This window comes from Leopardus geoffroyi, chromosome C3 (genome assembly GCF_018350155.1).
Source record: "Leopardus geoffroyi isolate Oge1 chromosome C3, O.geoffroyi_Oge1_pat1.0, whole genome shotgun sequence".
Taxonomy (NCBI): Eukaryota; Metazoa; Chordata; class Mammalia; order Carnivora; family Felidae; genus Leopardus; species Leopardus geoffroyi.
In genome coordinates, this window is record NC_059338.1 from 120755604 (window position 1) to 120827692 (window position 72089).

The 72089-nt window shown below is 36.7% G+C and overlaps 1 protein-coding gene across 2 annotated transcripts; it reads right to left on the bottom strand.

The window, feature by feature from the left end:
* Nucleotides 1–777: 777 nt before the first annotated feature.
* Nucleotides 778–15115, bottom strand: LOC123585943 (solute carrier family 7 member 13-like). Of its 2 annotated transcripts, none has more exons than XM_045454689.1 (4): nucleotides 14388–15115; nucleotides 9399–9530; nucleotides 4604–4632; nucleotides 778–1202 (listed from the first exon to the last, which is right to left on the bottom strand). In XM_045454689.1, the coding sequence occupies exons 1-4, from the start codon at nucleotides 15052–15054 to the stop codon at nucleotides 927–929; spliced, it is 1104 nt and encodes a 367-aa protein (XP_045310645.1). In that variant the 5' UTR covers nucleotides 15055–15115; the 3' UTR covers nucleotides 778–926. The 2 variants fall into 2 exon arrangements, with proteins under 2 accessions (XP_045310645.1, XP_045310644.1); XM_045454688.1 differs by having other exon boundaries at nucleotides 4271–4632; nucleotides 14388–15112.
* Between the last annotated feature and the right edge of the window lie 56974 nt (nucleotides 15116–72089).

Genomic DNA, 72089 nt, shown 5'->3' on the forward strand with positions numbered 1-72089 from the left:
ATTGATATCACTGTGAACTGTTTAGACCAGTGAGTAGGAAGCAATATGTAGTTTTTATTAATATAAATCTCAGATTTATAATATTCTTTTTTTTTGTTTTTGTGGATGCATCTTACATTCATTCAATGAATGTTGATTAAATATCTGTTATCTACTCTTTACCCATGTACTCGTCTTCCTGACAATGACTCTTTTATTTTGTTTGTTTCTTTGATGGTTGTTGGAGGAAAGTGGTGAAAAACATGTTGGGCACTAGGGAACTAAGGCTTAAATTACAAGCAAAAGAATTAGAATTGTAAACAATTTGAGGGCTTTTGGGTGGCTCATTCAGTTGAGCATCCGACTTCGGTTCAGGTCATGATCTCAGGGCTTGTGGGTTCAAGTCCCACATTGGTCTCTGTGCTGACAGCTTAGAGCCTGGAGCCTGCTTCAGAGTCTGTGTCTCCCTCTCTCTCTGCCCCTCCCCCGCTTCCACTGTCTCTTTCTCAAGAATAAATAAACATTAAAAAAAATTTTTTTTTAAGAATTTGAATACGTAGCTGGGCAGGGATTTGATACATGTAGTTGGGGATTGGGTATGAAGGGGGAGGTTTTGTATCTATGAGGGTATATATATATATTATTTTTGTTTTTTTAATGTTTATTTATTTATTTTGAGAGAGAGAAAGAGAGCTCATGTGCATGCACGTGCATGAGCAGGGGAGGGGCAGAGAGAAAGGGAGAGGGAGAAAAGCAGGCTCCATGCTGTCAGCACAGAGTATGACATGGGGCTCAGTCTCACAAACCATGGGATCACGACCTGAGACAAAATCAAGAGTCAGATGCTTAACCAACTGAGCGACCCAGGTGCCCCTGGGTGTATACATTTTAAAGCAAAGATTGAATGTGCTTAGTCATTAACCACTTACAGATCTAGGGTTGCCTATTTACAAAAAGATTTCTTCAAGATGTTTTTTTCCTGTTGAAATACCTTCATCTTGGTCTTCAGGTGGTGAAACATTAAATAATAATTGTAAATAACAAGTGATTTTATCAAAACAAACAGAACGTTGATTAAGGTGAACATGAAGCCTGTAACCCAGAAGTCCACTGAAAATAAAGATAAACCCATAGATATACTCTACTTTAGGAGAATGAATCATTGGTGTCAAAATTAGAAACAAAGATATAGCTATGGATCCAAATATAAATGGCAAACGCACCTGAAAGTAAAAAAAAAAAAAAAAAAAAGGATTAAGATTAACATTAGTGATGACTTTTTCCTCAAAAGTTCAAAATTTCTATAAACAATATAAGAACATTCTCTTTCTGTTTGGAACAAATGTTTCAAAAACACCAGGGAGAAAACTGCAAATATATTTTCAAATGTATTTAAAGAGACAGTCTCAGTAGTATATTATAGAAAGTACATCAATGGCAGACTAAATGAGTGTAAAAAGTGGAACAGTATTTATTTATTTATATTTATTCTATAGTTTTTATGAATGCCTACTCTATTCATCAGATATTGTCAACTTATTACTAAAATAAGTGCTTTATTTTCAAGCATGGGAAAAAAGATACATTATAAGAAATCATTGTCAAAAATAAAAAATTAACTATTCCGTTCTAGTATTAGTCATTGAAGCATTCTTAGTTTTGGGAATTTGGCATAACCGTAATATTTGGTTATAATGCTTCTTTAATTAGGCATGTACCAATTTTTTCTAGAGCAGCACTATTACATAATAAAAACAGCAGAAATGTTGGAATCAGAAAAGTCTGATTGGAAATGCAAGCTCTACAACCTTAATTGTTCATTCCTTCAAGAAATATCTACTGAATCCCTATGTGCCACTTGCCATGCTAGGGACACAGAGGTATTTAAGACAGATACAGAAGATTCCTCTCCAGGGAGCTTAGTGCCACTGTTCAGCTGTTTAACTTTGGGCTACTTAATTAATCTGGTCCTCAGACCTATTTGCAGAAGGGAGCCAGAAGGAGGCTCCCTGCGAGTCCTGTGGGGCCCATTGCACCAGCGTCCAGGGTTGCTGTCACTGCACAGTGAGACCCTTGGGGCCCTGCACCCTGTTTCAACTGAAGGAAGCTACCTGGTGGGCAGGCAGCCATGATAGATAAATGTGTTCAGAGCTTTTTAATCAAATATTCCTGAAATATGTGTGTCATTGCCATTTAAGTTGGGGGAAAAAAGGGTCTTTTCCAACCCATTTGCAAAATGAGGTTTTATATAATGCTGGTCTTTTGAAGTCTTTGTGAGCATTGTACACAGGGCACTTCAGTAAAACGTACTCAACAAAATGACATTTCTTTTTTAAAAAAATATTTTTTTAACATTTTATTTTTAAGTAATCTTTACATCCAATAGTGCTCAAACCTACAACCCTGAGATCAAGAGTCATATGCTCAACCAACTGAGCCAGCCAGGTTGCCCCAACAAAATGACATTTCTTAATTAACTTTAGAACAGTGATATGTATACATTTCTTACACTTCTCTGAGGCTAATGGGTTTTTTGAACTGCCTAGTAGAGTACCTGAAACATAGCAGATAGTTACTGCTTATTTGTTGAATAAATAGATAACTCAAATCCAAGATATTGTCATTCACTTTTTTCAAGAGGAGAAATGGCCAAAGAGGGAGCCATTTTGAGGGGAAGAAAGTGAAGATTGTCTAGACTAGTGTGTCTTAAAATACGTCAGTCAGTGGACTTCTCTGCATAAGAAGCCCCAAGATAATTGATAAACATAAACTCTTAGGGCCCAACTGACATCGACTAAATTAGAATTCCCAAGAGTGAGTCTGGGAATTCATATTTTAAAAAGCACACTCAAGTGGTTATTATGGTCATTGGCATGAAACATGGGACTCTCATTTTACTTTGTACACAATCTCTACATGCAGAAAATATCTTAAACGGCCATTTTGATTATATTTATGACACAACTAAAGAATTAAACAAACACTGTTTGAAACCTCTTAGGATTTACATTATAGCAAGGTATGTCTTACATTACACCAAGGCAAAATAAATGAAAATAAGAGAGAGGGAAATAAACATAAAGAATGAATTTGTTTCACAAAACACGTGCCACAAAACTCCATATAGATTCTGAAAGCTGTCCATCATAAGGTATAAGCAAATCAGTTATTTAGGAGAGGCCTAAGTATTCTTGATGCTAAGATCAGAAAAAATTTCCTTAGTAGGTCCTTTACAGAATAAAATATTCACCAGTCTTTTTAAAATAAATATAACAAAAATATGGGCTCTGGAATCAGACTGTTTAGTTTAAATTCCAGCCTGGTATCTTTTAGCCAGAGTAATTTACTTAATCTCTAAGTTTTAGAATTCTCTTTAGTTAAACTGGGTGACTAAATGAACCTCTGCAGACTGTTTGACCTGAATATGCTCATGCCTCCTTTTTAACTAATTAATTTTTTAACCTGAGGCTTGAACTCACAACCCCAAGATCAAGACTTGGACACTTAACCAACTGAGCCACTCAGGTGCCTCTACTCATGCCTTCTTCTAATTCACTTTCTATGCTATTGTCAGAATGGTCTTTTCAAATGAGTCTAATTTAATTTCTTATACGTATGATTGCTTAAGTAGTCACTATATGCACAAGTGCTCCCATCTGATGGAGCAGCGTGGAGCTAATATCTAGCTTGTGCTTTCTTCACTAGGCTGTGCCTGGGCACAGAGCTATGTCTGCCTAGAGGAAGGGTGCTTTTGTATATTTTGCATAAAGATACTCTAGGAGCCTACAGGGCCGTACTGACATTATCTAGGAGGTAATGATTTTATCTTGCAAGTTAAGTTCAGGTTCACAATGTTTATAATAATCCAAACTGAGGCTTAGATTAACATCTTATTGATCTTATTGTAGAAAATGAAGACTCCATCAAGGATATAATTAAGAATGGAATGCCATATCACCTCTGTTGGATTGTGCACTGAAGAGATGATTTTGAGTTGGGTCAATATTCCCCCCCTTCCCCCAAAAGCATTGTTGTCTAGCTCCTGGAAAATAACAAAAGTGATAACTATATTCCTTGTGGAGAATCAATTTTGACCTTTTACTCAATAAGAAACAAGCCAAAAATAGCTCATACAGCCAATTATACATCAGTAAACTGGAACATAGAGATCCAGATCAGATGTTTCATAAATTGGACTCTAATTGATTAGAAGCAACCCCTATAGGTTAAAAAAGTTATATTCCTAGAAATAGAGTAGAAAGTTAATATTAACATTTTTATCTTGATTTACCTTATAAGGTCTGGGTAGATTGGGGTCCTGGTACCTTAGTTTAAGTAAACCTATCATATATAGCCCTCTTAAAACCCAGGTTGCTAATCCTGAATATTTTATTAAATTGATTAAATCTGAGGCTATAATAAGACAAGAAGCTAAGATGATTATCTGGGTGATAGCAACAGTTGGACTGAAGTAGTTATTAAGCATGGAGAAAATCAAAGGCAGTTGTCCTTCTTGGCTTGCTGTGTAGAACAGCCTTGATGCTGAAAGCACTGTACAACATATGTTGCTAACTATTGAAGTTGAAATCCCAAAAGAAATGACCCATTGCATGGAAGGGATTACTTTATCCATCCAGGTGACAGCAACAGCATCTAAAAAAAATTTCAAAAGAGTCAGTCACTTTTGCTTCATTGCAAATATGGCAAAAATTATTCACTTCTTCTTGCATCTGTACTCTTTGTAATCTGACTTGGCCCCTTCTTCTGAGAGGGAGTTTCTTTATCAGTTCTTGAATATGGCCTCGTGGTCTATTTCGGTCAGTAGAATGCATTGGAAGTAGTAGTTTGCCAGCTCTGAGCCTATACCTTGAGAAGTATCACATGTTGCTTGCTCTCTTGAACCCTGCTTAGCTACCATGTGAACAAGCTCAACCTAGTCTGTGAAAGACAAACCATAGTAATTCTGGAGCCTGAAAATGCATTTTATAGACTTCCAAATATAGGGAGCATAATTGACCTAGGGCCCTGGCTACTGCACAAAGAAATACATTGTGGCATTTCTACCAAAGCCATGCTCCCACAGGTTGTTCCCTGCTAATATCTGTGAGGTAGAGGCACTAAGAGGTACTTATTTATCTGATGGCCAACTTTGGCTAAAGGGCTTCCTGGCAGATGTGCCAAACCTTTCCTATACAGCATATCAGTCCAGGGTGTTTTTACTTATTTTTTCCTCTTTCTCTTCTTCACTTTGGGTCACACTCGCATTGTGATCCCATGGCTCTCCCAGCCTTACTTGGCTTCCTTCTTGGTTTCTCTAACACAAGCATTTCTCTTACTAAATTCATTGCACATTTAATTCTTTCTTGGCATTTGCTTCTCCAAGGACTCAAGCTAACCTACAAGCTGAGTCCCCAAAGAAACAGGAAATCATGGCCAACATCAATAAAGCTGCTTACCCAAACTGCAAGGGACTGCAGACACACATATGACTCCAACAGAGAACCAGAACTGCCTAGCTGAACTCAGCATAAATTGCCAACTTGTAGAATTGTGAACCAAATAAGTGGTGGTTGTAAATCAGTACATTTTGGGGAGGCTTGTTTGGCAACAACAGATGAGTGATAGTCACAAATACTATGATTAAAAATAAGAATAGAAGATTTTCAATGGGGGTAAATATAGATGCTTAACTAAGGCAAATAACTGATACTAGAAACATAAGGAATTATGTTGTGAGGGCATCAACTATACTGCCAAAATTTCTCCAAAATTATTGGCCATTGATTATAATTAAAGTAGAGCTCAAAATTATATGATACGATTGCATTATCTTTACTACCTATGATGTACTGGTCTTTTTCATTGATAATGTGATGAATTGATGGTGGTTTAGTTCTTTTCTTTTTTTCAATTGCAAGTGCTTTGACACCTACAGTTTTGCCTCTAATAATTTATTTGCAAAGTTGAAAACATTGAGCTTTGTTTTGTAGGTATTTCGGTTCTAAAATTCTGACAATTTCTTATTAATAATGTTAACAACCCTAAAATTCAGAGAGATGATTGCAATTATATTGTAAGTTTATTCACTATACTCCATTTCATGATTTTAAATTGCATTTCAAACATTCTAAGACTGGAATGAGACTTAGGAGGAACTTGTCAGGGCTCAAAGGATGTTGAACTTAGAATCAATCTTACTAGTGTAACATCCATCACAAGGTAGGCATCTAAGGCTGGTAAGGTGGCATTGTGGGGGAGGCAGAGATAATAGAGTCTCACCTGGAAATGGTAAGTTGTTTAGAAAGGATATGTGGTGAGGGTATTCGTGCACACCTAACAGAAAGTTAGGCTTGCTTAGATCTTGGAGAACCTGCAATGGTCAGTTTAGAAGTTGGTATTTGTGTATTTGGTGGTGACGGGGTGGTTGCAGCAGGACACAAAACAGAGAGTGTTTAAGCAGGAGAGTGACATGATTAGATTTACGTTTTATAACATCATCTCTAGAGACTGAGTGGAGGCTGGATTGGAGGGAGATTAGAAGTGAGTGTACAAATGAGGAGGTTGTTGCTGTAGCCCGATGAGAAAAGTGAGGGTCTAGACACTGAGTGGGCGTGCAGAAGGGGGAAATACCTGACGAGCTGTTAATGGGGTAGAGTTTTACAGGACTTGCTGACTAGTTTGGAAGTGGGTATAAGGCAAATTACAGTTCTGTCTCTCATTTTAATAGTTAAAACAAAATCTCCTTTAGTGTTACGACTGTATTCCTGTGAGACCAAATTGTGGGAAGGTGTAATAGTAACATGTTATTATTAACTTATCAAAATTTAGGGGCACCTGGGTGTCTCAGCTGGTTGATCATCATCTCAGGAAATGAGCTCATGGTTTGTGGGTTGGAGCCCTGCATCAGGGTCTGTGTGGACAGTGTGGAGCCTGCTTGGGATTCTCTCTCTCTCCCTCACTTTCTGCGTGTGTGCTCTCTTTTAAAAAATAAATAACTTAAAAAAATTTATATTTTCTTGGGGCATCTGGGTGGCTCATTTGGTTAAGCATCTAACTCTTGATTTTGGCTCAGGTCATCATCTCACAGTTAATGAGTTCAAGCCCTGCATCAGGCTTTATGCTGACAGTGTGGTCTGCTTGGGATTCTCTCACTATCCCTCTCTCTCTCTGCCTCTCACCCCCTCCCCTACTCTCTTTCTGTCTCAAAATAAGTTAGACATTTAAAAACTTATATTTTCTTTTCATTTATTTTTTTAACGTAACATTTAAAAATTGTATTTTCCTTTTATTTTTTTTAATGTTTATTTATTTATTTATTTATTTATTTATTTTTTTTTTATTTTGAGAGAGAGAGACAGGAGGGGAAGAGAGAGGGAGAGTGAGAGAATCCCAGGCAGGCTCCAACCACTTTCAGCACAGAATCTGATGGGAGGCTTGAACCCATGAACCATGAAATCATGACCTGAGCCAAAATCAGGAGTCAGATGCTTAACTGACTGAGCCACCTAGGTGCACCTATATTTTCCTTTTAGAAGCAACATAACATTTTTGTACTAGTGTCAGAGAAGATGCATAAAACCACCTTTTGACTTTTTGAAACTTGTATAGTTTTTTTTTCAAAATACATTTCAAAACTTATTTTTGTAAAGGCTTTGCACACCAGACTAATCCTCTTTGTGACCTTTGCTTTGAAAACCCCTCCACTGCAGGGAAATTCTAGTTACCTGAGTATCCCAGTATGTTGGCTCTAGTCACAGCTTCTCCCAAACCACATGCACTATATTTGTACAGGGTTAGATACTTCTGTTCCTGTCTTTCTTTCTTTCTTTCTTTCTTTCTTTCTTTCTTTCTTTCTTTTTTTTTTAATTTTTTTAACGTTTTCTATTTATTTTTGAGATAGAGAGAGACAGAGCATGAACAGGGGAGGGGCAGAGAGAGAGGGAGACACAGAATCGGAAGCAGGCTCCAAGCTCTGGGCCATCAGCCCAGAGCCCGACGCGGGGCTCGAACCCACGGACCGCGAGATTGTGACCTGAGCCGAAGTCGGACGCTTAACCGACTAAGCCACCCAGGCGCCCCTGTTCCTGTCTTTCTATACAATATTTTTGTAGTTTATGTTTTTATTGGTGTATTACTTGGATTTTATCTAGAATATTTAAAGAGTGAGTTGTATCAGTAAATGAACTTTCTAGATAACTTCTCTTCTTTCAGGAGTAACTGCCTTTTTTTAAATTAAAATTTGATGGAATTTTTAAAATATATTTCAAATACTACTCTGCCTTTTTAAAGTAAACAACGTGATTTAGCATTTTCTTAAAGGCTTGGTGTTTCCAAAAAAAAAAAAAAAAAAAGGCTTGGTGTTTTCATAAAAGTTTACCAGTTGGTTCTGTGGAAATGTTATTTGGCATTAGAAAAATGATATTTTTCTGATCATAAGTGCAACATGCTAATCATGGAAAATATGAACAATATGAAACAATATAAAAAAGGAAATAAAAACTGTAATTTTATCATTCACATGACACCATTTACTACTAACCTCTTGATATAGCTCTGTTTAGTCACATCTATGGTGTCTACTATATCATTGTTTGTTTTAATATACCTTATTATCTGATATATGTTAATGTATATACATACTATTACTTGCATTGATAATAATCCCTCCTAGTGGTGGCGATACAGGACTTTGATTTGGTTTGTTTGTAAATTGAGGCATTTTAGTGCGGTGGTTGAGAACATGGGTTTTGAAGTTGGACCACCTGGTTTTGAGTCTGTCAGTTACCAGGAATGTAACTTTGAGCACCATACCTAGAGGTATTGGGAAGAGTATTTTTTTTAAGATCAGATCTTGCCAACTTGCTGTCCACGTTTACAACCCACTACCTTCAGTAACCTGGACAAGACACATGCTTCTATCATAAGAAGAGCATGATGGAGACCCAGTTTTGGACCTTAACTCTGTCCATTACTTAACTTCCCTGAGCTAGTTTCCCTACCTACAAAATGAAGAATGCATTGCCTATTCCAAACAGTTATTTTGGGGATATGTATCTGGGTGTACCCTAAAGGGTAGAAATTCTAACAAAATATCTCTTCTTTGCTTCTTGCTGTGCTTGCTCCTGGTTCTCTTCATCTCTTTCCCTTTCTCCTCTGCAGCCCTCTCCTCCTTCTCTTTCTCTTCCTAATTCTTGCTTTTCACATTCTACTATCCTTAGATCTTTCCCTTAGCACATGCCCCTTCTTTATAGATCATTTAGGTGATTATTTTTCCTTTCCTTATAAAAACCAAAGCATGAATACGTCATGTTTATATTCTTAGGGGTGTATCAAACATACCTACAGTGTACCGGAGTCAATATTTATTGAGAGTAGGTAGTAGTAGTGACTGGTTTCTCTCTGTCTAGACACATTCATACCTGCAGAGATGATTTCCTGAGGGGTCAAAACTGCCAGGTAGGATATATTCACCAATACGTAAACAACAGCCACCATGGGAAGAACGGTAATCAGAGCTTTGGGAATATTCTCACCGGGATTTTTTATCTCTCCTAAAAAACACAAAGAAAGTTATCAGAAGAGGAAGTATTATTGTGGGACTTTTGAGGAGTTCTTTGTAATCGAAAGAGGAGAAAGTATTGTTCATGGATCCATGCTTCCTTATCTACATGGACTGATTCTACATTGGTCCTGCACAAATTTTGCCTGAAAGCTTAGATTTCTCATTATTTTGTACTATTTTGTTAAAAATTATTATTCCGAGGGGCGCCTGGGTGGCGCAGTCGGTTGAGCGTCCGACTTCAGCCAGGTCACGATCTCGCGGCCCGTGAGTTCGAGCCCCGCGTCGGGCTCTGGGCTGATGGCTCGGAGCCTGGAGCCTGTTTCCGATTCTGTGTCTCCCTCTCTCTCTGCCCCTCCCCCGTTCATGCTCTGTCTCTCTCTGTCCCAAAAATAAATAAACGTTGAAAAAAAAAAATTAAAAAAAAAAATTATTATTCCGAAATTATCCCATAAATAGACTAATATATTTTTAAAAAACTTTTAATGGGTTTATTGATTTTCGAGAGACAGAGAGCATGAGCAGGGAAGGGGCAGAGAGAGAGGGAGACACAGGATCCGAAGCAGGCTCTAGGCTCACAGTGGTCAACACAGAGCCCAACCCAGGGCTTGAACCCGTGAACCTTGAGATCATGACCTGAGCCCATGTCAGACGCTTAATCGACTGAACCACCCAGATGCCCCATAAAAAGTGACTAATAATTTTAACTGTCACTTTGGGAAACTATAAGATGTTACATTAACACTAACATTTTATTTTCTTTGAGAAAGAGAGAGTAAAAGATAAAAAAGTTTTAACTTGTACCAAATTAATGCTTTCTTTCTCATCTTACTCTTTTCCCACCACTGTTCAAATGAACAGTAAAAAATTCCTTTAGGAATACTGTCTCTTACAACTTGCTTGGTTTTAATGTGGAAAATTTCTTTTGTCCCTAACATGCCCAACTTTGGTCACATCCTTAAGACCAGGGAGTATTGCCAAGTTTTAAATGTGTCCAGGGAAGCAGTGAATTCTTAGTTTGTGTTTTCTACCATATTCCTGTCTTCGGTGCATACTAAGACCATGGCCTCTGATCTCCAATGACAGAAGAGCAGCCTGTGGTAGGTGCCCTGCCTGCTTAGAATCTCCTGTTTAGGTTTTCCATAAAGTAAGGGGAAAGTTTTGTCTAATGGGCCTTTTCCCATCTCTTATTTACATTTCTAGCTCAGGCCAAAAGTTACCATTTGTTCTCAGAAACCTTCCTCACGGATGTGGGGAACTGGCCTTTTTAAAAGTTACCCTAGATCTTGCTCTTCAGATCTTTGGACGAGGAGTGGATGCAAATCCGAGCCGGTGGTGCCATTATTAATGCAACTTCCTCTGAGGGTCAGCCAATGCTGCAGTTATCTCCTGGATTTCCTTAGTGCAATGGGAATTTGGAGCAGATTACGAAATCTGAGGGTTTCTTTAAATTGCTGTGAAGATGAATGTGTGTCAAGTGATCCTGATTTTCTACACAGCATGCCATGTCATCTTCCCTGATGCTCCCTTGCAAGTCACACAAGTCATGTTATGGAAGCAGAGGACTTTTGTTCTTTTGCTGTTACGTGGATAGAACTCAATTCCTGACAGTTGTCTATGTCACTAGAGACTCATTTTAATTTCGTCAGACCTGTTACTGAGATGGATGCACTAATAGTTTTGAGAGCCAATATAATTTCTTATTTCAGAGGTAAATATAAAAGATGTATGGTGGTGCTTGGGGTTCAGTGGTGTCCCTTTAGGAGGCCCTAGCATACGAATCTGGACATAAGCTGTCTATTCTGTTTATACTTGGCCAGGAATATGACAGATCAGAAAATCTGAGGACCAAACTCGAGAGAAATAGTTCTTTTTAGCTGGGGTTATGCCTCTCTCTTTTTTTTTTATTTTAAATATCCTTATTTATGTATTTATTTTAAAAATTAATTTAATTATTTTTATTTTTAAATTTTAATTCCAGTATAGTTAAAATACAGTGTTATATTAGTTTTGGGTGTACAGATTCAACAATTCTATACATTACTTAATGCTCATCAAGATAAATGTATTCTTAATCCCCTTCACCTATTTCACCCCTCTTGCCCCCCACTTCCACTTTGGTAACCATCAGTTTGTTCTCTATAGTTAAGAGTCTGTTTTTTTGATTTGTCTCTTTTTTTATTTGTTCATGTGTTTTGTTTCTTAAATTCCACATTTGAGTGAAATCATGTGGTATTTGTTTCTCTGTCTGGTTTAGTTTAGCATTCTACTCCCTAGATCCACTCATGTTGTTGCAAACAGCAAGATTTCATTCTTTTTAAGGCTGAGTAATATTCCATCGTGTATATATACCACATATTCTTTATCTATTCATCTATTGATGGACACTTGAACTGCTTCCATAATTTGGCTATTGTAAATAATGCTGCAAGAAACATAGGGATGCATGTATCTTTTTGAATTAGTGTTTTTGTATTCTTTGGATAAATACCCAGTAGTGAAATTACTGGATCATAGGGTAGTTCTATTTTTAATTTTTTGAGGAACTTCCATACTGTTTTCCACAGTGGCTGCACCAGTTGGCATTCCCACCAACAATGCACACGGGTTCCTTTCTCACCACAAGGATTAACCTGTTTTGGTATACAAGAAGCCAGATGTATAAATTTGGTGTTGTAGACTTACAAATAAAGTTAACAAAGTGGGTAATGGTAGCCAGTCCCATGCAACTGGCCACAAGATCTGATGGAATTACTACACTCGTTTTATTGGGCCTTTTGCTTTAATAGTCTGCAGAGCCAGAAAATTTCTGTAGACCTTTCAAACACCATATTGATCTGAAGTCATTCACATTTCATTACCAGTGCTAGGTATGGGATGCTCATCCTTAATTCAAGGCTTAGTTTGTTTTGATAACAAATCAAGCCAGGGAGTAGGAGGTTGAGATGAGCAGTCCAAAAAGATCCCAAATTGGGTTTATAGCTGCATTATGCTGTATCTTCAGGTGATGATTACTATCAAGAACCTTCCTGCTTGCTCTAGTGAGATGTTCTACCTTAGAGAGATACTAATATCTGGGTATTTACTTTTGCAGAACACATAACTGCCCACTGTAGGAAAGGGCTTTTTAGAAACTGCTGGAGGAAGTTGGATTCAGTTGTCCAAGGACCGTGGCTCATAACCCAACACGACTGGGGAAGTGAGGTGACTCAGTGGCCCCTGAAGGATGCAGATCCAGTCGGTGACCCATGAAACTCGGCCTTCACACATGTCCAGTATTTCATGTGCTTTTTTAATGTCCAAGCTAGCTGCAAGATGATTGCTATAACAATTCTTTTGTGCTAGATAAATTAAAGCCTTATCATTATTTGGAAAACCTTGATATTGGTTTAAAAATTCACTAATTTCACTGCCAGAAATGAAAACATTACCTTTGTCAATTATTAAAAAAGAAAAATGATAAAATCCTTAAAAATTATCTTAATTTTTAATAATCTACATGAGAGAACAAATATCTTAATAATCAAGGAATATCACAGACTTCAATGATTTGAGAATCAGGGCTTCTAAGAAATCATAATGAAAAGTTTTGATAAAATATTACAGATATTTTAAGCATAAAATCTATACTAGTACTGTGACATGTAGGGGAACAAGCTCAAGGTTTTTAAATTTAAAAAAAATTTTTAATGTTTATTGATTTTTGACAGAGAGAGAGAGAGAAAGAGAGAGAGAGACAGACAGACCGAGCACAAGCGGGGGAGGGGCAGAAAGAGAGGGAGACACAGAATCTGAAACAGGCTCCACACTCTGAGCTGTCAGCACAGAGCCTGTTGCAGGGCTCAAACTCAGGAACGGCGAGATCATGACTGGACACTTAATAGACTGAGCCACCCAGGCACCCCAAGTTCAAGTTTCTTATAGAAATTGTTGCAAAGATTTTGCTTGGAAGTTTTATACAACTTCACTATTTACTATATTTCTTAATATTTTATATTCTTATAATTTTATAAGGCAAATGAAATATCATGAATTGTTTTCTATTTAATTATTTTGTTTACTCTAGGGTGCTATGCATCTATTACCACATTCTCTTGGTACCATAACATTGCAGGGGGCAACATGGCCGTACAGTACATGTGCATAGGGAAACATGGGCATTACAACACTCCTTGTAATTGTGAAAAATTGTAAGAACTTTAAACACATACTAATGTGTAGGTGTGGTAAAGCCATCCTAAAGAATGTTATGCAGCAGTTTAAAAAATGTGTTAGGTCACTAAGAACTGATATAGAAAGATCCCTGAGACATATCATGGAATCAAAATTAGGATGTGGCATTTTATCATTGCTGGTAGGGTGTATATATATATATACACATATATATATATATATATATATATATATATATATATATATACATATATATATATATACATGTATATATATGTATATATATATATAAATCTGTGATAGTCTTATTTTTTACAAATAGATTATATTAATGTATTTCTTACATCACTGATATTTAACTCAAAATGTCTTGAAAAAATGCTAGAATAAAATGTAGTAATGTATGAGAGTGATCTTAATTTCCTTTTGAAAACTTTATATTATAAATTCCCACATTTTGAATAAGGGACATGACCTGAAGAATACTAAATTCCATATTTTCCATATAAATGGTAATATACTGAGGTTTAGTGATGACTAAACTGTGATATATCCAACTAGTCCAAAGAAGATCAAATTGAATTCCAAAAACCAAACAAATCGGCTATATCTTTCTCTATAGAACTGTAGACAAAACTTTCAGCCTGCTACAAAAGTATTTCAGAGATGGATTTACCTGCTATGTTGATCAGGATTGATGTACCAGAATATGCAAACAATCCTTGGAGTAAGGCTTCTGCAATCTGTGAGGCACCAGGAAGTTCAGCGTCGAAAGAATTCTCAAACTTGGCCACATTCTCCTTTTTCCCAGTCCCTAACAGTACAATCCCAGTAAGGGAAATGAAGCAGAGGATAGCGATTTTCATCAAAACACTGATAGTTTGAAACCAAGCCACTGTTAGCACCCCTCGAGTATTTAGAAGCCCCAGTGACCACAAAATAGCCAAAGCTAGACATTTCTTTGGTAGCTCTGGAGCTGGACACCTGGTATAGAAAGGCTGAATTATATAGGTAGATATTATCAAGCTTTGCGTAGCTATTCCTAAGGGATAAATAAAAAATTTGATCCAAAGACTGAGGAAAGCAACAGAGGATCCAAGAGATCTTTTGAGGAAATAGTAAGGCGCTCCACTTCTAGGGAAGGTTGTCCCCAGCTCTGCAAGACTGAGAGCGCTGATGATAGTCAGAACAGCACAAGCAGCCCAAATACTCAGGGAGACAGCTATGTTCAGTGAAGAGTATTTTAATACCCCTTTAGGAGACACAAAGATTCCTGCACCTGTTGTGACACAAAATAATAAAATATTTCCATGGAAAAATCCTATTGACCTCAGGAGTTGCATATTTTTCTTTTTTTTTTTTTATCCTGCAAAGTAATATAAAAATGTCATGTGGATTGCTAACTTTTATACATTTCTGCATGATTCTTCTGCAGCATGCTTTGTTGATTTACATAAGCATTTTATTGCACTTAACTTTGTTTTAAAAATAATTAACTTGTGAATCGTTCTAAGATTCTGTAAACTCTTTTAAAGAGTGCCAGAGTTAAAATGTTTCACATGTTAATTATTTAAAAATTCAAACATACCTGGTGATAGTTGCACAACACTGTGACTATAATTAATGCCATTGAATTGTACACTTAAGAATGGTCCAAATGGCAAATTTTATGTTATACATATTTTATCACAAGTTTTAAAAAGTTATTAATGTAATATGCCAAATAGCCCCACTCAAGTGTACAGTTTAAAGGGATGAGTTGTATGGTACATGAATTATATCTCAATAAATCGGTCTTTAAGAAAACACATATGTCGCTGAACAAGTTAGTCACAGCTAATTACGAAAGAAAGATTTAAGTTTGGCCAGAGAATTTTCCTTTGGAAGTATAAAAGTCGATATTATATAACTCTGAGCTAATACTTTTGAAAGTGTATTCCAAAGAGAGGAATTGTAGCTTCATGTAAAAATGTAAACTTTAAGTAGGCTCAGGATTGAATCCCACATCTGACACTTAGTAGCTGCATGATTTTTAGTAAGCTGTTTTATTTCTTTGAATCCCTATCTCCTCATCTGTAAAATGAGGATAATAATTTCATTTTGGGGCACCTGGCGGTTCTTGATTTCAGCTCAGAAATGTCATGATTTGTGATCTCATGATTTGTGAGATCGAGCCCTGCATTGGGCTCTGTGCTGACAGCATGGAACCTGTTTGGGATTCTTCCTCTCCCTCTCACTTTCTGCCCCTGCCCTGCTTTCTCTCTTTCTCTCTCAAAATAAATAAATAACCCTAAAAAATATTTTCATTTTATCATAGAGTCATTTCCATGGAGCTGAATAAATAACCTCTGTGAAACATCTATTAGAGTACTGACCTATCATGGCTTAATAATTTCACTTGTGTGTACTGATGCCTAACAAATTGCCCCAAAAGTTAGTGACCTGAAAAACATTCTCACACAGTTCCTGTGGGTCAGGAATTTGGATGCTGGTAGCTGGGTCCTTTGGCTCTAAGTGTCTCATAAGGCTTCAATCATCTGTTGACTGGAACTGTAGTCATCTCAAGGCTCCTCTGGGGAACGATCCACTTCCAAGTTCACTCATACAGCTGTGCTTCAGTTTATTGCAGGTTGCTGGACTAAGGACCTCAATCTCTCTTGAACTATTGGCTGAAGACCTGCCATCATTCTTCCTATGAGGGCCTCCTCATAGGGCAGATCGTAGTGTGGCATCTTGCTTGTTCCATCAGGGAGAGAGAGTGGTAACAAGACAAAAGTCTTGGAAGTGACATCTCCTCATGTTTGCTGTATTCCATTCATTGGAACTGAGAATTCATAAGTCCTGCCCATACTCAAGGGGAGGGGATGACTTTAAGGCATTAATACCAGGAGGCAGAGATCATTTTGGTCATCTTAGCAGTAATTAAGTTGTATGAAATAAGATTATTTTGTGGAAACACTCATTCTTTTATTATAATTAGATATCAATATTGTCCCTGTGGATAGACACAAACCAGCCTATTAATAAATATATTTAGGAGCTTCCAGTCCTGGATAAGATCTCAAATTTAATAATGCAATATCCAAAATGTCCAGGATACAATAGAAAATCATTTGTTATATCAAGAACCTGGGCAATCTCAACCTGAGTGAGGAGAGACAATCAACAGACACCAATATTGAGATGACACAGGTTTTTGAATTATCTGTCAAGGATTTTAAAGTAGCCATCATAAAAATTCTGCAATCAGCTTGTGCAAACATGCATGTAAGAAATGAAAAAGCAGAAGGAGCCAGGAGAGAAATTGAATATATAAAGAGAAACCAAGTGGGAATTTTAGAACCGAAAAATAAAACAAATTAAAAACTCAGTGGGTGTGTTCAACTGCAGAATGAAGAGTACAGGGAAAGAATCAGTGAACATGAAAATAGAACAGTAGAAACCCCCGATTTGACAATAGAAAATGAACTAAAACAAAACAAAACAAAAGAATATTATCTCCGTGATTTTTGTGGGAATATAACACAAGAGCTAATATTTGTGCCATTGGAGTTCCAGAGAAGAGGAGAAAGAGGGTAAGCCTGAAAAGTATCCAAAGAAATAACTGGTGAAACTTTCCCAACTTTGTCAAAATATGTAAATATGTAAATTTTCGCAAGAAAATCATAATCAAACTTCTAAACACCAAAGGTAACAACAACAACATCAACAGCAAAAATTGAAAGCTACACGAGAAATGACTTCTCACTTTTAAGGGAAATACAGTATTTCCTGATAAATGTATTTATTTAGGCCACTACTGTCTCTGAGTCACATGTGTAGCTTGTGCCACTATATATGTGTTAATACATCTGACATATGTTTTTTCATTAACTCACATTCATTCATCCATTATTTGTAGCAAGATAAAGTACAGAGACATTAATTTACGATTTGTTTTTGTTTTGGTATATTGTTTATTTTAGTCTACAAAAATTTATTGAGCACTTACTGTGTGCAAAGCTCATAGCAGGCCAAGACCTATTGTATTCTAGAAAGGACAGACAGAAATACTTTTGTACCTTAGGGGAAAAAGGAGTAAACACACAAGAAGCACGTATGCATAATACGTCAGACGGTGATTCCTGATGACTGATGATAGTGGTGGTGGCAATGGTGGTGTTTGTGTGGAATGAAAGGGTAAACAATTAATAGATGATAGTTTCCTAAGTACAGGGACACTTGAGAAAAGTGTTAACTTTAATTGAACTTAGTGCAGTTGGAGGTAAATGAGTGTCTTGCTGATGTTTCTGTTTACTGATTCCTGATTGAAGGATGTTCTTAAGCATGCTGTAGCTGACTGGATTATTTCGTGTATAACTTGCAATTTTCTAATTACAGTTTCAATCATAAGAGAGCTGGATATGAACCAGTCCAAGTATATAAGACTAGCAAGTATTTAAGCTTAGGGACAAGAATATTGGCATTGGAGGTTTGAAGTGATTGAATATGTCATATATGTTGAAAGTAGACCCCACACAACTGCTGATGGGTTAGATGTGGTTTGTGAGAGATGGACAGAAATACAACCTATCAAGGTGTGTGGGCCTGGCAACTGGAAGAATGGAGTTGCCTTTATGCTTTTTTATTGTACAAATACATCTATTTGCCTTTTGGTGAGCATTTTTTCACTATTAAGTCCAGTGCAGCAATGAACACCTTTTACAATTTCTTTTTAGATACACGTTTGAGTTTCCCTAGGATATTCATAAGGAGGGGAATTGCTGGTGACACGGAACTGCTGTTTCATTGGATGGTTTCAAATTTTACTTCTTTGCCAACACAGTATTGCCAGACTTAAAGTTTTTGCTGATTTGATGGATGTAAAATTATATTTTAAAAGTATATTAGTCTTTGCCCATATTATACACGTTTATTCTATTTTCTGTATTTTCCATCTTTTATGTCTCTTTCCCTGTTCCTATCTAGGTATTTTATTTTGATGTATCTTCTGGTTCACCAATTATATGTTGTCAGGTGCTTCTCGGGGAAAAGTGGTGCTAAATGGCAAGGTCTCCTCTCTAGGTTTCCTTTGTGTCCAGGACTCTGACTCCTTAAACCTTTGATGCTTTGATTTATTTCTAATTCTTTCAAATAGACATTTTTATATTGTATACAGCTTTTTGTTGTTTTTGGTGGCAGGGTTGTTTTGATCCAAGCTAGTCCACTCAGTTGGAATCAGAAGTCTCTTCATCTCAAACCTCAGTAAATTTCATTCTCATGCTCAATTGGTTAAAACTATGTCCCAATATCTTTGATACTTTACTCTCTATATCCAATCCCTCACAAAGTCTTCTTGATTCTATTTTCAAATCATATCTGTTTCTGATCATATGTCTGATTCTACTACAAGTATCTTGGTCTGAGCCACTGTCATTTTTCTTTTAGGTAACAGCAGAAAAACTCATATCTTCATACTTTAGCCCCTGTCTTTTCCTGATCCATTCTCTATAGGAAAAGAGAATAGTCTACAAGTAAATCTTCTAATGTCTTTTCTTTTGCTGGTTAAATTGAAGCTTAAGTACATCATATTTATTTTCACTTGTGAATTCTAAACATTCACTTGTGAATTCTAAACATTCCCTTGTGAATTCTAAACATTCACTTGTAAATTTGAACATTTTCTTACTATTCTTTGTTGGTGTATAATTAATAACTGATCTTAAACTCAGCTTTATTGCTTAATAATTATTTGCTTAATGATACTAATATATTGATAATGATTTAGTTAATAAATAGTGACAGTTTGGGTGGGTTTTTTTTCTTTTCCTTATTTTTTAAGTTTACTTATTTTGAGAGAGAGAAAGCATGTGCAAAGGAGAGGCAGAGAGAGAGTGAGAGAGAGTATGAAGCCAAACAGGCTTCATGCTCAGTGGAGAACACGACACGGGGTTCGAATACATGATCTGTGGGATCATGAGCCAAAATCAAGAGTTGGATGCTTAACCAACCGAGCCACCGAGGTGCCCCTCTTTTCCTTTCTATTGTTTTTAAATCCTTTTATATCTAGGACCTACCTTGTAGAGATAAACGTAAAAGAATGGTTATAGCAGTGTTGTTTGTCACTGTAAAAATTTTAAAGCCATGTAAATGTCCATCAATAGGAGAATGAAAATATAAATTTTGCTATATTCACCCAATGCAGTATATCAAAGTGGTCAATATGAATGAACTAGAGATTAGTGTTAATGTGTGTATTTTGAAAAACATAAAATTGAACCAAAACACCACAACTCTCACAGTATATATAATATATAGCTTGTAACTATATAATGTTAAAATTTTTTAAATTAAAGCCATATATTATGTATGCATATATACATATGTAATAAAAAATATAATGATATTCAACATGAGGGTTACCTCTGGAGCTATTGGGGAAATGGGAAGGGAGAGATGCATAGGGCTTTTCAATAATGTTTGTAATGTTTAATTTCTTAAGTTGAGTGTTTATGATATTTATTATATTATTTACTAAATTAAAAAAATGTTTACTTATTACTTTAATCATCAGTTATAGTCCCAGCTTACACCTCTCCAGGGGTTTCTTATTGCCTTTGGAATAATATATCAGGGGTGTCTGGGTGGGTCAGTTGGTAAAACATCCGACTTCTGCTCAGGTCATGATCTCGTGGTTCATGGGTTCAAGCCCATGTCAGGCTCTGTGCTGACAGCTCAGAGCCTGGAGCCTGCTTCAGATTCTGTGTCTACTTCTCTCTCTGCCCCTCTCCCACTCACGCTCTCTCTCTCTCCTTCAAAAATAAACATTAAAAAAAAGTAAAAAAAGAATAAAATAGCAACATAAGATGGTCTGTGAGAATCTATAAGATCAGTTTCCTGTCTGTCCAATCTCTTCTTATTCCCCTCTCCTCTTGTTCAGACACTTCAAATACTTTATTCCTGACATCCTCCACCAGTTCCTAGTTTTCTTGCTGTAAGCAGGTTACTTTTTTATGTCTGTTTGTTCATTTGTAAAATGTGGATAATAAAAGTACCTATGTTGTTGGGTTGTTGTGAGGATTAAATGTATTGGAATATAAAAAGTTCTGGAAACAGTACCTGGCATATAGAATATGCTTAAAGGTCACTGATGACATAATTGGAAGGACCTTTCAGAGGAAGTGATATTTAAGTGGCAGAGATTGAGAGAGAGGAGAATTCTATTTTTTTTTAATTTTTTAATGTTTTATTTATTTTTGAGACAGAGAGACACAGAGCATGAGCAAGGGAGGGTCAGAGAGAGAGAGGGACACAGAATCCGAAGCAGACTCCAGGCTCTGAGCTGTCAGCACATAGCCCGACGCAGGGCTCAAACTCATGGACCGTGAGTTCATGACCTGAGCTGAAGTCGGACACTTAACCGACTGAGCCACCCAGGTGCCCCGAGGAGAATTCTAGACAGAAGGAAGAACATATGCAAACCCTCTTAGATGAAAAACAACTTGGTGTTCCCATGCACTGAAAGATGGGTGTTGTGGCTGGAGTGTTAGTGAGTGAAGGGGCAAGTGACAGAGGAATGATCAAGTAGGGTCTTTTAGTTTATAGCTTACAAAGTTGTATAATAATGGGTGTTGTGTTTATACTGTAAACTCAGGAAGTCCTGATTGGGGTAACCTACCTCTGAAGTGGTCCATAATGATCCCTGCCTCCTGGTATTCACTACTTTTCTGTAGTTTCCTCCCATATTGTGCTAGCACTAGTGTTGGTCTGTGTGACAAAAGGATACAGAAGAGTTGGTATGTCAATGTTAAGATGATATGATAAATTATGTTATAAAAGACAATGAACTTCTGTTCCCCATTCCCTCCAGTCCCCTCCCGTCCCCTCCTCTCCTCTTCTTTTTCTCTTTTTCCCTGTCTTTGGGGGAGCCATTGGCCAGGTCATGAGGACATTTTATGCAGAAACACACCTGGTGAGGAACTGAAGCCTCTTGTCAAAAGTTTGTGAGTGAGCCATCTTGGAAGAGGAGCTTCCAGCCCCAGTCATGCCTTCAGATGGTTGCAGTCCTGGCCCACATGATTTAAATCTTGGTATATTCAGACCCATTCAGCTAATGCTCTCTCAAATTCCTAATAGGCAGGAAATATGAAATAATAAATGTTTGTGGTTTCAAATCACTGAGTTTTGAGGGTGGTTTGTTACACAATAATAAATAAGGAGTGTACCCAGCATTGCTACAATAGGAACCTCAATAAAGCTAGGGCAAAATGGATGGGATCTGGTGAGTGTGATGTAGTAGTGGGTATTGGAAGGAATAAATTAGAGGTCCCATAAGGTACCCAGGAAGTGTCTCTGCACTTAATTAACAGGAGGATTTATTTTACATCTTCCTAGCTGGTGAATTGAAGATTGTGAATACATTCCCGTTTTTATTGCTTTAGGAACTGGACAGTTCAGAATACTGTAATTCTCAGCATTAGTGACTCCTTGTCAAGTCTCTTCCCATTTAAGATGACTGGGCTTGGAACCTGACCAACGGAGTGATTGGCTATGCTGAGGTGAATTAGTTTTGTCCAGCTCTGGTGTCCACTTGAAGTTATGGAATCAATATAGTATTAATCTCCAAAAGTCAAATGTTTGCATTTTTTCTTGTTCTGTGGACTCTCCAAAAAGAGGTAAAGGCATATAGTAATACTTCATGCCTGTCTATGCTGAGTTTCCAGGAATTATTTCATTTATCTTTACTCCAATTGACCTTATTATTGTCTTTATTTTAGAGATAGTAAGTAGGCTCAGAGAATTTCTATAACTTGTGAAATGTCCACATATCATGTTGAAGCCAAGATTTAAACCTAGGTCTTTTGATTCTAAATTTCATTCTCTAAACCATTGCTCTTTCCTACATCCCCACAGTGGTCAAAAACTCCTTCCCAATAAGTGGTAACACTGAAAGTTAATATATGTCATTTGATCTGCTTTTCTTTCAGACTTCAGAATTATTTGTCTACACAAGAACTTTTACAAAATGATTTCAAAACATTAGATTAGTTTATTTTCTCCCTACATGTTAGAAATATGGGTCAAATTGTCATAGAGACCTCAGCTAAATCCAGATGAATAGTTTTTTAATGATCTCTATGTGGCTTTCACTTGCTCTGGCTGAGGATGACTCCATGGAAAGGATGGGTGGGATGATAGACTTCGACTAAGGAAGGAAATATCACAGACCTGGGAAGTGCCTCTTTTTTGGGGGGTGAGGAGGGAGTGCCTCTTTCAAGGCACTTTAAAGTGGAATTTAAAGAGTAAATACCTCTTTTGAACTTTTTATTCCATATCAGGTCAAAGATCTTCTTTTCTTTTTAGTAAGCTATGAGATCTGGGGCCAAGGGAGAACCATGGAGCAGTAAACTAGTTTGTATTTGCTCATGCCTACTGGATTGACAGTTTACCTGCCAAGCTCAGAGTCTTTCTACACAGTCAGATAATCCCCATCCTTTCCCAACCTCTCTATAAAAAGTGTCGGGTGGCAGGCCATCAGTCCCTTTCCTAGAGTGTCATCCTTGGTGTATTCACACCATCTGCCCCATACACAGCCAAGCATACCTCCCTGGGCTATACAGAATCCATAAGATTACCTGTAATCTGCCAGTTTTGTGCTTATAAGTTATTTTGAGTCTGTAACAAGTGTCAAATGTGATGTTTTCTTTTGACCTGTGTTCTATAAACCGGACTTCTTACTTGTCACTATAAAACATCAAAATTGTAACTCAAAGGCCTGGATTCTGGAGCATTTGAATCAATTTTCTTTTTTTTTTTTTTCAACGTTTATTTATTTTTGGGACAGAGAGAGACAGAGCATGAACGGGGGAGGGGCAGAGAGAGAGGGAGACACAGAATCGGAAACAGGCTCCAGGCTCTGAGCCATCAGCCCAGAGCCTGACGCGGGGCTCGAACTCACGGACCACGAGATCGTGACCTGGCTGAAGTCGGGCGCTTAACCGACTGCGCCACCCAGGCGCCCCTTGAATCAATTTTCAAACAGAATATATACTACCTTCAGATACCTGCTATTTATGAGTTTGTTTGTCAGACACATTTTGCCAGAAACCTCATTGAGACAACCTTTGAATGGAAAAGATGGACTCTGATTTGTTACTTACTCACTAGGTGATCACAAGACTCTCCATGTGTTATTCCCGTAGTAAGACAGCCCACATGTGTATGCTAGATCCAGTTTTCTCCTCAATTGCCTATATTTTTTTCTTAGCCTAAGTTCTCTCATACCTTTTTGCCTTCTGCAGGATTTATCTTTTATCCTGAGTTAATCCTTTCTGTGCTCTCACTAAAAGTGGATATAATTAGGTATAGAATAGCTATGCAGGTCAGCAGTGATCTGAGTGATGAATACAAATGGATTATGTTGACCAATAGGGTCATAATGACAAAAGCAGTTTCTGAACAGTCAGTTAAGGTGTGAAAGAGAACAAGTAATTGTTAAGAACTGGTGTAGACTCTTCTTTGGTATTATCTCTGTATAACATTTTGGCTTTCGTCATGCAAAAACGTTGAGCCCCAATCAATAACAGGACATTTGTGAGGTACTGTCAAGAACCCAAGCTGAGATAGAATATCAAGGGAGATGCCACCTAAAGGCCTGTGTACTTACTGTGCATTCACTTAGTTACCATTTGTACACCATTTGTGCAAACAGACATTATTTTATGTTTATTCTTATCTATACACTGTCTTGGAGGATGAATAAGGAATGAATCCTTTTTTAGAAAACCTCACTGTCTTTAGGGGGAAAAAGAAAGCTAAGTAAGTAACCAATTAAAAAAGAGTGAGGACTGTGACATAATAAGCCCAGAAAAATCGAAGGACAAAAGAGGAATATTTGCTACAGTCTTGGGGGATTGGGTTTAGCATGCTCTATTTGGGAAGCAAGGCTTTGGTTACAAATAAAGAGAGTTAAAATATGTAAGTGTTAGATATTGGGTGTCTTGTTCTGGTTGTATTTAACACACACAGCATTTGTGTACATAAACATAAGGAGTATTACTCTGGTTAAAAAAGAAATATGCCTTTAATAAGTCAATCATTTGCCAAATATGCATAACTTATTTATTTATTTATTTTTTTGCTGCAGTTTCAGGTGGATTTTTCTGTATTATTCCTTCTGCTGAAATATATTAATCAATGAGATGTATATCTGCTTGAGATATATTAATCTCTTTTTTGGCAGTTGAAACATTCAGTAGTAATTGTGAAAAGCAAGTTATCTTGTTGAAATATGTAGACATAAACTAGGTGAACAAAAGGCAAATAAAACCAAAGTCCACCGATGATAAAAAGAAGAACATATATATGGTGTGTGTTAGGAGACTTGATGACATGGCCATGATTCCAAATAAAAATGGAAACGTACCAGAGAACAAAAATAAGTTAAAAATTGACATGGAGGTTATTACAAATAATGATGTAAAAAAAAACCCTCATCTACAAACATTTGTTCAATACTGAGGAAGTAGTTTAAAGGGAAAAAAATATTTGCTAGTTCTTCCTCAGTTATATGAGAAAACAACCTGACAAAAATCTCGATAGGGATGGGAAATAGCAAAACTGAAGACTTTTACTTAATAACTTCACCATTTTGCTGAACCTCTCATTTTTCATCAGTCTGTGCCACTTGTGCATTCAAATCTCTTGGAAGAAAACATTCAGAAACATTTCGTACTATTTAAGCATAAAGTTTTTTCACTACAAAAGGTTTCTAACTTTTCTATCTTCAAGCAGACAATGTCAAAGTTAGTACTTCCTGCACTCTCACCTGATATATTATGTAATCTAATAATATATTATCTGTATTTAATTGCTTTTTGTACATTTTTGGCATAGAAGGACTACAAGGTTTGGATTCACTTTCTTTGATTCTCACCTTTTCTTAAAATGGCTCTTAACAATGTCTGTCTTTTAAAGTAGTTTGCACAATTAAAGACTATATATATTTTTAATATTTTTGTACACACGTAATTATATATGTAATTAAATAATACATGTACAATACTTGCAAGCAGTAAATGCTCAATTAAATGTTATTGATTATTGACTCTATTGCTGTATTTTATGTAACTCTCTTCTCCTGTCTACTAGACTATGGAGTTGTTGATGACATTATTAATGGCCAATTTATCTATGTACCTTCAAAGTGTTTAGTGTCTTCCGCATGTTAGTTGCTTGGTACATATTTTTTTAAAGTCTATTTCTTTTGAGAGAGAGAGGGAGCATGAACAGGGGAGGGGCAGAAAGAGAGAGGAAGAGGGAGAATCCCAAGCAGGCTCTGCATTGTCTGTGTAGAGCCTGACTCTCGGGGCTCAAAGCCACGAACTGTTGACATCATGACCTGAGCCAAAACCAAGAGTCAGATGCTTCACCAACTGAGGCACCCGGGTGCCTCTAGTACCTACTTTTTGAATCATTAAATGATTCAGATGCAAGATTATCATTTATACTTCATTTTTTTTTCAGTTGTGAAATGTGGATTTCTGGTCTTCACCCCAAGAATTAGAATCTCTAAAGGTGCAGTCCAGGAATATGAATTTAGAAAAGAAATTCCAAAGATATTGAAAACCTTAGCTGTAAACTGTGTGCTCTCTCTCTCTTTTTTTTAACCTTCTAGTCCAAACTGTACCTTTGTGTATTGCTGTGGATATTCTGTTACCCTTTTTGCCATCTACAGGATACACCATAAAAGAGGCCCTTGATTACTTTTAGAATATGGTTCATTGAGATGGTAGCTATATTTTTGGTGAGCATAGCATAACATATAGAGTTGTTGAATCACTGTGTTGAATCACCTGAAACTACTGTAACATTGTCAACTATACTTAAACATAAAATAAATAAATAAATAAATAAATAAATAAATAAATAAATAAAAATTAAAAATAGAATAGGGATCATTGATAAAATCAAGATTGTTTGTGACCTACCTCGTTTCAAAAAAACTTTAAACACCTAACAATAATAAATGCTACATAGAAAGATATGCCTGCTCTAAGCCTATTTACAACTTAGTGACTGACCACTGATTTAGCTTTAAGCTTTCTAGCAACCTAAGTAAAAAGAAATGCATGATATTACTAGAGTCTGGGGACCTGTAAAGAAAACTAAATAATCTGCCTAGAAACACAAGCATTCCTGATACAAATATTACAAATATTAGAAAAAAATTTCCTCAGTAGGTCTACATATAGGGAGACTATTGTATAATGTAAAATATATATCACTTAACAATCTACTTGCAGTAAGTATTGGAATGAGTTGCTAGAGGTTGTTTGGTTAAATACAATATTTCGGTCACATGAACGATATAGATGAAAGGACATCCGTCGTCTAGTAGACAATTAGAAGAAAAACAAATTCTTCCACAGGCTTATACGAAACATTTCAGATGTAATAAATGTATAGAGAGGTTTTAGTAGTTTGAGGAACCAGCAGAATACTTCTATTTTCATCAGTCCTCTATAGATATTTTGCCTCTGAAGTAAGTTTTTGAAAGATGAATGAGTTTGAGATTACACTCCTTCACAAATATCTAGACTGTAGCTCTTCTGTATTGGCCATTAAAGGTGGAGATTTATGTACTGATAGACATTTGAGTTGAGAAATCTGAGAAATACTTGGCAAGTCTAGTTCCTCTATGAGGTCAGCTATGGTAGTATCATTAAGAGGGCACTCAAATAATCATTGGTCCTGAACATTGGTCAGTTTCTTCACTGAGATATAGTACAACATTTTACACTCCACCTATGATCTTTTTTGACTCAAATTTCACTGGTTGTATCTGTCATAATATAAAAAGATCGTTTGGGTCCTTAGCCTTTTCCAACAAGGATCAGTCTTGTACTTCTTTTCCCCTGAGATTTTAAATTGAAAACAGCCTAAGAAACTTACAGACCAATAAATAGAGAATCTGTACTCTTGATCAAATACCCCTAAAATGGGCTCACAAAGGCTTGAGAGATTTTACATATAGATATGAGAAAAGATGTGCTAAAAGTAGAAAATGCTCTTTACAAAGATGAAGGAGGTATTTTATTTTTGGAGTTTGATTTACTTTGTAACATCTGGACAGTTTGGGCTCCTAGAATCTTAGTTTAAGTAAACCTATCATCATTAGCCCAAGTTGAATCTAGTTTATGAGTCCCACATCGTTTATTAAGAGGATTAAGTCTGAGGGAATAATAACTCCCAGATCAGTATTATTTGAACAGGGAACAAAAATCAACAGGTTGTATTGGAAGCTGTCCAGCAAGGTGTGACATACTCTTTAGCTTTGGGAATCCACAACTGTAAACACTCCTTTGACACAGCAATCTCAAGTTCACCTGGTTGGTATATCCTCTGGGTAGCAGCCTGGACAAAAGGAAGCCTAGAGAATTCAAAATTAATTCTAGTTCATTTACCTGGAGTCTCTTGTTGGATTGACATGGTCCTGAATTATAAAGATAATGGTCCTAGATTATAAAGACAGTGGTTGCTGAATCTTCTTACAGTGGCCACTGTAGGTTTCCAGGAGAGACTATTTTAGATTCTGGAAAATATGGATGGACGGACGATAATGAGCTTTTGTTTTTCAGAGCCATTCTTGGAACCTTTCTCTTGAAGGAATATACCCTGGTGCTCCTCTCTGAAACTGTTCCAAGCCAGATGGCTGACTATTATTTGATTGTTACCTCCCTTAACATTACCAAGAGGTCTATCTGAAACAGGAAGTGATGGCCTCAATTCAGCACCTCCTATGCAAAACAACTTTTAACATCTCCAGATGTTAAATTTCCATAATAATTACTCAGCCTTTTTGTTGGGATTTTTTCATCTAGTTAGGTCCAGGACCCTGATGCGGGAAGAGGGAGCAAGGTTGAGGTCAACACTGCCTCATGGGGATCTTGTTAATTGCAGCCTTAATTAAATGCTCTGTGAGACAGATGAATGTATTTGGCCCCAGCCTCTGTTAGTCAGGTTTATTAGAATAATTGATGGACTTGTATGCTCGTGGGACAATTTGCTAGAAGCCAAATGTAGAAATGAAGGGTGGGTATTATTGGGAGGCAACTTTCCAGAGGTTTCTTGCACTTATGTACATCTAGTGAGCAAAGACATGATTGCCTTTGTCCTAGACTATATTTTCAAGGATGTTTGTGTAGTGAACTGCTAGGGACATAACGATAGTGTTTCCATCTAGAAGAAAAGGAAGGTTTGTTTACTCTATAATCAAGACAGTGTCTTCCTTTAGCGTAAAGGTACAGGAGACTTATTACCTATTATAAAAGATTTGGATTCCATAAGCTTGGGGTTCCTCTACTGTCATGTGTATTACCTGGCCTTTTTCACTTTGTCTTGTGGTAATTGAAGTTTGGGGAACCAAGACAAAAATGGCATTTTTGCTACTGATATTGCTATGAATAATAAATTGTTTTTGTCTCCAGTGCTGGCATTCATGAAACTGAGGATAACATGACCTTGTAATCGGGGTTAAATTGCAGGCTTGTCAAGTTCTTTTTTTTTTTTTTTTTAATGTTTATTTATTTTTGAGACAGAGCATGAATGGGGGAGGGTCAGAGAGAGGGAGACACAGAATCTGAAACAGGCTCCAGGCTCTGAGCTGTCAGCACAGAGCCCCACACGGGGCTCAAACTCACGAACCGTGAGATCATGACCTGAGCTGAAGTCGATGCTTAACCGACTGAGCCACCCAGACGCCCCATACTTGTCACAGTTCTTGAGAGTCTTGTGATTTCTTCTTCGACCCATGAGTTATTTAGAAGTGTGTTGTTTAATTTCTAACATGTAGGATTTCTCAAATTGCATTATGTTTGTTGATTTCTATTTTGATTCCATCCATCATGGTTGAAAAAAATACTTTGCATGATATAAATCTTTTCTAATTTTTTGGGACTTGTTGTATATCTTAGTGTTTGGTCTATCCTAAGAATGTTTCATATGTGCTTGAAATAAATGTGTATTTGACTTCTGTTTGTGGAGTATTCTATAAATGTCAATTAGATCAGATCTTCTGTATCCTTGTTGATTTTCTGTCTAGTTTTTGAGTGATGTCCTGACATCTCCAACTACAATTGTTGAATTGCTTGTTTTTCCTTTCAGTTACATGAGTATGGCTTAATGTGTTTTGGGACTCTGTTTTTAGGTATGTATACATTTATAATTGTTATATCTCTTTCATACACTGACCATTTTATCATTGTGAAATGCCTTTCTTTGTCTCTAGTAACTTTTTTTTTGTCTTAAAGTTATTTTGTTTCTTTTTAATATCACCATTCTAGTTCTGTTATGGTTACTATTTACATATGTATCTTTTCCCATCCTTCTACTTTCAACCTAATTGTGGCTTTGAATCTAAGGTGTGTCTCATTTAGACAGTTTATAGTTGGGTGGATTATTTTATTCATTCAGCCAATGTCTCCCTTTTTATTGGAGTGTTTAGCATATTCTCATTTAATTTAATTATTGATACTATTGTATTTACATCTGTCATTTTGCTATTTGTTTTTAATGTCATGTCTTTTTTGTTCCTCTGTTCTTTCACTACCTCCTTAAGGGTTAAACAAATGTCTTTAATGTGCCATATAAATTCCTGTGTTGATTTTTTTAATCTACACTTTTTGAGTTATTTTTCTTAGTGGTTGGGCTGGTAATTACAACACACACCTTTAAATTCATCAAAATCGATTTCAAGTTAATTCTTACTTAATTTGAGTAAAATATAGTAACTTTGCTCTTTGTATAGCTCATTTCCTCTTTGTTTCTTTGTGTTGTTATTGTCATGTATTACATCTGTATAGTTTATAAAGTCTATGCTTTAGTGTAATCTCAGGTATTACTTTTTAATTCATAGAAGAGAGAAATGTATATACAATTATATACTCAGAGCCCTGCATATCTACCCATGTATTTACTGTTTCTGGTGCTCTTTCTTCCTTCCTCTTGATTCAAGTTAGTTTCTTTCAGCTTGAAGAATTTCCTTTAGTATTTTTTATAGGTCAAGTCAGCTAGCAATGAATTTGCTTAGCTTTTCTGATAATGTCTTTATTTTGACTTCATTTCACTGGATATCAAATTCTTGGTTAACAGGCTTTTTTTCCTTTCAGCACTTTAACTGTGTCATTCCACTGCCTCTGGTTTCCATTTTTTAAATAAGTCAATTGTTAATTGATGTTTTCCTGTACATAATGAATACTTTTTCTCTTGCTGCTTTCTCTTTTTCTCTGCTTTGGCTTTCACAGTTTGCTTTGCTACATCTAGATTTGATTCTCTTTGTGTTCGTTGTGGGTTCATTTAGTTTCTTGGCTCCACTTCCTGATGTTTTTCATAAATTTCTGGCATTTACAAGCCATTATTTCTTCACATATTTTCCCAGGTTTTCTTTTCTTCTTCTTTTTTTTTAAACTTGCCTGGACTTAAACTGAAAAATCCCATTTCCCTCATAGCATAAAGCTACTGATGTGTCTGCTCATATTTTAATTCTTTTTTTTAATGTTTATTTTCGAGAGAGAGAGAGAGAGAGAGAGAGAGAGAGAGAGCCGAGGAGGGGCAGAGAGAGAGGGAGACACAGAATCCGAAGCAGGCTCCATGCTCCGAGCTGTCAGCACAGAGCCCGACATGGGGCTCGACTCACAAACCGCGAGATCATTACCTGAGCCAAAGTGATGCTTAACTGACTGAGACACCCAGGTGCCCCAGCTCATATTTTAATTCTTAATTTAAATTTTTACATTTGGATTCCTAGATATTGCTTCTGTAGCTGCATAGCTTAGTGGTCAGTTAATAATTTGAGATGTTATACTCAAACATCTCAAGCCCATAAGGCTACTACCCTCATACAATCTATCTCTGTGTGTGTTGAGAAGCATATTAAAACTTCAGCCAATTTTTGAGTCACCTTGGATTTTATTTACTGCTTGACTTTCATGGTCTTCTCCTGCAAATGTGTGCAGTTCTTCAGTCATCCAGGGATGTGTAAAGAGTTCATCTAGGTCCTGTCTGACACTCTTATTAAAAATTGGCTGGTTTGGAGGCACCTGGGTGTCTCAGTCAGTTAAGCATCTGACTTCGGTAAGGTCATGATCTTGTGGTTCGTGAGTTCAAGCCCCACATCGGGCTCTGTGCTGACAGCTCAGAGCCTGGAGCCTGCTTCGGATTCTGTGTCTCCCTCTCTCTCTGCCCCTCCCTGCACATGCTCCGTCTCTCTCTCTCTGTCTCTCAAGAAGAATTAAACATTAAAAAAAATTTTTTTTAAAAATTGGCTGATTTATGGTAACCCCAAACTGGACTGCAAACCCAGGCTAGCAAAGATGTAGACTTTATCTGTATGTTTCCTACTTAATTTACTACATCAAAGGAGGCAACTCTGTGGGTTTTTACCTTCTGCCTCAAATCAGGTCTACTAATATTAACATGTCTAAAATTTTTGTGAAACTATTTATTATCTTTTTGCGCTATGGACCCTGACAACTCACAAGTCTGATTTCCTAACACTAGAGGGCTCTCTTCAGTGAAAAATATTACTCTCCTCTGGAGATTTAGGATCACAACAGAGTATTTTTGTTCCTTGTATTTCAACAACTATAACTACCATAACTTGATTTTGTAAATATTGTAAAGTGATTTTTCTTACTCTTAATTTGCCAATGTAGTATGAGAGCAACAATTTTCCTTCCCATTTTACTGACATTAAAAATAGAAATCCTTACCAAATTCACAAAGCTGCAGTGTCTGAAAGGCACTTTTTACAATTAGGTCATTTTACTTCATATATATGGCTGTTTTCATTAAGCCATCGCTCTTCCCATAGCAGAACATTTGTGTGCTCTAGGAGTTCCAGAGTACCTTCATATATATACTTTCAAACTTGATTATCACTACCAGTGTGTGAGCTGGCAAACAACACATTCTTATGTCATTGAAGAGTTACAATAACTGAGGTGCAGCATAGGGTGTATAGTATAATCAGCTTATTACTGATTATCCTTTATTTTTAGGACTTGATGATAACTAGAAATGTAAAGCTAAAAAATAAATACTTTATTAATGTATCTGTCTATATTCATATGTTAAGCTTAACCGAGAATTGAGGCTCTTTAGTCTGCCTATTTTTTGGACAAAAAACTTAGTTTCTTTACCTATGAGGTAGTAATTAAAATAAATCTTGAAAATCTGAATAATTTTTATGGTAAACTGAAATTATGTACTTAGAGATATATTGCAGAAGGATTCATACATTCAGCAATAGGAAAAGTTAAATAATTAAGCTCTGTATCCCCAGTAGATTTTGGGGATATACCTGGGGACAAATCATATGACATATATTTACTAGGGGCAGATGTTAACCCAGAGTGCCCATGATGTCCTTAAGGAGTATATTCTAAGGAATTTTGATAAATATTCCTATTTTTTCTATTGTATTCTAATCAACTTAATCTATTGTGTTCTGCCTTTTTTCCTTTTCTAACTCTTTATGCTTTCCATATTTCTGCTGCTAGACTTTACTTTTTAGCATATGCTCAAAATTAAAGATTGTTTGACCTTTTAAACTTTTATCTTTAAATAAGTGAGTAAGTATATAAATAAATAACCCAGACATGAACTAATTTATCATAATTCTCTTAAGGTATGCAGAAAGATCCACTGTATATTAGAAATTCGCTTTACTCAGGAGAATGAGACAGAATGTCTTTCCCCTGGTTCTGTGTAGCCGTACCTGAGGAAATGATTTCCTTTGGAGTCAGTACCACTAGGTAGGAATTGTTTACCAATATGTAGATTAGTGCCACAAGGATAAGTGCATTAATCACACATTTGGGGATATCGTTACTAGGATTTTTCAGCTCTCCCGCAGAAAAAAAAAAAAAAAAAAAGGCCAGTCACAAAAAATGACTATATAGGAGTGCCTGGGTGGCTCAGTTGGTTAAACGTCTGACTCTTGGTTCCAGCTCAGGTCATGATCTCAAGGTTTGTGGGTTTGAGCCCCATGTTGAGCTCCACACTGACAGGATTGTCTTTCTCCCTCTCTCCCTGCCCCTTCCCCGCTTTCTCTCTCTCTCTCTCTCTGTCTCAAAATAAATACATTTTTAAAAATGACTATATACTGTTTGAAAGTGGTTTCAATATAACATATAGTAAGCAAAGGAAATGATTCTGCAAAAGAGCTCATTTTTGTTGAATGTTTATTTACCATGACCTGGGTGAGTTGATTCTAGTAGCTATAGAGTTGTGTTAAATTCTAGGATTTCAGTGCTGTATCCTTGAGATACTGAACATGAGCCTTTTGGATGAGAACAGAACAATTCAGAAACCCTAAACTCTAGGCCAAGAGAACTGGAGGGAATCTTTTCCTACCTGTGGTCAATGTGGTAGAATTGTAACTACCTGTTAATGAAGGGCTGGAATAGCAAATCTGTTTGGCCACAATATTCTAGAACGTAAGGGGAAACTCTTCTGCTCTTTTTCCTTTTTTTATTTTTTATTTTTTTTTATGTTTATTTTTGAGAGTGAGAGAGACAGAGCATGATCAGGTGAGGGGCAGAGAGCTATGGAAACACAGAACCCAAAGCAGGCTCCAGGCTCTGAGCTGTGAGCAGAGCCTGATGTGGGACTCAAACCCACAGACCGCGAGATCATGAACTGAACCAAAGTCGGATGTGCAACTGACTGAGCCACCCAGGTGACCCATCTCCTGCTCTTTTCATTCCTTGGATTATGTCTGTACATTAGTTAAAACTTGGATTAAACCTGAATGTATATTGCCAACACTAAAACTGACTCTGATGCTTAACTATTTGGAAAATATAAAGTAATATTATTATATTACACAACTCCCTCAAAATAATTCATATAAAGAGTAAAATGTAAAAAGTAAGCCCATAAAGATTTAAAGAGGCATAAATACATGTTAGTCTAAATCTTGAGATGGGGAAAGACTTTTCAAGTATGAAAACAATGAAAAAGTAAGAGATTGATAGTGTCATACCATAAGTATTAAAATTATGGTTTAAAAAGTCAAATGAACAAAATAAAAACAAATTTTAATGTTTATTTATTTTTGAGAGACAGAAAGACAGTATGAGCAGGGGAAGGGAGAGAGAGAGGGAGACACAGAATCCAAAGCAGGCTCCAGGCTCTGAGCTGTCAGCACTGAGCCTGACACAGGGCTCAAACTCACGAGCCATGAGATCATGACCTGAGCCGAAGTGAGATGCTTAACCAACTTAGCCACCCAGGCGCCTCTCAAATGAACAAAATTTAAAAGTGAAGAATAAACTGGGAAAAATATTTGCCTGTCTTCTTAAAAGGAAGTAATATAAATAGTTATGAACATTTGCAAAATTCTTCCCTCCCATTAGTAGTCAAAGAAAAAGTGAGTTATAATGCTGAGATATGATTTCCATAGACTAAGGGACAAAAGAATGAAAAAAGTATGATGATGCCAAGTGTGGTCATTTTAATTCACACTAATAGATTTGTAGAGCCCTTCTGGAAGGCAACTTCTCAACACATTTCTAAATATTTACATGCTATTTATAAGCTTCACTTAGTAATTATACTTTAAGATTTTTTTCTAATAAAGCAATGAGAAATCCACAGAGATTTACATAGAAGGATGCTGATTGCAACAATAGGTGTAAAATTTAAAAGTGAAAAATTGGAAACAACTCTGGGAACCAACAATGGGAAAATGTTTAAGTAATGATCAAACTTCATATGGTAGATAAATGTGTGTTCATTAGAGCCATTTATGCTTAATAATATTTGTAAATTCTCACTGTGTACTTTAAATAAAACAAAATAAACACAGTTATAAGAGTGTATGTGCAGTGTGGTCCCTATGTGTGTACTTACAAGATAATTGGCTACAAGCAATCTTTATTTTAATTTATATTTTCTGTATTTAAAATTTTTTCCCTGATGAAAGTCTGTTATAAGTAGGAAATATAGAGCATTAAAATATTTGTTCAATAGAGGGGTGCCTGATGGCTCAGTAGGTTAAGCATCTGGGTTCATCTCAGGTCATGAGCTCTCGGTTCGTGGGTTCGAGCCCCATGTCAGGCTCTGTGCTGACAGCTCAGAGCCTGGAGCCTGCTTCGGATTCTGTTTCTCCCTGTCTCTCTGCCCCTCCCCCACTTGTGCTCCCTCTCCCTCTCTCTCTCTCTCTTATTCTCAAAAATATATAAACATTAAAAAATTAAAAAAATATAGTTGTTCAATAGAAACTATGCAATTGCTGTGGAGTCTTTAAGGGGCTGCAGTTTTGTGTTCACTTGTTTTAATTATAAACACCTGGAAAATACTCTGTTTTCCAAAGTTGGAAAGCTGCATTTGTGGAGGGTTTGAGGTGTTTTTACCCATTTGATAAAGTAAGAGAGAAACCCATCACATGAAAACAACGTAGTATTTTTTTAAAGTTTATTTATTTACTTTGAGAGAGAGTGCGTGTGGGAGGGGCAGAAAGACAGAGAGAGAGAATCCCAAGCAGGCTCTGTACTGTCAGTGCTGTGGAGCCCGATGTGGGGCTTGATGTGAAACTCGATGGGGGGACTCGATGGGGCCCAGTGCAGGGCTCAAACTTGTAAAGCGTGAGATCATGACCTGAGCCAAAATCAAGAGCTGGGTGTTTAACCGACCGAGCCACCCAGGTGCTCCTGTCGTATTTCTTTCTTAGACTAAGGTGCTTAGTGTACATTAGGGATCCATAAATGTTAGTTTTATAATCTGGTTATTTTAATTATCACTACCTGAATTGTATAGAGAATGCTTCAGCGTCCCTAGGGTGCTTTAAAAACGTTTTGTAGTTCATTGCAAACCAGACTTAATTTTGACAAATGGGTCACTTAGTACACATATTTAGGGTTTTACATTTCCCCTCTCAATACTCTTACAAAGGCATGATTCATCTTTTCAACATTACTTATTTTTTTTTATATTTCCAGCTACTTATTGATTGAGGCAAAGTCTTTTGAGCATCTGCTTCTTGCTCAACTATGCTAATCAATGAACATACAGGGATGATTAAGACACGGTCTGGATCCAGTTCACCATTTTGACCCTGGCATCTGGGCAGGCTTGGGGAACACAGTATGTCTCAGTAAGTCTGTTGAATTGATGACCCTTATTCTCCAGACATTCCTGTCTAGAGAAGACAATATATGTAAACCAAAACTTTTTTTTCATAAACAACTGGGAAATTTATTATTGCATACATTAAGAAATGCACAAGTAGACCAATATTAGGGTTGTTTGACGCAGTAACTTAACAGTGTCATCAAGAACCCAGGTCCTTTCTAGATCTCAGTTCTGCCTCAGATCCACTCACAGTTACAGTATGGTTGCTGCAGTTCCAGACGTCACAGGCAGGCATAGTAGTGTTCAAAGGCCAAAAGAAAACTATCTCTCTTGGTATGTTTTTCTTGGAAATAGGAAACCTTTTCTCAGCTTCCCATAGCTTGACCTTCCCTTAGGTATCCTGGTTTAGAATGAGTTCTTTTGCCTACACCTAAAACCGAGACTTTTAATATACTGGTTGTGTGCTTCAACAAGGTAATACTAACGATAGCTAAAATTTACGTGGTACCTACTGTATGCACGGAACTGTGTTTAACATTTACATTAACTCATTTAATCAAATCAGCCACCTTGTGGTATAGTATAGATAGATGAGGAAAAGTATAAGAAAGTATAAGAAATTAAGTATTTTGCCAAGTACCTAGCTATTCACTTTAATTCATTCATTCATTGAAATTAAAATTTATATGTCTTTACATATATGTTTATACATATATATTAATATATATTTTATTATATATTATATATAACATATATACTTATAAATAAATAAATCCATAAGGCCACAAAAGCCAAGAAACAATTCAGTGACGAATGAACCATGAGAGTTGGTTTGGCTTCTTTCTTGGTGATTTTTCCACAGATTCTATATTTACCCACCCTGAGAGGTGCTCCCCTATACAGGGACTGGATTAGAGCATTCAAATCTGACTCACAGCCACAAGCTTATTCTTAGCCTCTTTCTCCATTCTGTCACAGGTGGCAAGATTATGAAGTCCTGTCTGTGCAGGTTATTGCAGTCAGATAAATAGATTTTAGTTCAAGTCTTGGCTGTGGGAACAGTATTCTGAAGATCTCTAGACATATTACTATACTTACAAGCAAAAGTCCTTGGGAATAGTCTATAGTTCTTTTTCTGGCATAAAAACAGACACATGGGCCAATGGGACAGAACTGAGAGCTCAGAAATAAACACAAACATATATAATCAATTACCATTTTACAGAGAAGCCAAGAATACTCATTGGGGGAAAGGATAGTCTCTCCAACAAGTGATGGGAACACTGGATATTCACATGCAAAACTACAAAATTGGATCCCTGTCTTACACACTCTCACCCCAAATTTGGTTCAGCTATTAAGATTGATGATGACACACATGCACTAAGAGGGTATGGAAAGGTTTATTATTCTTCTGAGACTTTTCATGAGGGACAGGGCAGGGTCCCAAGCAGTTCCAAAAATGTCTTGACAGGACAGGTAGGAGTGACTAGCTTGGGATTCTATGATGGTTAGGCAGTGGGGCTAGGATGAGAGTTCGCGTTGAATGAATGGGGTGAGGTTTGTGTGATTTTAAGTTCCTGACAGTGACAACGGAGAGAACACCAGGCTTTCTTGTCAGCTTGCTCAGATGTGGGCATTAAGGGAAAGGGAGTAGTGGGGCTTAAAAGCTGTCAGCAGTCAAATATCAAAGTGAAGTCAGCCTCTTTAAGAAATGGATTAAACATTTTGCATTATTAGAGTGTTTCTTTGATCTGTATCTCTAGAACACTAGAGAACACTAGAGCAACTCCAAATTTTGATATATTAACTAGTATCCTCTCTGCCATTCATTCAATAATTCTACAAACATTTATGAAGTGTCTAAAATAAACATTGTTTCAGATGCTCTGGATAGAATACAATCAGTGCCCAGAACAGACAAACTTCAACACTGTAGCACTTAAATTCTTTAGCATTGTTTAAAATCCTAGGCTTGAGGGTGTCAGGAAATTTTTATCTTTATTTGAAATCAGTTCCTACAGAAAGAATATACACCATTCTAATAGAGGAGTGGTCATGTCTGTGATCTCCATGCTAGTACCTCTGTCCTGTGAGAAAGAAGATGGCATAGTTGGTGACACTAAAGATAACAAAGTAAATCTTATTATTGTCATTCCAAAATTCAAATGAAGAATTTATATAGAACTTTAGGAGAGCGTGTGTTTTGAGTCCCTTATTCCTAGTTGGGTCTGGTGGTCTGTGTTCCCTTCTACATCATGGAATGGTAGAAAAAGGACAAATATTAGAGTTACACAGACCTTGCCCTTCTCCTTTCTGTAAATGATCTTGTTCTGACAATAAAAGTTGTATGCGGAAGCACTATCGCTGGAGATGAGAGCACGGGATAAATTGTGGTTCCTGTTTCGATTTTCTCTGTCTTGCTGATACCAAGGCCAGCTACAGTGATGAGAAAAATAGGGACTGGAGGAGTCAGGACAGGGGTATGTGTAGGGTTGGAAAGAGAACCAGGAAAAGATAGTATCTAGTTTACTTGGATCCAGATGACATGTGTTCTGGTCTCAGGGATCTGAAACTTTAGGGGAGAAGTAGAAGCAATGAGCTTGGCCTGAAGGTTCCTATGTGCCTTCATCCTGTCGGGGAATAGACCTGTTCAGAAAATCTAGCTGCATTGCTCTCAGGAGGGAAAGGATGATGATCTTTGAGTCACTTAAATGACTCAGTGGAGCAGAAACAGATTCTGAACTATAAATTGACACCTAGACCAAGAAACTCAGGAAGGTAATAAAATATTGCCTCAAGACTTCTGGTTTCTGGTGTGCCATGTAAAAAGGATCTTAGAAGTCTTCACTTTCTCCTAAGAACAGCTTTTACAGCTGAACAAACTTAAAAATCAACAATTGGGGGCTCCTGGGTGGCTCAGTCATTTGAGCATCTGACTCTTGCTTTTGGCTCAGGTCATGATCTCACAGTTCATGAGTTTGAGCTCCGCGATGGGCTCTGTGCTGACAGCGTGGAGCCTTCTTGGGATTCTCTCTCTCTCCCTCTCTTTGTCTCTCTCTCACTTAAAAAAATAAATAAACTTAAAAAAAAAAGAAAAAAAATCAACAACTATTCTTAGCTCTGAGAACTGAGGTCACAGAGAAAACTGTTGCCCCCCAAATAGGAGAGACAGATGGGCAGATACAGAGAATCACAATTTATCCAAGTGGAAATTCATGAGGAGAAACCTCTGCAATGATCAGTACCAGGATAGGTAAACCTAAAATGTATTTGGTGACTTGTTGGAGGCTCCATGTGGACAAGTCTGAGACAGAAATTCATGGGGACTCAGCCATCTGAGGATCCTCACACTTTTGTGAGTTTTACTTCTGGGAGCTCTATCAGGTCCTCATAGTGAGTATCAGAGAGAAAATCCCCTTATATTTCTAGCAGGGGAAAGAGGAAAGGAACCATTTTGAAATATGCCAGAATGTCCTGTTGTTTTTGCTTATTTGTTTTTAATAGATGTAATAGACATAACATTGTATTTGTTTCAGGTGAACAATCTACTGATTCAATATTTGTATATATTAGGAAATGATCATCACAATAAGTTTAAGTATCATGCATCACCACACATAGTTACAAACTTGTGTGTTTGTGTGTGATGAGAACTTTTAAGATTTACTCTCTTAGCAACTTCCAAATATACAATCTAGTGTTATTAATTATGGTGACCATGCTGTACATTACAGTCCCATGACATTTATTTCACAGCTAGAAGTTTGTACCTCTTGTCCACCTTTACCAATATTGACCACCCCCACCTCCCACCTCTGGCAACCACCAATCTGTATGTTTTAGTTTGTTTTGTTTTGTTTTTAGATTCCACATACAAGTACTATTTGTTTTTCTCTCTGTCTGACTTATTTCACTTAGCATAATGCCCTCAAGATCCATCCATGTTGTGTGTGTGTGTGTCTGTCTGTTTCTCTGTATACCACACTTTCTTTATCCATTTATTCATGGATGGACACTTGGATTGCTTCCATATTTTGGCTGTTGTAAATAATACTGCAGTGAACATGGTGGTGCAAATATCTTTTTAAGTTAGTTTTTTCATTTCCTTGGATGAATACCCAGAAATATAATTGCTAGATCATAAGATGGTTCTATTTTTAATTTTTTGAGGAACTCCATTCTGTTTTCCATAGTTGGCTGCACCAATTTACATTCTTACAAATAGTGCACAAGGGTTCCTTTTTCTCTACATCCTTGCCAATGCTTGTTATTTCTTGTCTTCTTGGTAATAACCATTCTAATAGGTGTGAGGTTATATCTTGCTATGATTTTGATTTGCCTTTCTCTGATGACTAGTAATGTTGAGCATCTTTTCATGTTCCTGTTGGTCGCTTGTATCTCTTATTTGGAAAGATACCCATTCAGTTCCTCTACCCAGTTTTTTTAAAAAAAATTTAAGTATTTATTTATTTTTTGAGAGAGAGAGACAGACAGACAGAGCGTGAGAGGGGAAGGGGCAGAGAGAGGGAGACAGAGAACCCAAAGCAGGCTCCAGACTCTGTACTGTCAGCACAGAGCCCGATGCGGGTTTGAACCCACGAACCAAGAGATCATAACCTGAGTGAAAGTCCGATGCTCAACCAACTGAGCCACCCAGGTGCCCCTTCTCTACCTAATTTTTAATCGGATTGTTTTTGTTATTGAATTGTATGAGTTATTTACATATTTTGGATATTAACCCTGTATTAGAGATATGATTTGCAAATACTGTCTTCTCATTCAGTACATTGACTTTTCATTTTGTTGATGGTTTTCTTTGCTGTGCAGAAGCTTTCTAGTTTGATGAAGTCCAATTATTTATTTTTGTTTTTGTTGTCATTGATTTCAATGCCAATTCCAAAATATCATCACAAAAACCAATGTCAAGGAGCATAACACTTATGTTTTCTTCTAGGAGTTTTATCATCTTGTGTCTTATGTTCAAGTCTTTAATCCATTTTGAGTTAATTTTTCTGTTTGGTGTAAGATAGTGATTCGGTTTCATTCTTGTCCATATGCCTTTCCAGTTGTCCCAACACCATTTATTGAAGGGACTGTCCTTTCCTAAATATTCTTTCCTCCTTTCCTGTAAACTAATTGACTAATTATGCTTGAGTTTATTTCTGAGCTCTCTATTTCTGTTCATTGATCTATGTGTCTCTTTGTGTGCCAGTATCGTACTGTTAGTTAACATATAGTAGTAATGGTTTCAGGAATAGAATTTAGTGATTCATTACTCACATATAACACCCAGTGCTCATCCCAACAAGTGCCCTCCTTAATGCCCATCACCCATTTAACCCATCCCCCACAATCTCCCCTCCAGCAACCCTCAGGTTGTTCTCTGTATTTAAGGGTCTCTTATGGTTTGCTTCCCTCTCTGTTTTTATCTTATTTTTCCTTCCCTTCCCCTATGTTCATCTGTTTTGTTTCTTAAATTCCACATGTGAGTGAAATCATATGATATTTATCTTTCTCTGACCAACGTCTTTTTGATCACCAAGTAGTATTCAATTGTATATATGTGTGTGTGTGTATCTGTGTGTGTGTGTGTGTGCATGTATCCAAGTTTATTCATTTTTGAGAGACAGAACATTCCCATGCATGCAAATGGGATAGGGGCAGAGAGAGAGGGAGAGAGAGAGAATCTCAAGCAGACTGCACAGAGCCCAATCTCACTAACTGTGAGATCATAACCTAAGCTGAAATCAAGAATGGGAGGCTTTACTTACTGAGCCACCCCGGCACCCCCTGATGGCAGAACTTATCACACTCACCAAAACTTTATAGTTAGCAAGTGATCATAGAGTTAATATATACATTGAGAGTAGGTATGCCTTTGGAGCAGTCCGTGGTTTGAGAATAAAAATGTGTTTGAGAATGTAAAAATGAGAGACTCTTCCTTTGACCTCTCTAGGAATCTCAATATAAAATGATCAATCCATTTAACTTTTTAAAGGTTTTTATTTAAATTCCAGTTAGTTAACATACAGTGTAATACTGGTCTCAGGTGTACAATATAGTGATTCAACACTTCCATACCACACCTGGGGCCCGTCACAAATGCACTTCTTAATCCTACCACCTATTTTACCCCCGCCCCTGCCCCCCCCCCCCCCCCGCAATCTCCTCTCTGGTAACCATCAGTTTGTTCTCTATAATCAAGAGTTTGTTTCCTGGTTTGCCTCTCTCTCTCTCTCTCTCTCTCATCTTTTTTTCCCTTTGCTTTTTTGTTTTGATTCTTAAATTCCACATATGAGTGAAGTTATATGGTATTTGTCTTTTTTGACCGACTTATTTTGTTGAGCATAATACTCTCTAGTTCCATCCATGTTGTTGCAAATGACAAGGTTTTATTAGTTTTTTTGGCTAATAGTCCATTGTACACATACACCGCATCTTCTTCATCCATTTATCAATCGATGGACACTTGGGCTGTTTCCATAATTTGGCTATTGTACATAATGCTGCTATAAACATCAGTGTTCATGTATCCCTTTGAATCAGTATTTTTGTATCCTTTGAGTAAATACCTAGTAGTACAATTGCTGGATTGTAGATTAATTCTATCTTCAACTTTATGAGGAAATTCCATACTGTTTTCCAGAGTGGCTGTACCAGTTTGCATTCCCACCAACCATGCAAGAAGGTTCCCCTTTCTCCACATCCTCACCAACACCTGTTGTTTCTTGTATTGTTGATTTTAGCCATTCTGACAAGTGTCAGGTGATATCTCATTGTACTTTTGATTTGTATTTCCCTCATGATGAGTAATGTTGAGCATCTTTTCATGTATCTGTTGGCCATCTGTATATTTTCTTTAGAAAAATGTTTATTTGTTTCTTCTGCCCATTTTTTTTTATTGGATTACTTGTTTTGGGGGTATTGAGTTGGAACTGCCATACTGTTTTCCATTGAGTCTGCACCAGGTTACATTTTCACCAGGAGTGCACAAGGGTCCAGTTTTTCCTCATCTACATCTTTCCCTATACTTGCTGTTTTCTGGGTTTTGTTTTATTTGTTTCATAATAGCTATCCTGATAGGTGTGAAGTGTTATCTCATTGTGGTTTTGATTTACATTTCCCTAACGATTAGTGAGTTAAGCATCTTTGCACATGCCTTTTGGCCATTTGTATTTTTTCCTTGGAAAAATGTCTATTCAAGTCTTTTGCCCACATTTGATCAGATGGTTTTGGTTTTTTTTTTTTTTTTGTTGTTGTTGTTTTTTTGTTTTTAAATTGGTGAGATGTAAGAGTTCTTCATATATTCTGGATACTAATCACTATCAGATTTCCATTTAATGGGGAAAGGACAGTCTTCAACAAATGGTGTTGGGAAAGCTGTATATTCAAAAGCACAACAATAAAGCTGAACCTTTACTTTACATCATATTGAAAGTTAGCTCAAAATGGATCAAAGACCTAACCATGAGAATTAAAATTATAAAACTCTTAGAAGAAAACATAGGCCAAAATTTCATGAGATTAGATTTGGCAATGGTTTCCTGGATATGATCTCAAAAATGTATGCAACGCCACCACCACCAACAATGATAAAAATAGATAAATTGGGCTACATCAAAATTGTAAAATTGTGTGAATCAAAGGACACTATCAACAGAGTAAAATTGTAGCCCATAGAATGGGAGAAAATAAATGCAAGCCATTTAACTTTTAGGTGCTTTAATGCTTCCTACAAAAGTGACTATAAATATAGATCCATAGAAAAAGACAGAACATTGAGGCTAAAAGAAATGCTGTAGCTGATGATTGATCATACTTGACAGGCAGTACTCAGTAAAGTACTGGTCCATATAGTACCCTAAAAAGCTGATTATTTAGAGCCAGCAATTGGCTCCCAATTTTAAAATAGTTATTTGGAAAAAATCTGGTAGAAAATTGTGTGATGATGATATGTAGCTCTGTAGGTCTTTCAGAACAGGTGCTGTGTGATGCCAGGCATCACAAAAATATCCCCACAGAGAGAACACACTAGCCAGTATACTCAAACAACCATTGGTGGGAAACCATTACAAAAATGATGAAGGTTTTTTTTTGTGTGTGTGTATATGTCTAAACATTAAGAGGTTCAAAATAAATTCAAAGTGGATGAAGGACCTAAATGTTAAAACCATCAAAAACCAGGAAACCATCAAAATCCTACAAGGGAAAATAGGCAGCAAACTCTTTGACCTCGGCTGCAACAACTTCTTACTTGACATGTTTCTGGAGGCAAGGAAAACAAAAGCAACAATGAACTATAGGGACCTCATCAAGTAAAAAGCTTCTGCACAGCAAAGGAAACAATCAGCAAAACTAAAAGGTAACTTTTAGAATGGGAGAATATATTTTCAAATGACATATCTGATAAAGGGTTGGTATCTAAAATCTATAAAGAACTTATGAAACTCAACACCCAAAACCAAATAATCCAGTGAAGAAATGTGCAGAAGACATGAATAAACACTTTTCCAAAGAAGACATCTAGATGGCTAACAGACACATGAAAAGATGCTCAACATCATTCATCATCAGGGAAATGCAAATCAAAACCACACTGAGATACCATATCACACCAGTCAGAGTGGCTAAAACTAACAACCAGGAAACAGATGTTGGCAAGGATATGGAGAAAGGGAAACGCTTTTGCACTATTGACAATAGCCAAATTATGGAAAAAGACCAAATTCCCATTGACTGACAAGTGGATAAAGAATATGTTGTATGTGTGTATATACATACATACTATGGAATATTACTTGGCAACAAAAAAGAATAAAATCTTGCCATTTGCAACAATGTAGATGGAAATAGAGAGTATTATGCTAAGTGAAATAAGTCAATTAGAGGAAGACAGATATCATATTATTTCATTCACATGTGGAATTTGAGAAACTCAACAGATGAACATAGGGGAAGGGCAGGAAAATATGATAAGAACAGAGAGGAAGGAAAACCATAAAAGTCTCTTAAACACAGAGAACAATCTGAGGGTTGCTGGATGGGGAGGTATATGGGGGAATGGGTTAAATGGATTATGGGCATTAAGGAGGGCCATTTCTGGGGAGAGCACTGAGGGTCATATGTAAGAGATGAATCACTGGGTTCTACTCCTGAAGCCAAGACGACACTGTATGTTAACTAACTCGAATTTAAATTCAACAACAACAACAACAACAACAACAACAACAACAACAACAAGTATTCAGAGGGACACCTGAATGGCTCAGTTGGTTAAGAGTCCAACTCTTGGTTTTGGCTCAAGTCATGATCTCAGGATTTGGAAGTTTGAGCCCTGCATTGGGCTCCATACTGTCAGTGTGGAACCTGTGTGGGATTCTCTCCCTCTGCCTCTCTCTCTGGCCCACTTCTTGTTCTCTCTCTCTCTCAAATAAATAAATAAACTTGAAATAATAAACAAAAAACCATTCAGAGGTCTTGTTATCAATATCATGTAATCAGAGTTCCAAATGAAACTAAATGAGTGAATTAACACTAGTACATTTCAGATAGAACTTGAAAATGTATTGTCTCATACTGCTCAGTGTGGGGATGCAAAATGAGAAGAAAAGGAAGAGAAATATATAAGATATATATTTTTGTTGAACTACTTAAAATTATATATGTATCCAGTCATATTTTAAAAGTCAGGACATAATTAAAAAAAATCTATCTTCAGTCACACTCCCATCACTCCTGATGCCTTCTCCCAGAGGAAACCACTTTCTGTTCTTTTCTAACTTTGTCTTTGTATTTTAAAGGATATAATTTTATTGTTATTTAAAAAATTTTTAGTTTACATATCAAAATACTTAGCTAAAGAAAGTTAGCTCTTTTATATACACCTCCCTCCATTTTCTCTCTTCCCATCTTCTTAGTATAGGTCTGCCACAGTTGATTAAATCAACATTTAGTTTTTACATTATTACCTTTTCATTAGTGTAAGTGTAATGTATTTCATTACATTTTCAATAGTGCCTATGGGCACTATTACCTTTATTGTGCCCATATTTTCTCTTGTCTTTTAAAAAATTTTCTAGGGGCGCCTGGGTGGCTCAGTTGGCTAGGCGTCCAACTTCGGCTCAGGTCATGATCTCACAGCTTGTGGGTTCGAGCCCTGCATTGGGCTCTGTGCTGACAGCTCAGAGCCTGGAGCCTGCTTCCAATTCTGTGTCTCCCTCTCTCTCTTCCCTTCCCCACCCACGCTCTGTCTCTCTCTGTGTCAAAAATAAATAAACATTAAAAAAAAATTAAAAAAAATAAAAACTTCTCTAAACTTTTTTGTGTACCTATGACATTCATTCCCAAATATTTTGGCAGAGTTTCAATATCCTCACTGTATATTTAAACATTTTTTTTTGTTCCTCTACCTTCCTTCCTTCTTTCTTTCCTTCCTTCCTTCCTTCCTTCCATCCTACCTCCCTCCTTTCCTTCCTTCCTTTCTTCCTTCTTTCCTTTCTTCCTTCTTTCTTTCCTTCCTTCCTTCCATCCTACCTCCCTCCTTTCCTTCCTTCCTTTCTTCCTTCTTTCCTTCCTTCCTTCTTTCCTTTCTTCCTTCTTTCTTTCCTTCCTTCCTTCCACCTTCCCTCCCTCCCTTCCTTCCTTTCTTCCTTCTCTTTTGATATTTCTTAGAGAACTCCCTCCTTCTGCTCCAATCTACACTGGTTACTTTCTATCCTACTTCATAACTGGAGTCCTGAGACTTCCCTTTTTTGATGATTCTGGGAATTCCCTGTACGTTTTACCTTTGTTGGATATTCTGTGTCCTGGATATGATGTTTTTATTTTATTTTTTCGTGGTTTATTCTCTGCTGGAGTATATATCCTATAGGAACTTCCTGAGAAGGGCTGTAACTTTATTAGTGCTTTCAGTTTTTGAGATGTTGTGAGGTTCATCTTCTTATTGGTTCCCGCATGGTCTTCCTTGGCTTTTAGCTTTCTCTAATAGCGATGTCAGTTACTATCCATTCTTCTCCTTTCTAAGTTCCAAAATGTTAATACGTATCTTATTTGCTGTTGTTTCTTATCCTGCTTTATTTATCTTTATGTGTTTATACATATTTAATTCTTTTCCTGACATTTAGGAGGGAGGAGATAGCAGCATATTTGTTCAATATTCCACCTTAAACAGAGATCTCTCATCAAAGTTTTAGTTACCAAAATTGTTGAATGACTAATATGCTGTCATAAGGTGAAGGGCAGGGGAGGCTCAGGAAAAAAAAAGCTTTTCAAGTGGCGAGTTGGTGCATTAAATTGCTCTGCCAGATGGAGATTATGCCTTTCTCACTGTTAAGTATATATATTATGGGCTTTTTTTTGGTCTTATTTAATTTTAAGTTTCACTAAACAAAATGGACACTAGATGGCTCTATAAAAGCATATATATTCAGAATACTCCATTTAATTGAAGAACTTGAAGGCATCATAAAATCTTTGATAACAAAAGAAAATTAATTTTTTTTAGGTATAAGAAAATGATTTTAAAACCACTATTAGCTATTAAGGAGTGAATTCAGAATTTTGTACATTTTCTAGGTGCCCTTTGTCGTCAATAAATATTTGTCAAATATCTGCTAAATGCCAGGTACTATGAGAGGTAATGGGTCTGTAGGAGTGAGTAAGATAGACACGGCCTTGTCCACAGGGGATTTACCAGCAACAAAAACTCAGAAATGAAATAAATAATTACAAATGATAACTTAAACAGTTTCAAATATGTCGAGTTTTGTGAAAAGATATAAGATGCTATTGGAATATATATCAGGTTACCTAGTGTAGACTGCATTAAGTATGGCTCTGCTGAGAACATGAGGCTCAAGCTGAAGTCTGAAGGACGAATAGATTGTTAAAGCAGCTGGCTGAAAAGATGTGTTTTCCAGGCAAAGAATGGCATAATTAAGGTTCCAATGACATGGGAGAGAACATGGAACTGAGAGAGGGTGAAGCTGATGTCAGGAGAAGTGGGCAGGGGAAGTGGGACAAGAGGAAGCTGTTGAGGTCCACAGAAGTGACATTGAATTTCATATTGAGTCTAGGAGAGGTGAGAAGCCATGAAGTGTTTAAGCACACTCATATGTGATTTACATTTTTAACAGATAATTCTTATTACCTTGTGCAATATAACATGGGATCAATTTTGTAAAGTTTCCAACTTTTTTCAAGTTGAGTCTAGGAGAGGTGAGAAGCCCTGAAGTGTTTAAACACACTCATATGTGATTTACATTTTTAACAGATAATTCTTGTTACCTTGTGCAATATAACACGGGTTCAATTTTGTAAAGTTTCCAACTTTTTTCAAGTTGTTCAAATCATTGGATTAGTAATGGTCACCAAAAATAATTGAAATTGTTGTATAGGAGCAGTGGCTTTGAGGATCTAACCTAGAACCTAGTTAGGGACACAGAAGTCCCCAAAACAGAACAATCAAAAGAAACTTTGGAAGACAAATATGTATGAATATATGTTGTATGCATAAGTATGTATGAATGTGAGAGTATATATGAATATATAATTATAAATGGTCACAGTCAACATGACATATTACAATTATTTACTTTTTCTGCTGTTTATTGCAGTTGATACCTGGTTTGGATTATATCATGAGGTGTGAAGGGATTGATATTGAGTTATGATGGCATAACTTTGCCTACTTTGGGTCATTTCTGTTATATCACGAATAATATAATGTCCTCTGTGGTGTTTTTGTACTAGTTTAGCCTTTATTGTATGAATTTTCATTCAGTCCAATTGAACAACCCAAGCAGTAGGAACACATTATAGAGTTTTCATAGAATTTCTGGAGTTGGAAAAGATCTAAGACATCATATTTTTTTTTGGATTGCACACTATTTTATTCTTTTAGGGTATGTCAGGATTGGCTGGGAAGTAGATGAAGGTTCAGGTTGGCAATGCTCTGACCACACTTTCCCTTTAACTGGAGAAGTTCTCCCTATCTGTTGGCTTTTATGCAATGTTTTCTTTGAAGAGAGCTTTATGCTACTGCAAAGTTGGGAAAGTTCTGATCTTGTTCAAATACTCATTTTCATGGGTGAGGACAATGGTTGTAAATGGATTTTTCCAGATCCAAATGAAAGAAATAAGATTTTCCCCTAGACATCTAGTATAAGAAACTCACTAATTTTATCCCAATTAATGAATAATTGGTGTGTAAATGAATTTGTGTGAGTTGTTTTAATCAGAAAACCCAGGTTTTGAAATAACAGAGTTCCCATAAAAAGCTGGAATTAAAAGTTATATAGTGGGCTCATGAAAGAAAAAAAAAAAAAAAACATTGTACCAGTGTGCGTTAAAACATTTTTCTTTTTAAAATTGTACTGCTTTGTTTAGATGGTTAGGTATAATAACCTTTACCTTAATCCCTTACAGGTAAATGGATGTCCGATATATATATTTTTTTCTGGTTCTTTTTAGAAGTATTTAGAGGGAAACTGCACAGGAATTAATAGAAAAGAAGTAGCAAAATATTTTTCAGTTAAGAATTGGCAATAGGGGGGTGCCTGGCTGGCTGAGTGGGTTAAGCATCTGTCTGTGGCTCAGGTCATGATCTCATGGTTTGTGGGTTTGAGCCCTGCTCTCAGGCTCTGTACTGACAGCCCAGAGCCTGCTTTGGACTCTGTCATCACCCCTTCTCTCTGCCCCTCCCTCACTTGTGCTCTGTCTCTCTCTGTCTTCCAAAAATAAAAAAAAAATTAAAAGAAAAGAAAAGAAAATGAAAGAATTGGCAAAAGAATTAACTGTAGCCCCCAATAGATGCACTGTATTATTTTAAAGTCACAATGTAAATACAAAGACATGGCTGCCATTTTCAACTTAGTAAGACGTAAAGATTCAAATGCTGGAATAATAGGATAAATGCTCTTTTTTTTTTTTTCTAGGAGAAAATGGATTTTTTTTTAGGAGTCTGGTTAAGAGCACCATGAAATATCATTGGAGGCATACTGTGAGTAGGAGTAGTAATCAGTATTTAACCACGATGGGATGTGGGTGAAAGCAATCAAAATGGTTGCTGGCAGTAGGGCTGGAGTGAGGTTTGGGGGGATCCCCTGCTGTGTCAGATATTATCCTTCAATTACTGGATCCAGGGATGGCTAGGAGGAAAGAATGAGGAACTTAGGATAGTAACCATTTACAAGTAGTATAAACACATTTCAGTGTACTGGTGTGTTCTGGCTGAGATTTAGCCCTTGTTATGGGAATAGTTTCTTTGAAAACTGTTGTGCTGGAAATTTATCTGGATCTACCATATTTGTTTCTTCAACCTCTCTACTCAGCCATTTGTGCACTCATGGATTTGCTCTTCAGATTCAGCTATCACTCTGGCTCATGATCCCATCTTTGTCTCTTCCCACATCTACTGATATTTTAGGATTTGGTGGATCAAGTGTCTGTATATTCCTGGTGACTGACCTCAGTTTATTGATTGATTATTTTTCTATAATTTTGGTTCAAATAGTTCAAAGGATGCTATCACACTATTCAATGTAAGATGGGGAGAATATAGTGATAGCATGGGGACCTTTGAAAGTTAAAAGATGCAATTAGTGCAATTAATTCAGATGTAATTAATATTTACACTCTGGTAAAATACTTAAAATATTTGTAAGGCAGTAAGTGGTCATAAATTTAGACATTTCTAAAAAAAAAGATGTGATAAACCTCCTGAGTTAAATGAAACTTTAATTAATGATTGTTTAATTAATTTAAGGGTACTCAAAACTATACTTAGTTACTGGGTTATTTTCACCCTTGCTTTAATGAAACACTTCCCGACTTGCCTGATCATAAAAACCAGGTATGGTGCTTATTAAAAAATACTTATTTCTAGGTCCCTTTCCATATCTACTGAATGAGACTTTCCAGGGAAAGACCTAGAAATATGAATATTAAAAATTACCCCCAATTAATTTGGGAGACACTGTTCTACTTTGTAGATCATGTTGTTGTAAATCAATGTTGAAGAACAGTCAGAATATTTAGTAGAATATCTAGAAAAAATACTAGCTTCTCAGTTTATAGAAGTAATATTTTTATAGAAAATGCATTCATGCTTTAATATCTCAATACATTAAAATGGCATAGGAAAAAATGGCATAAGACTTAGAAATGGACAAAAAGATTTTTGGATGTCTTCAGTGGAAAATTGGCATTGTCTAGCACACACTTCCAGGTTATATATTGTAGATCAAAAGCTATTTTACAACTTCGTAAGTAGTAGAACATTGGTGATTATGTAAATGATTCTTTTCCATAGAAAGACAAATTGTGTCCAATGGAAATGCAGTTAGTTATTGTCCTATTGGTATTGGTCAAATTTTCCTGTTCTAAGAAAATCTATTATTTCAACATTTCTCTATCTATCTATCTATCTATCTATCTATCTATCTATCTATCATGTATCTATCTATATCTATCTGTCATATCTATCTATCCATCTATCTCCTCTCACTGATCTTTGGACTATACTTCAAGAGTTATAATATCTCACTGATTTTCTCAAGAAATAATGAGTCAAAAAATATCTTTGAGACATCTTCATCTTCATCTTCATCTTAATATTTACATGACATTTATAATTATACTCTTTAAAATTTTTCAGTAGACAGTGCTATCCACATCTTATTTATGTACCCTGAAAAGAACAAAAACCAAGCCATCAGTTTCTCTAATATAATATTGCTTATCTGCAGGTATCAGGTGTTCAAAGAGTATGCATGGTGCCTAGTTGAAATTAATCAACCACCCTAGAGCTTGCTTTTTAAAAGGTACATCTAGTGTTAAGAGTTTTAAAGAATTAAGAAACAGCTTCTGGAGGCAATTCTAGTCTGGGGTGATTTTCTCCACTGTATTAGATGACATGACACATGGCAGTTTTCAGAGCAGGAGGATCACAATTAGGGTACTGCATGGAAATCTAAACTGGGTTTCCTGACATTTGTTTCCTGACCTGGAAGAGAAATCTCTAACATGTGCCCTGGTCCAGATTGCCCAAGAATAACTGATACAACCCTGATTCCATGTTGTGTAGTCTCTTGCATAGGTATATTTTGCACATTCTTTACAAGTTTAGTCCTTGAGCTCGCTTATGCAGGAGGTATAAGACATGTTTCCTGTCTCAGTGACTCAGAGTGGAGGCAAACACATAAACTTAATAAGATATTAATAATAGAAGGGGGTACAACTATAAAGTTACCATGGAAACAGCATTACATGAGCAAGGGGAGTTAGGAAATTGTAACACAAAAGGTGACATTTAAATATGGTCCTACATTTTTCTCTAGAGTAGAATATTTATTTAGTCTTTTAATTAGAAAAGTAGTACATGAACGTGTTCTAGATCTTAAAATGTCAAATGCTGAACACACCAATGTCAAACATTGGACACACCAGGGAGTAGAAATGTGCCAACAAAGTGGAGGTATAGGAAACTATGGCACATTAGGAGAATATGAGTAAGTAGTTCAATGTCAGTGGGACATAGAATATTGTGAAGAATGACTAGAGATGAAGTTACAAAGAAGGTTTAGGTAAAGTTGTGAAGAATTTTGTATGCTATGTTTAGATGTTTAGTTTTTTCCCCTTTTAGGCAGAGAAGTAACTTGTTTGGATGTGTATTAGAAAGATCATTTTGGGAATTGACTAAAGTAGAGAGAGTCTGAAGGCAAGGCCTCTCAAGGAATTTTATATGCATAGTTCATTTTAAATCTCACAAAAAAGGCAGATATTTTGATTTTCTGAATGAGGAAATTGAGATCTAAAGGAATCAGGTCATTTCTCCCCAAGGTTATGAACAAGTAAGTGGTAAGACAGGGATTTGTCCTCATACTTCTAAGCCTAGATGCTTTGTTCTCATCTTTCCTGCCATATTTAGTTAAGTACAGCAGTGTATGTTACTAATTGTGGGATATCATTCAGAGAGTTTTGGGCCTGGATATGAGAAGACTTGCATTCTTATCCTATCAGTGATCTTAACTAGGTGGGGGATTATGGGAAATCAGTGAAGTATTTGGGGATTTCATTTCACTGTAGAGTGAGGAGGTTGGTCAAGCTAATTTCTAGGTTCTCTTCCAACCTTAAAAGTCTATGTTTTTTCATAAATATCACTATAAGCTGGTATGTTTAGAGAGAATATCACAGAGGATGTGAGGTTATTATCATTTCCATTTCAATGTAAGATGTGATGATTGTCTTTTCTCTCTGTTTCTTTGGCATCATATATGTGCTTTTAATATAGGACATACCACATTACATCGTAATTGCTTACAGGGGTGGTGTTAAAAATATTTAATAACCACTTTGGCATAGGTACATAAAAATTGGAGGAACCCAGTTATAAACAGGTGGAAAGGTCATTTGGTGCACACTAGCCCAGTATCAGTTCTAATCGCTTGCATGTCTGACTCTTCTCTGGACTATGAGTGAGTCACCGGCAGGAAAGGTGTCATTCTAATTTTGGATCCAACATCCTAAGGCAATGCTTGCCTCATAGTAGATGCCTAAACAATATTTGTTAGATGAACAGACAATTTCCAGTGTGTCCTCAGTGTTTGACAAGCTCATGTGCTCAACGCATGCAGCTGTGTTGCATGAGCTTGTGCTGAGAGAAAAGGACACTCGAATGGCTTTGCTTTTAGAAGAAAGCTGACCATCCTGGGCAAGCAGTGACAGAAGTACCTAGGATACTGGGCACTCATTAATTTCCAATGATCTTTTATTCCTTCTTTCTAGAGTCAGTTATAGCATAAAACTTGAACTACTTTAATTTTTTTCATAAAAAATATTTCAAGGGCAAAAACATCATTATGTCTTCACACTGACTTTAAAAGCTGTGGCATTTTCTAGTTACAGTAAAAAAAAAAAAGTCAATGTAAGTTTATGTCTTATCAGCATCTCAGGGCTCTTCTTTCTTAATCTCTTCCTGACAGAAAGAGATTTCTGTCCTTTCCCTTATTATCTAATCATGTTATACTTTGATTGTGAGTCTTCCACAAGCTCAGGATGGCTGACTCATCATTCTGAATTTATCTTGGAAGCAGCTGTAAGAATTAAAAAAAAAAGTTGGTCAAGGCATGTTGGTTACAATTCCTCTTATTTGTACCATGAACTGTACAATCTCCTGTTCTCTTGTGGCCAGACTGCCCTAACTATAGCATCAGTGCCTGGATCAAACTGGCAAAAGAGCTATCTTGAAGATGTGGAGCTTCAAACAAATGTTTAGAAAATGTGTTTCTTCAAAGCTGTAATGATTTTATGTGATTTTTTTTCTTGTTTTTAGTTCTGTGTAATGAGGTTACTTTGTCCCTTTCTTCTTCCGTATTACGATATTCAGATTTCTTCTAATGTAAACATTGGTTAATTTTTAGCAGGATTTGAATGTCCTCCAGTTATACATTTTAGTGTCTCTTAGAAACTTTTCTTCAAATAGATTCAGTTCTTCCATGTTTTGAATTAATGGTATGTTTGTGAGCTGAAACACAATGATGCATGTGTGACATGTGAAACAGAAGAATACAGGGACATAATTAAGAGTCTGCACTCTGTAATCTTCAGCCTGAATTTAAATTCTGGCTTTGCCCCAGCCCTCTTCCCCAATTGGTTGTACATCCTTGCATCCTTGAGCAAATTACTTTACCTGAGACTTGGTGTTCTGATATTTAAAGTGGGGTAGTAATAATACGAAGGTCATGGGGTTCTTATAAAACATTCAGCATAGGATTTGGAACACAGTAAGCTAAAAATTAATGTTAGCTTGAAAAGCAAAAACATAATGGAACTCCAAAGCTTATATATATATACATAGTATATATAAATAGTACTACCCAGCAAGAAATAATGGTTAGCTATTTCAAAATTCATTTCGTAAATGAATTTCATTTCTTGACGTTGATTGATTGATTCACTCCCATACTTTATTATTATGCACAGCACTCTGTGAATACGAATGTAATCCCAGTGGTTACATTTGATTATTGCCTGCCTCCCATCCAGTTCAGTGTCAGAGTTACTCTTCTTTTACTATTTAAATAGTAATGTCTTGAATCCTTTCAACTGTGACGAGATACTCAGCATCTTTCCCATGAACATTTTTCTATGGTCCTCTCTTGCTTCTACATATACTTCTTGAGTTGTTGGCTACTCACATCTTGTCCTCTGTACCTGATCTTTTCTCTTCACTCAAGTCAACCCCAAATGCTCACCATCTTTTTCCTTCATTTCCTGCAAATACTACTCACAGTGACATTTATGTGTTAGACCTTTTATTTTCTGAAGGATTCCCTACATCTTGGAATAGTATGTTGGATGATCCAAAACTGAATATTTCATAATTTTCTTCCCTTACTATAGGAAACTGACTTTGTTCCTGAATCTCCCATTCTTTCACCTTGTGTTGCTCCAGCCTCTCCAAAAGGCTTACTATCCATTAATCTCTTTTTCACACACACCCCAGAGCTCAATGTTTCTCCACTTCTATTATGTAGACCAATTCAGTTCTATGTCGGTCTTAGTCCATTTTGGCCATTTTCCTGAGAGTTTTATTTTTCTAAACAAATAGTTTCTCCTTAAGAGGAGATCTACTGCCAACTTTAAAATAATATTCCCTCACCACCTTTAACTCAAAGATAAATAAGCTATAATTTTTGCTAATTCTCCACACTTTATTCTCAACAGAGTGAGACTTTAAATTGTGAGTCAGTTCACTTCAACCCTTTGGCCAAAACTCTGCCTGGCTTCCAAACTCAGAGTAAGTCAAGGTCTTTGCAATGTTAATGGGCTGCAAGACCTTCCTGGTCATCTTTCTGGCTCCATATTGTCCCATTCTACTCCTTTCTCATTCTTGTCCAACAGCATTGGCTTCTTTACTGTTCCTTGAACCCCAAATCTGCCATACACATATTCATCGAGCATATTTCTACCTCAGGGCCTTTGTACTTGGCAATATTTCTACCTAGAAAGCCGTTAACTGCAAAACTCTCCAGTGAGAGACAGTAATATGGATAAAGACATAAAAGAATATAGTGCTTTTAGGAACCAGAAGACTTTCTTTTTTTTTTTTTTTTTTTTTTAACATTTATTCACTTTTGAGAGACAGAACATGAGCAGGGGAAGGGCAGAGAGAGAGGGAGACACAGAATCCAAAGCAGGCTCCAGACTCTGAGCTGTCAGCACAAAGCCTAATGTGGGGCTCGAGCTCACAGATTGCAAGATCATGACCTGAGCTAAATCAGATGCTCAATCAACTGAGCCACCCAGGCACCTGGTAACCAGAAGACTTTTGATATGGCCTGACTTTAAGTTCTGTACGTGTATGCAGGGCAGCATAACTCCAAGTATTGGCTACAAACCTGTTGTATTGGTGCAGATTTGTGGATAAGTTAATGAAGCTTCAGCATCTCTTAGTTGCATGAACTCCTTCTGAGGACTGGAAGAGACCTTATCAATGTATTTGGAAGGTTATACATTTCTGTAAAATTTGTAAAAGTAAGGTATTTTAACTGAAGTTGGTTAGAACGGTGGTTTCTTTTCATTCTGACTCACGTTTGTCACACTTCTCATGTTGAGTGGTGTTGGAATGATTGCAGGGAATTTTGGGATCAGGTATCAGGGAAGATGAGCTGGGGATTCTTTTATTTGACTTTAGTGGAATAATATGTGGTTCACAGTCACTTCTGTATAGTTAAGTTTTTGCTAACTATTTCTGAATGACTTCCAGGAATGCTACAATCTATTGTACCAACTAACTAAGTGTCAAGACATGAAGTTGTAAGCTTAGGAGTCATATTGTGATGTGAATGTGTCCTTTGGTGCCCAACACCAGCAGGAAGGTAGTGGACAGGATCACATGAGAAATCTTCAGAGCCAGAAGTTAATCTGAGCAAAATTTGTCAACTCTTCCAGCTTATATACAAAAGAAACTGTCACTTCCCCCAGTTTGAAAACAGTCTTAACAATCTACATGCATTTCCTACTAGCTGAAACAAACTCCCTAACTGCATTTTCCTTTCTTGCTTTCTCAATTCCTGGTCCTGTGCTGCTGACTCAGCATGCAGGCTGGGTCCCAGGACCCAGAGGGGGTCCTGCAGGACCAGCCAACAGAGTTCCTGGCTGTGTGCAGGGTAGAAATCAAACTCAAGCCAGTAAGATGTGAAAGCAGTTTATTGAAGGTATAGAGAGATTTCAGGTACAGACAGATGTCTGGGGACCACTGAGGACTGTGGTCTGGTGTACATGTATTTTCGGCATCCAGGAACTGAGTAGAACAAAAACGAGGGCCCAGGAGTTACCTTGGAGCCAGGGGTCTGGGCATAGAGATGTCAAGCACTGATGGTCTGGAATATGATGAATATGATGGCTTTCCCCAGTCATTCTCACCTGGTCCTTCCTTAGATGTTATCTATCTAAAGAAATCATTGACTGCTTGTCCCTTACGCGGAGGAATACACTATTTGCATTTTGAGGCATGTGTAAAGTGGGGGTGCAGGTCCTAGCAAGAATGGAAACAGGAAAAGGAACCAAAAGCAGGTTTTATAGAGTCCTTCAGTTTCCCTATCTCACAGAGTTTGAACCTGTGCAGATGACACCCAACTGAGTGACATTACAAATTCCTGCCGTCTAATAAGATTTAAAATAGCCCATCACTCTTACTCAGCTGTCTATTCATCCATCTTTGATGAACTATCAAATTTCCTCATAAAATTATTCTAAAATTTTTTCCTTAATCTCACTGGGATACTAACTCACACCCACATGACATCCACAATTGATACATGGTTACAGTTACCAACTATCCCTGTTTTCCCCGGACCGAGGGATTTCCAGGGATATGAGACTATCAGGGCTAAAATGAGAAAAGTGTTGGCTAAACTGAGATGAGTTGCTCGTCCTATGTATTCCTGTCTTATTTATCAAGAATAACAATCTAAATGACAGCTAATGGGACTTTAATCTTCTCTGTGCCATACAATTACGCTTTGTTTTTCCCACCTGCTGGTCATTTATTCCCACGTGAGGAAAAATTATTTTTCCTTCTTTTCAGATATGCTCCCTACAGCTGTGTCCTGCTACATTGGCCTTTGTCTTTGGAATCCTGCCTTTTCAATTGACATCTCCTTTTTGTCATTTTAAATGTTACCCTTTCACCAAGTTTCTCCTTTCATCTATAACAACTTCCCTTGGCCTTTTTCTACTTATGCTATCATTCTATCTCTCCTTCCCTCTTATAACAGATTTCTCGAAAGTACCCTATGATCTCTGAATTCCATCATTACTTACCTTGCTTTTGTCGTCAGCATTTCACTGAAACAATTCTCTTAAGATTCTCTTAATAGTTCTCTAAACAATCGCCAAGTGGTTCAACAAAGAGTCTGTTGCTTTTTATCCTTCTGCTCCTTTGGATTCTCTGATGCATTTTCCCTTGTTAATTTTCTTGAAATGCTTTTCTGTCTTGGCTTCTTTACATGGCCCCCCACCCCAAAACTCCCTTTAGCTCTCATTCTTTCCTTTTGTTGCCTCTACTGATTTCTTTTCCTTTTTCCATCCTCTAAAAGTTGCTGTTCATCAGTGTGTTGGGTTTAATATTTTCTGTATATGTTCTACTCATTGGCATTTTATGTATTTTCATAAGTTTAACAATTATGTCAAAGATGGTTCCAAACCTTGCATCTTTATATCCAGACCCTTCTTGAGACTGGATAATTTATTCTTAGCTCTACCTTGGATATCTTTTAACAGAAATCCTTCTAAGTTCTAAACTTAGAATGTCTAAGTACAAGAGGAGGATATGTTTTTTTTCTCCACACAAAAAAGCTCCTCTTCCTAAGTCCTCTGTTTCTTTTAATAGTATGTCTGTTTTGAGGCACCTGGGTGGCTTAGCCCATTAAGCATCCAATTTCTGATTTCGGCTCAGGTCGTGATCTCACAGTTTGTGAGTTTGAGCCTTGCATCAGGCTCTAAGCTGCCTGCAGTGCCTGCTTGGGGTCTCCCTCTCTCGGCCCCTTTCCTGCTCACTCTCTGTCTCTCTCTCAAAATAAATAAAAATAAACTTTAAAAATATATTTAAAAATAGTATGTCTGTTTTTATAGTCATTTGTACTCAGAAACTTGAGATTACATTTCTCCATCCTAGGGCGTTCCTTTCTCCTAATACAAATTTAATCAATTGTCAAGCCATGTGGAGTCTAACTCAGAAATAGCTCTTGCTTTTTTTTTTTTTTTTTTTTTTTTTAAATCCAGGCCTCCTGCCCTACGTTAGGCCCTCATGACATCATATGACATCATATTAACTTCATGTCCTCATCCGTATTCCCTATTCCCATTTCTCATGTTTCACCACCAATTCATTCTGCACTCTGCTTCCTTAGACTGACTTTCCAGCTTCTCTAAAATATGGCTTACAACTACTTTTTTAAACCCTTACTCTCTCCTAGTCATCCCTTGAACATGTATGTGCTCCTTTCCAAGTGGTCTTCTGGTTATTATTTAAATATCTTCTGTGATAAATCAGTGTATTGCCTTGTGCCCATGCTTCTTTCTATTTAGAGTGACACTATCCCATTGTAGGCTTTTAAAATTCATGTTTAAAATTCATGATTAAAATTCATGACACTTCCTCTAATATCTTCTGAATCCTTCATCATTTGTGGCCTTTTGATCATTTTCCTCTATTACTTTCTTTTGTTATCTTCTTTTGGTATGAACCATACGATATCCTCCTGAAATTAAAATTCTGAGATGACAGAGACTGTCAGACATTTTCATATGCTCTTTATAGTGACTTGTGCCCAGTTGATGCTCAATCAATGTTGGTTGAAATGTAATGGCTTTTAATTTTATATGTTTCAGACCAAAAATATTATTTCAGAAGATCATGAAATTGCACTTGTTTCTACTTGCTGATTGGAAAGGCGACAGCATAGCTGAAGCAAATAGTCACCAGGTGGCAGTGCTACAGAGCTCTTCCTAACTTACTGCATTCTCTGATAGAATTCTCTGGATAGAAATAATTTACTAGGACATTTTCTGCCCTGATCTATACAAAATCACAGAATCATAGCTATTGGCTTTGGAAGACCCTTATGTCCTGCATTCTAGGTGTCAAGATGAGGAAACTAAGGTCCAGAGGGTGTGTGTGTGTGTGTGTGTGTGTGTGTGTGTGTGTGGAGAGAGAGAGAGAGAGAGAGAGAGAGAGTGAGCTAGAGAGGATTTTCAGTTATTTAGGGTTTTTTTTTATAGATAAGGAAAATGAAGTCATGACCAAGGAGTTGTATTAGTTGGAACACTTTTGATTGTGTCATAAATTCAACACAAATTGTTTTTTAAAGTTCAAAAGAAAGGGGGGCAGTTTTTGGCCCAAGTATCTGAAGAGTCCAGGGATAAGTTTAGCTTCAGGCAAGGCTGGATCTGGGGTTCCAGTCTCTAGCTTTTTATTCTGCTTTCTGCTGTGGTGGTTTTATTTCAGGTTTTTCATTTCCAAGCCACTCTTGTCTTTTGTTATCCTTACTGGTAGGTGTATCTGCAAAGAACATAATTTTCTTTCCTAACAGTTTCAACAAGAACCCCGGAATTGAGTCTCATTAGGCAGACGTGGGTCATGTTCCAGCTGGAGCAAAGGCACCATTCATCTCTCTGACAAATGGAGGTTGGTTTGGGGCAAGGTCAACATGTATGGTTTTCCATGAATAGTTTTTCATTTCAGGATGGTGCCCAGCTGAGGTGGTGACTAGGCACTGAAGTCTAGCTGGGCTCCACTTGCTGAGACATGTGGGGCATTGGGGCTGATCTGCTTAGATGGGAAACTTTTTCTAATGTGCCTCAGGTCACTGTATTCAAAAGAAAGAATGAAAGCTGAGGTTTAAACAAAAATGTCCACTTCTGGTGGCAATGAAAAAAATTATGGTTAGATGTGTTTTCCTTTTTCTTTATTTCTATTTCTAAATGGGAAGAAAAATTGCGTTATACAAACTGTGTGGCGATTTAGAGTCAGAATGCCAACTTGGGATCTTGGCTCTGCCAAATGTTAGCTGTGCGAATTGAGAGGAGTTTTAATATTTCTCAGCTTCAGTTTACTTATAGATAATACTACATTTCAGGAAGGATGAAGGATTAAATGAAACATAAAAACCCATCACAGAGCCTGGACACAGTAACAGTGCAATTAATGTTAATTAATTGTGGCAGTTTTTAAACATGAGTTCCAAATTCCTTGACAATCTTCTCAGAGACGGATGGAGTCTATGTCCTCTTTTTTTGAGTTGGGGAATGCTTGTGACTGCATTAAGTAGTAGAATATGGAAAAGTGACACCATGTGACCTCTGAGCCTATCACAAAATACCACGTAGCTTCCTCCTGGAATGCAGCTTGAAATGCTTCTCAGAAGTTCCCTCTTGGGACACTCCCTCTTTGAATGAAGCCATCATGTGGTGAGAAGCTCGAGCCACACAGAGAGACAGATTTCCCTGCAAGCTTTCAGTGGGAGGAATATCAAAGAATTTTAGGATCGTGTTTTAAAAATGCCATATGTTGTGTTAAGTACTATGGTGAGTGTGATTTTCCTACAAATACTTATTTCCTTGATTATTATAAAGATTGTCTGTAACTAGGATGGTTAAATTTATGTGTCAATTTGGATAGGCTTTGGTGCACAGTTGTTTAGTTAAACACCAGTCTAGATGTTGCTGTGAAGGTAGTTTCCAAAAATGTCAAAGACCAAGCAAAGACTTGTGAGCTGAATTTGAACTCAGGACCACAACATCAACTCTTACCTGAACTTCCTGCTGCTCTGGTCTATGGATTTCAGGCTTGCTAGCTCCCACAAATGCATGATCCAATTCCCTAAAATAAATACCCCCACGCCCCATATATATCATTATACATATTATATGTATAATATAATATATTTATATATTATATCTTTTTTGAGAACCTTGACTAATATTATAACTAAATATAGTAATAACAAGACACAGAAATCTTTTTAACATAGAATAATTTCATTCCCATCATTAGATGATTCAGGTACTTGATATCTGAATCCACACTTTAGAATTTAGAGAGTACTTATGCAGTTGTTAAATTATTCTACATATGGTTAAGGTTTGCAGCCCTAATAAGAATTTTAGCCTCATCTCTCATAATGCTAATCTTATATCTCTTATAATTCCCATTGTATAGAGCTCAACTCAGTAAGCCTCTGGGGATTGGCAGTGTGTGAACAAGTTTGCCATAGGGAGAGTAAAACGATTATTGTGAGGGCTGTGTGTCTACTTAAGCACATTCTTAACTGACATTTTTTGTTTCACTGTCTCATCGACTCATTATGTAAATGTCATTATTGGGCAATTAGTATTTGCAGGTAGGTGTGGGAGAATAGTTTCCGCTATTGACATAGAGATTTGTGATCTGATGATTGGAGATGTTAGGCGACTCATTTACAAGTGTTCTCCTGGGGGAGTACATCACAGATGCAGCTTCATGATTTAATGGATTAACTCAAATTATCCATCTTTTCCCCACGTCTTACCAACTTTTATGACTCCTATGTCTACCCATCTTTATGTGTCTCATCTGAGCCTTGCTGATGGAATCAACATAACTTTTCCCAAACTTCTGTGTAATCCTACTAAAAACGATTTTTCATTTTGTTAAATTATACTGAAATTTTAAGAGGAGAAACATGTAGTATAATGCAAAAATTAACCAAGAATCAAAAGACCTAGATTCTGATATTAGGTACCGGCTTTTTAAATTGAGAGGAGTTCCTGGACATACCCCCTAGCAGCCTCAGTTTTTATCCAAAATGACAAGTTTGCAAATTTGGATTCTACTACTTGGTAACTAGTAAATTTTTACTTGGAACTGTTTCTGAAGAAATCCTTTCTCCAAGCTGTTACAGCGAGTCTTTGCTAAGATTTTGCTAAAGGGAAACAGCTGAGATGTGTCTAATTTATAGTTTATGAATTATAACCAACGGCAGGGAAAGGAAAGCAGCTATTAGATGGGGTGGGATGAAAGAATGAATTTTTAGAAAGTATAAGACAATAAAATATATTCTTCAGATTGAGGGGTGACTGAGCAGTTGATCTGAGTTGGGAGAGAGACTAATAAAAACATAAACTGTTGCTAGAAACGAGATGAAAAATGTCTTTTAAGGCTTTTAGGCAACTAAACAATCAGTTGGAGCCTCAGTAAGACTGCAAGAAATTCTCCCATCTGATGAAAAAGGCTAAAAGATTTGGTGGCATTATCGACTAAAGGAAGGCAGTTCTAGAAACAGTGTGGATCCATGCAAATCTGCTTAGGACCTTTAGAATAAAAAGGTTTTGGGACTGCTTCAGATAAAGATGCAGCAACTTCTCTTCCTTCCATCTCTCCTATAGTGAGCCTTTGCCTGTTTTCCTCTAGTGTCATTTCTGAACCAGTGGACCTGAGCCCTTTCTGAGTACCTGGTTGACTCTGAACCTTGTCTTTTGGTTTCAGCTCTCATTGGCAGCACCATCTACCCAGTGGGCGTCTGCATCATTCTAACTGATATGGAGCCCTACCCAGGCAGTCCAGTCTCCTGACAGGGAAAGTCCATGCTATTAAAAATTCAGTTATCTCCAGCTGTAGCTGTTGGAAGTAGAAAATTCCCTTAACTGGGAAGACACTTGCAGCAGTTCACAATAAAAAAATGCCAAAGCTCGTTCTAAGAAAATTCTCATTGAGAATATGAGCTTTCTTTGTAGACGTGATGATGAATAGAGCCCATGAAGTGCCTGGCTTTTTATATATGTATTAGTGTATTCTCATGGCAACTTTGCAAGTATTTACTGCTATACCCAGTTCACAAAAAGAAACTGAAGTTCAAAGAGCTTATTAGAATGTCAGAGTTACAGATAATGAAAGGCATCAGTATTCAAACCTAGCATAGCTATCTAACTCTTTCCCCTACTTTGCTAAGCCTGCATGGCTCTGAATGTGCTACTTAGTTTTCTGTGTCATTTTACAATAACTAAATTAAAAATTGTAGTACTTGGTCTGTAAGGTTGTCATTTCTTTACTGAAATGTATTTACTAATGGCTAAAACTTGTAAGCCTAAAGACTTGATAGAATAAAAAAGGTAGAACTAAAAGTTCAAGTACTTGGCCTAAAGAGTAACTTTTTAATAAAAATCACTTCATGCCTCTGAGACATTTATTTGTAAGATATTTTGCAAAGTTTTTAAGATTCAATGTGTCTAATGAACAAACTGCACCTCTCGTCTCCCATACTGCATCATCAACTGTGAAGGGACCTTATTTATTTTGTTCTCTAGTTTTCTGGGAGAATCACTTAATTTCTGATTCTGACAAACAGCATGAAACTGTTCAAATAACTGTCTCTAAAATGATAATTTTTATATTCATGGTACCTTGTGAGTATTACTGACATATTCTCATGTGATGACTTGGATTGACAACACGGAAAAACTATTTTCCCTCCTGATTTGCTCTTTGTGGAAGACTAGGTTCCAAATGGATATGTTTACTTGAGTGTTGAAAGGTACTATTAAAATAATGTGAGAAAAATCCCATTTTAAGAACTATGTTACCAGATTACTTTAAATTTCTCCCAATGTGTTAATAAAATGCAAAGCTGGAACTGGGCTTTTTTGTGCTAGAGGCAATTTTTCTCTAGAGGTTTCTTTTCCTCTGCTTTGCTTTATGGAGTGTCAGATCATGGAGTCTTCTTTGGAATCCTAGGTAAAGCTCTTTTAAAGCAGGAATTGTTTCTTGCTTATCCTTGAATAAGCCAGGAAAGTAGCCATCTGTCTTGCTTAAGGGTTCTTAATTTTGATAATCTTATTAGCTTGGTCTTAGCTTATTGCCTTGGTCAGGTACTTTGCTAAGCATTTATCATGCATTATTACAATCCTATCAGGTGCTATTGTTATCCTCATTCTATAGAAAAGGAATCTAAGAATCAGAGATGTTGAGGACTTGCCCAATTTCATGCAGCTAGAAAGTGGTGCAGCTAGAATTTGACCCAGACCTTTCCATTTCCAAGATCCAGGCTTTTTTTTTTTTAATTTAACTTCATGTTAGTTAACATATGGTGTAGTATCTATTTCAAGAGTAGAGTTTAGTGATTTGTCACTTACATATAATAACCAATGCTCATCCCAACAAGTGCCCTCTTTAATGCCCATCCTCCATTTGCTCTATTCTCCCACTCGCCTCCCCTCCAGCATCCCTCAGTTTGTTCTCTATATTTAGGAGTCTCCTATGGTTTGTCTCCCTCTCATTTTTATCTATTTTGTTTTTCCTCCCCTTCCCCTATGTTCATCTGTTTTTTTTTCTTATGAGTAATATATGATATTTGTCTTTCTCTTAGTGATTATTTCACTTAGCATAATACACTCTAATTCTATCCACACTGATACAAATGACAAAATTTCATCCTTTTTGATGGTACTTGGTCTCTAAGGTTGTCACTGCTTTCCTGAATGTATTTACTATAGACTAGAAATTGTAAGCCTAAGACTTGGTAGAATAAAAAAGGTAGAACTAAAAGATCAAGTATTTGGCCTAAGAAATGACTTATATGTATGTTACATGAAACATATTTACTTAATTTCTGATTCTGACAAAAAGCATGAAACTGTTCAAGTAACTGTGTATATATTACTATATATATAGCAATAACTTGATATATATATAACTTGATATAGATCATATATGTATCATATATACATCATATATACATGTGTCATATGTGTATATGTACTTGATATATATACATACATATACATACATATACATATATACATATATATACACATATACATATACATATGCATACATATACATATATATACATACATATACATAACTTTATATATATGTATATCATATACACACTCTGTATATCATATACATACCACATCTTCTTTATCCATTCATCAGTCGATGGACATTTGGGCACTTTCCATAATTTGGCTATTGTTGATAGCCCTGCTATAAGCATTGGGATACATGTGCCCCTTTGAATCAGCATTTTTGTATCCTTTGGATAAATACCTAGTAGTGCAATTGCTGGGTTGTAGGGTAGTTGTATTTTTAACTTTTTGAGGAACCTCCATACTGTTTCCCAGAGTGGCTATACCACCAGAGTGGAAGAGGGTTCCTCTTTCTCTGCATCCTCACCAACATTGTTGTTTCTTGTGTTATTAATTTTAGCCATTCTGAGGTGACATCTCATTGTAGTTTTGATTTGTATTTCCCTGATGATGAGTGATGTTGAGCATCTTTTCATGTGCCTGTTAGCCATCTGGATGTCTTATACGGAAAAATGTCTATTCATGTCTTCTGCCCATTTTTTTAACTGGATTGTTTGTTCTGGATGTGGAATTTGATAAGTTCTTTATAGATTTTGGATGCTAACCCTTTGTCAGATATGTATGTCATTTGCAATATCTTCTCCATTCTAAAGGTTGCCTATAGTTTTGCTGATTGTTTCCTTTGCTGTGCAGAAGCTTTTTATCTTGATGAGGTCCCAGTAGTTCACTTTTGCTTTTGTTTCCCTTCACTCCAGAGACATGCCTAGTAGGAAGTTGCATACAGCCAAGGTCAAAGAGGTTGCTGCCTGTGTTGTCCTCCAGGATTTTCATGATTTCCTGCTTTACATTTTTAGGTCTTTCATCCATTTGAATTTATTTTTGTGTATGGTATAAGAAAGTGGTTTAGTTTCATTCTTCTACATGTTCCTGTCCAGTTTTCCCAACACCATTTGTTGAAGAGACTGTCTTTTTACCTATTGGATATCTGTATGCTGAAAACTATAGAATTGCTTATGAAAGAAATTGAAGAAGACACAAATAAATGGAAAAACATTCCATGCTCTTGGATTGGAAGAACAAATATTGTCAAAATGTGTGTACTATCCAAAGCAATCTACACATCCAATGCGGTCCCTATCAAAATGACACCAGCATTTTTCACTGAAGCTAGAACAAACCATCCTAAAATTTGTGTAGAACCAGAAAAGACCCCTAATAGCCAAAGTAATCTTGAAAAAGAATATCAAATCTGGAGGCATCACAATTTCAGACTTCAAGCTGTATTACAAAACCGTAATCATCAAGACAGTATGGTACAAAAACAGACACATAGATCAATGGAACAGCATAGAGAACCAGAAATGGACCCACAAATGTATGGCCAACTAATCTTTGACAAAGCAGGTAAGAATATCCAATGGAAAGAAAAGATCCAGGCTCTTAGCCTCAGTGGTGTACTGTCATCTGTGGCCATGGAGTCCCTTGAATTTCATCAGAGATCTATTGAACCTAAGTCTGTCTTCATGAGACTTGCAAGAATAATTTTTAATTTTTAAAATATTTACTACATTTTGACTTGAAAGTAATGATGCTATTTTCTTAGTTTCTCTATCTTTCTCTCTTTTTTATTTTTTAAATGTTTATTTTTGAGAGAGAAAGAGAGAGAGAGAGAGAGAGAGCAAGTGGGTGAGGGGCAGAGAGAGAGGGAGACACAGAATCTGAAGCAAGCTCCAGGCTCCAACCTATCAGCATAGATCCCAACACGGGGCCCCAACCCACAGACCGTGAGATCATGACTTGAGCTGAAGTCAGACACTTAACCAACTGAGCCACCCAGGTGCCCCTCTATCTTTCTCTTTGGACAAAGAATTTTTAGTACTTGGAGTTGATTTTAGGTTTCTACAAATATTTTGTTTGAGCTTTTACACACTGTATTTTTTTATTTTGTCTTCCATGAATATTTCTTAACTGTTGGTCTATGACTCAATGAACAGGAAAATACAGTCACTGAGTTGAAAAATAATACTAATAGCATAAAACTTAATGAGTCAGTTTAGGTCTTTTCTTTTCTTTTCTTTTCTTTTTTTTTTTTTTTTGGTTTCAATCAAAAACTTAGAAAATTTTAGCTATTTCTATAAAAATATTCATATTGCAAGAAGAGTTAATGAGTTTTTAAATAAAATATGAAGTCAGAAGTCATTAGCCTTGCATTATCATCCAAATTTTCCTTTTGATTTATTACATGGGATAGAATAAATTTTCTTCTGCTCCCCTTTACTCCCAATTCTCCTCTTCTTCTTTCTCCTCTTCCTTGTAGCTTTTATTTCAATGTCTGAAAAATCGCCATGACATAATTTTTCAGTTTTGTTGAGATATAAAATATATATATATATATATAAATATATATATGACATTATATTAGTTTAAGCTGTACAACATAATGATTTGATATATGTATATACTGCAAAATGATTACCACAATATGTTTAGTTAACATTCATAACCTCACATACTTAACAATTTTTGTGTGTGTGTGATGAGAACCTGTAAGATATATTTGGTTAGTGTAACCTAACCAAATAAAAGTTTGTCTACCCGATGTGCAGGAGGCCAATAAAAACTAACACTGAGCTTTTGCAGTGAAGAAAGATGTTATTTGTTGGTGTGGCATGACCCAGGAGAATGGGGAGCTAATGTTCTACAGTCCTGAACTCCCCAATGGCTTGCAAGTAAAGGCTTTAAACAGCAAAAGTTTAGGGCAGTGGTCTCCTGAGAGGTTGGATGCTGTTGATTGGAGGCCCGTGATTCATGCTAGCAGGTGCTCTGGTGCCAGTTTTTCTGGTCCCTCAAAGATCTTTTGCATCTCAAGAAACTTGAAATTTGAAACATATATTTATTCTGTATGTTGAAGATTTCATTAGGTACATCTGGTGATTGATCCTATCTTTAACATAGTGCTGATTAACTACTTGTAAGCTAGTAGGGTTGCATTTCAACAGCTTCCTGGACTGGTCCAGCCATGCTTGGAGGCAATATGACCTTCATTGTTCATGTCTTCATCTGAACTGACAAGATGAATGCCAGTTTCATTAGCAACTTGCAAATATACAGTACAGAATTATTAACTATAGTCACCTTGTTGTATATTGCATCCCCAGAACTTATTTATCTTACAACTATAAGTTTGTACCTTTTGACCACCTTCACCCATTTATCCCCTTCCCCTGCCCCCTTGGGCAGCCACCAATCTGTTCTCTGTTTCCATGAGTTGTGTTTTTTTTTAATATTGATAGATAAGTGAGATCATACAGTATTTGTCTTTCTCTGTCTGACTTATTTCATATAGCATAATGCTTTCAAGCTTTATCCATGTTACTGTAAATGGCAGAATTTTCTTGACAGAAGAAACAATAACAGCAGCTACTATTTATTGACTGATCACTATATGCCATATACTATGATAGATACTTTGTACGTATTCTTTTATTTACAATAATAATATAAGATAGACAGTAATGTTATCTATATTTCACAGATGAAGAAACAGAGGCTCAGATAGGAAGGTTGGTTGGCAGAAGTCCACATAGCTAAGTCATTGGGACAGCCTGAACAAGAGCCCCCATCTGTCCAGTGCCTAAGATGTTATCCTAAACCATTGTGCTCTTCATCAAGGCTGTAATAGTAACCTAAAAGAACACATCCTAAAATTAACCATTTTCCTTTCTTGGAATTAAATATACAATCGGTAGTTCATTCCTATGAAATATATTAGGACTAATGGATAAAGAAGATGCGGTTTGTATATATAATAGAATACTACTTGGTGATGAAAAGGAATGAAATCTTGCCATTTGCAGCAACGTGGATGGAACTGGAGGGTATTATGCTAAGTGAAAGAAATAAGTCAGTCAGAGAAAGACAGGTATCATATGATTTCACTCATATCTGGAATTAAAGGAACTTAACAGAAGACCATAGGGGAAGAGAAGGTAAAGTAAGTTACAAACAGAGAGGGAGGCAAACCATAGAGACTCTTTTTTTTTTAATTTTTAAAAATATTTATTTATTCTCCAGAGAGAGAGAGAGACAGAGCATGAGTGAGGGAGAGGCAGACAGAGAGAGGGACACAGAATCCAAAGCAGGCTCCAGGCTCTGAGCTGTCAGCACAGAGCCCGACGCAGGGCTCGAACCCATGAACTGTGAGATCATGAGCTGAGCAGAAGTTGGACACTCAACTGACTTAGCCACCCAGGCTCCCCCAAACCATAAGAGACTCTTAAATACAGAGAATAAACTGAGGGTTGATGAGGGTAGGGCACTGGGGGAGGTGGGTGATGGGCAATGAGGAGGGCACCTGTTGGGATGAATACTGGGTGTTGTATGTAAGTGATGAATCACAGGAATCCATTCCTGAAGCCAAGACTACACTGTATGTTAGCTAACTTGACAATAAATTAAATAAATAAATAAATAAATAAATAAATAAAAAAAATTACTTACCTAAAACTCAAAAAAAGAAAAGCCATAAAGAAATATACTAGGACTGTATACCAAAGGATCGAAACCTTTTAAAATATTAGAAATATATTTTATTGAAGAGCTCATTAATATGAGAAAATAATAAGCATTCAACTACTTTGAGTTAAAAATTTTTGAGATTTTAACAAATAAAAATTAAGTAAAACCTATATTTAAGGAGTTATAGCAACATTTAAAAAAAATTTTTTTTTTTCAACGTTTATTTATTTTTGGGACAGAGAGAGACAGAGCATGAACGGGGGAGGGGCAGAGAGAGAGGGAGGCACAGAATCGGAAACAGGCTCCAGGCTCTGAGCCATCAGCCCAGAGCCTGACGCGGGGCTCGAACTCACGGACCGCGAGATCGTGACCTGGCTGAAGTCGGACGCTCAACCGACTGCGCCACCCAGGCGCCCCTATAGCAACATTTTTAATGTTTGGAGAATATTAAGGTTTGGAGGGACTGATGTTTCTTCACTGTTGTTGTAAAAGTTCATGGCCAGTTCTGTTTGCAATAGAGAGTTCTGTTTACTAATTTCAGAGTGGATGAAAAGTTCAGAGACTTTTACAACTGGAAGAGACTTTAGAAGTCATTCAGACACATAACTTCAGGAGGTATAGCTCAGTGATAGAGCATTTGACTACAGACACATAACTTGAAGTTTTCCAGGCAGATGCTTGTCTTATTTTTTCTTAAACACCTTCAGTGATGGAATATGTTCTACCTCCTGGGGCATCACATTTTACAGCTCTTGTTACTTCTTTCTTTCAATTTAGTCCAAATCTATATCTGTAATTTTCACCCCATTGCTCCCTTTTCTATCCTTTTCTAAATTACAGCCCAGATCTTCTCATTTTCTAGTGCCTATCCCCCTCTCCCCTCTTTCTGCTC

What these genes read in the sequence shown, in the direction of transcription:
- LOC123585943 (XM_045454688.1), bottom strand. Translation starts at nt 15,054, where the DNA reads ATGCAACTCCTGAGGTCAATAGGATTTTTCCATGGAAATATTTTATTA. An exon ending in TCAGGAAATCATCTCTGCAG is followed by an intron (nt 4,633 to 9,398) that starts GTATGAATGTGT and finishes AATTTTTTTTAG; the next exon opens with ATGCTGTTGCTGTCACCTGG. An exon ending in ATCTACCCAGACCTTATAAG is followed by an intron (nt 1,203 to 4,270) that starts GTAAATCAAGAT and finishes TTTTACTTTCAG; the next exon opens with GTGCGTTTGCCATTTATATT.